This window comes from Haliotis asinina, chromosome 8, assembly GCF_037392515.1.
Source record: "Haliotis asinina isolate JCU_RB_2024 chromosome 8, JCU_Hal_asi_v2, whole genome shotgun sequence".
NCBI classification, from domain to species: domain Eukaryota; kingdom Metazoa; phylum Mollusca; class Gastropoda; order Lepetellida; family Haliotidae; genus Haliotis; species Haliotis asinina.
Genome location: NC_090287.1, coordinates 65,595,746 through 65,661,997, shown reverse-complemented (window position 1 = coordinate 65,661,997; position 66,252 = coordinate 65,595,746). Strand labels below are relative to the sequence as shown.

Sequence of the window (66,252 nt, the reverse complement as noted above, 5' to 3'; positions counted from 1 at the left end):
GCCACGTGTTGTGCAATCTCTTCCCCACCCAGTATCTGTGGGATACTTTAAGTGTTCGACAGAGAGACCAAACTTTCCAAACTCTTAGTGAACTGACCACTGCTTTGCACGAGAAAAAGAACAGGACACCTCAGAATCAAATCTGGATACAGGTCCAAGGGATGATGGGGGCGTCTTGAATCACTGACTGAGCAGTGAGGTTACACGAGATACTGATGAGAAGGAAGTCAGCATTTGGACTTGCAAGACATTCACATCCATTCTTACTTCTGAACTATAAGCCCATAGTAGCAGTAAAAATCGTTAAAATAAGTGAGTGTTACAAGCACGTTTACATTTATACAGTGGTGTATAAAAGCATTCTGCAGAAGCTGGACATTTCCTGTTGACACTGGCGCGCAGCAGCATCTGTAAACTGTGGGCCAGGACGTACTCGTAGACAGGATGTAATGGCTGCTGTGGACAGACGAGAACAACATGATAGTTTCAGTAGGTCACGCTTTCAGCAGGATTAGTTCTCAGTAGCATGAGATATTGTTTGTTAATACATTAGATCAGAATAATCCCACAACTCCCTGTCCAATCAATTCATACCCTTGACCAGTTGAAACAGTGTGATTTTTCTTATTAGCATAGCCCATATATGTCTATTTCTAGCATCACCTGCAATTTCAAGCAAATACAATAACACAGGCTCTTAATGGGTTAACGGCGAGGACGCACTGAGGTGACTTTCAACGAATATAAGATAGAACGTTTCAGTGCCATGACACAGAATGATATACCTTTGAATATTCTCATAACCCAGAACCATACAATAGAAGGCTGGAATTTAGCATCAAAGATTTGAGAATTAGCTTTGAGAGTCAGATGATTTAAAGACGTCTGCCATGTGAGATTTGTAGAAAGTAGCAAACCGAGGTAGTTGTACGATGATGAAACTAAAATTGGAGCAAGTTTGTAGATCAACATTTCTATTCTAAAAAGTCTGCCCCCATGTTTAAATACAACAGTGTTTACATACAACAGTGTTTAAATACAACAATGTCTAAATACAACAGTGTTTACATACAACTGTGTTTAAATACAACAGTGTTTAAATACAACAGTGTTTAAATACAACAGTGTTTACATACAACAGTGTTTAAATACAACAATGTCTAAATACAACAGTGTTTAAATTTACTTGAATATTCCTTCTTTTGCAGTAATTCTCTAAAATATTACTATGGCTACGGAGTCCAATTGCAACATGAGAAAACACAAGTCATCAGCATATAAAAGCATCAGGTCGAGTAAGCCAGGCATGATAAAGCTGTGAAATGGATTTGGATTGGGACGCGTCCCCAATATGTACATGTCCTGTCACGTGGTTTAGAATCCATCCATTATTGGCGCTGCTCAGATGACAACATTCTTGTTACATTGTCGGCTTGATGGACGACAGCCAGTCTACCGTGGTATAAACTCATATTACATTAGTTACCGAGTGTGTTGTTTCTCTTGTTCCCAGTGTAACAGACTCGTCATATATGCAAACTATGGGAAGAAATTTACAACCGTGAGTTACATGTATGATTGATGTATTCCGTGACGTGTAAAGCATATAGACAGTCTATGCAATCAGTATGTATTGAATTTATACAAACTGTAGAGTGCCACACATGCATGACATATTGGAACCGGATATCAATCTGAAGACGCAATTAATGAATGATATGCTGAAACACGCTACTGTATGTGTACGTGCAACTCCAGGCAACGTGGCCAACTCTTGCCTTCAGTATAGAACATAGTAATTAAAGGTGTTCCACGACAGTATTTACGGGTTCCAGAGAACGTTTCTGCCCAACATGAAAAATGAACGTACTTTTCTGATAGCCGCCATGTTTGCATTATCTGCAGGCATCTACCGAGGTGGTTTGGGTGAGGCCGTGGATCTAACCAAGTCGTGGGGCAGGCAGTTTCTATAAGGCACCAGAATATTGGGTCAAATATACACCTGTCACCTGTGTTTTATACTCGTTAATTGTTCGTGTCACCAGAATTAAGTTATCTTAGTGCACGTGTTTGCAGAATACTGTGTTGTCTAACTGTACGTGTCAACGGTAACGGTCTAAGTGTATGTGTTAGCAGATTAACATTCTGTCTAAGTGTACGTGTCCGTGGATTAACGTGCTGTCTAAGTGTGGGTGTCAGCGGATTAACATTCTGCCAAAGTTTACGTGTCAGAGGATTAACGTCCTCTCTAAGTTTACGTGCCAGCTGATTAACATTCTTTCTAAGTGTACATTTCAGTGGATTAACGTTCTGTCTAAGTGTACATTTCAGTGGATTAACGTTCTGTCTAAGTGTACATTTCAGTGGATTAACGTTCTGCCTAAGAGTACGTGTCAATGGATTAACGGTCTATGTGTATGTGTCAGGAGATTAACATTCTGTCCAAGTGTACATGTCAGTGGATTAACTGTGTAAGTGTACATATCAGCGGATTAATGGTCTAAGTGTACGTGTCAGCTGACTAACGTTTTGTCATAGACGTGTACGTGACCCTGGTAAAGTTTTAAGGGTACGTGTCACCAAAATAATATTGTCTTAGTCCACAAACAGACTGTTCTGTCTCACTGCAGGTGTCACCAGCGTCGGCTACGGATCCTGTTATGTGAATTACCATTGGGGTATAATATGGCGCTAGTGCGAATAGAAATACGTCATTCACAAACTACACTTCCCGCAGTCACCCAAACAATAGTGTATTCCCCATAAGGAAACGGCAGACATTGATGACAATCATTTTGCTCTGACTGTGTAAAGCCATTGTTCACCCATTGTCTGCCTGGTAAATGTGATACTGAATATATTGGAGATTAATGAAATGTGGCTAGATCCCGCCTGAGGGTTACGTCCCAGAGTGGCAGTGTCCCCAACACTGTCCTCCATCCCAATCGATGACGATGACGGTGATGGTACGACGGTACTCACCATTAACAGACAACCGGAAGTCACTGGCTCCTCGCCGACTGTACGACTGTAGATAAAGCAGCAGCATTGTTGACTTTGTTGATCAGCGTCGATCTCACTCAAGAAAACCACGACATAAACTCATTAAAGACTTCAAGATGTATAGCCTTCGTTACCATAGAGATGTAAAAACAACAATACACCGGTTTCATTCTCCAAAAAGCACGAGTCATCTTAAGCTTATATCTATATGTAAACACCATCAGAACACAAATAGTTAAGGGCGTATATCTTTTAGCTTTAAAAACAATACCTTGCAGGTTGATTATTTTATATTGATCTCACATTTTCAACCTGAAGATATCTTTTTGTCGTTATCATTGATCATCTTGTTGTGTTGTGTTGGAAAATCGTTATGAGCATTGTTGACTTTTCAAAGTAAAATATATCGAGCGCCTATCTATTTCAGAAAATACTTAGTAAATCTTACATGCTGCAGAAAACTCGTGTACGGACTTAAGTAAAAGGAAGTGGAAAATCTAATACTAGTGTATTACTCAAGCGGCTAACGCTGGGGGTACCTGATAGTTACCTAACAGTCAACCTTATATATAGCATTGCTACGTCATTCCACGTCCACACGATGTCTCTATTTTCAAAGTTGATGTCGCGGAGTGTCTGCATTTAATTGCCAAACAAATAGTGGGGAAATATAACGACATACACGCGTTTTCTTGACAGTGACTCTCAACTCAACAAAAAACGAAAATGAATTATTTTATAATAGTTTGCATATGCGCAAAAGATCGGTATGTGGGTTCTTAGACCTGAATGCTTGAGGCGCAATGTTGTCATGGAAAAGGTATGGAGTCTTCTGGAATTGAAAGTTGGAGGCCTTGTGTTCTTGTCAAGCCATGAGTTCATGCGCTGGCGACTTCATGCCACATTGCATGTTGTCTGGTGAACTTAGCGGCATATACAGCCCCGTGGTTGGAACAGCTCGATTTCTACCCTATTTATGAACATCGTTCTTGAAATCCTCTGTTATGATTCACCCATCCTCAGCTGTATCCTCTGTAGCCATCGACTGACAGGGTCAAGGGCAGGGACGACATGACGACCATTGACAGCGGAGAAGTATTTACAGCCAACAACATGACTGCGTTCTAATTACTGGCTATTACATCTTATAACTGCACAGCAACAGACTGGAACAGTATCTCAGTCTGAATGGTACAGTGGGTAACACATAGTTAAAAAGAGTAAGGACAGGACTGCACCTTATGTAAGAATGGATTTCATTGTTTCTAGGACAAGACTACCTTATGTAAGATTGGACTTCACTGTGTCTAGGGCAGGTTTTGACCTTATGCAAGGATGGAATTCACTGCATCTAGGACAAACTTGCACTGTATGCACGACAGGCTTATACATTATGTAAGACTGGATTTCACTGTGTCTAGGGCAGGTTTTGACCTTATGCAAGAATGGAATTCATTGCATATAGGACAGACTTGCACTGTATGCACGACAGGCTTATACATTATGTAAGACTGGATTTCACTGTGTCTAGGGCAGGTTTTGACCTTATGCAAGAATGGAATTCATTGCATCTAGGACAGACTTGCACTGTATGCACGACAGGCTTATACATTATGTCAGGCGGGGTTACAGTCACATTCGTAATCTGCACAGGACACCGATTTCAGATTGGGGAAAGGATTGAATTACTTCTATTTCTGAAAGAGAAAGAAGTAAACCGAACTGGTAATCCTTACAGAGTGGAATATCAGGTTTACATTCTTTCCAAAACGTGACTAGTGCTGTTAAAACGAATGCTTACAATGTGAAGTGCACCTATCAACAGCCATCTACTGATTGGTTCAAAATACCTGGTAGACCCATAACAAAGTGTTCAATGAAATTACCCTCGGGAAATGCTTAGTTTTCTAAAGTGGATATAAGCATATTTACATCGATAAGTTCAGAATTGTGACCGATCAGTGATGGGTCTCTGCTCGGGATGACTACCCGCCTTGCCTAACGAACCCTGCGGACTAATCTATAATACTGCCTGGAAACGTAGCCCTGAGACGTGCAGTCAATACACGGACGTATTAACTACACAAATATAGTTAGTTCAATGGCAGTCGGAGGAACGCCACTTACTGGACGGTTCAGTTTCACTTAGATATAATCCTGTTCAGTACTATCCATGATTATAGGATCAAATAGAGTGAAAAGTGAGACAAATGTTTGGTGTTTATCAGGCAGTCTGCAATTACACGAAGGACAGTTAAACGTTGGTGGGAAGTTACTGAGGGCATTGACCACCACACGCTCCAGGACGACTGTCGGAGACTTAGATACACTAGACCGCCGAGCAGACAATTAATGATAGGTCCTGAGTAATAACATCTAATTGAAATATATATATATATATATATATATATATATATACTAGTCATGATAGATACGAGCCAAGATGCTTTGTAGCTCACCTGACTTTGGAAGAAACAGTTTTTTAAGTTTCAATTTATTTGGTACAGCTATAGAAGTGAGGGAAAGGTTGAGTAACATACTGAATGAAAGTAAAAACATGTTTGCAACATTGTTGAAGACAGCGATGTAAAGAGTAAATAGTGAACAAACTTAAATTCATTGCATACATACACAGTGTAAACCATATATTGTCTGTAAATTGTGATATTTTAAATTGGAGTGATATAAACAAGCTCCTAAATACCCGTGAAGATCCGGGTTAGAAATGATCTTCAGTAATCCATGCTTGTCGATAGTAAGAGGTGACTTACGGGATCGGGTGGTCAGGCTCGCTGACTTGGTTGACACATGTCTTGTATCCCAGTTGCGTATCATGCTGTTGATCACTGGATTGTCTGGTCCAGACTCGATTATTCGCAGACCGCCGCCATATAGCTGAAATATTGGCAAGTGTGGCGTAAAACTAACTAAACTCAAACACTCTTCACAGTAAAGACCCATCTCAGTCTCATCACTCGAGCAATATCAAAAAAATTGTCTCAAGTTAGATAATGGTCAAATGTACATCTTTTAATATTTCGGATTACACTTTCTTAGTAAAGTACAGATTCTGGTACTTTTGTCGGACACAAAGTCAGACGTCAGCGGTGGCTGAGTGGGTTAGACGCTGACTTTGTATGCTGATATCTGAGAGTGTGTGTTCAAATCCCGAAAGGTACTCAACCAAACAAGGTACAACAATCTGTACTTTATTGAGAAAGTGTCATCCCAGACATAATAAGTGTTAATTTAATTGATTAATATAATTAAGAGCATGGTTACTCACAATGAAAACAACAGCATTTTATTAATGGACCTGCAAGGGGTATGTGACAAACAAATCGAAACGCCAGCCTGCCGTCCAGGCACAGTTTGTGTTTGATTCCTCTGAGGTGTACGGACATGAAACCGGGCCCTCCCACAACAGCCTCTCCGGGCTTTGAACAGAGCGGGGTTTTATTCCATCTGGTTTAATTTCCACGATAAATATTTTCCTGCTCCTTATCAGTGCAGGCAGATACCTTGATGAAATGGTGTACACGTATGTGAAATGGTGGTGACATGCGCTTATTCCAGTTTAGCACCTATCTATTTCTACTGCACATGACACCGTTTTCACTGCGGTGACACACACTACTGTGCCGTTAAGGTTGAATCAGTCTGCACGTGAAACACACAATAGGATTCACTAGAAACTACACATATACCAGGGCTTAGATTTTCGAAACTTTCTTAGCGGTAAGATAGTCGTAAGTTAATGTTAATGTGTGACACTTAAGACTATCTTAGCGCTGACAGAGCTTCGAAAACCAAGGCCCTGGTACCATTACCTTTAGAAAAAAGATGGCTGGCGAATTTCGTGTCACTGGTAGGATATGGCTACCGAAACGCTGGCCTGAATCAAGATCAAACGTCCCCAAATCGTTTGTCTCCGAAAACCATTGCCACTCTGGACATAATGCCATGTTTATGCCAAAACGGATTTCCTGCCTATATATAATACTCTTGCAGGCGTGCAGCAAGCCATTTTTTCGTGTAAGCCCGATAGGTTGCATAGCTTTATATTTAGGTAGTATTGAGGGCTTGCACAACCTTTCCAGCCACAATCATTTGTAAGCCCGGAATTTCATTTTCTAATGGTATCTACGCTCATGTCTAGTTATAATGCCAAACTGGACATAAAGCCATTTGCCAAAGTGCTTTGGAACAAATGTCATTTTGAAAGTTATTTTCCCCTGGTTATAATGCCAATAACATCGGCTGCATGTAGTATACATACCTTAATTGGGTAATTGACACCACTCAAATTAATTAACCAAACCCATTAATAGTTTAAGTAGTCTTGTATTCCCTGTTGGGAGAACACCTGTGACAATACACTTCCTGCCTCTATCACCACCAAGTCACCTGTAGGCCCTAGATGCTAGAATTATCCAGTCATTCGAGGTTCATTACAGGAGACATCAGCTGAATCACCTTGTTGATTGTATAGGGTCTCTAACCTTCCTACCTGGTTATAATGCCACCCTGGATATAATGCCCAATTTCGACAAACGTTGGGATTGCAGCCAGGGTAGACCGTATTCATCGAAGATGAGAAAAGGCAAATGCAGGAAAAGTTATGTCTCAAAATGACTTTCTTGCCGAAGTGTTTATATAAATCATATTGCATTTTGTAATGAGAGAAACTAGTTTCAGAGAGACCATGGTCAAGCAAGACAAGGTTCTCAATGCTGGGGACGTGAAGTAAGACGCCGCTAAATATGGCGTCGTTCATTACAACCCATCTACTGGACATGCTGGTGTCTGTGTCTACTGCGCTAGGACACTGGTATAGGTTTCACTTTAAACAGATTCCAACACATATGAAGACTACATTTTACAATAATATATAACTGACACGTCCATTGTCCGCTACATGGCCAATCAAATACAAGGTTTGTCAGGACTTCCAGAGACACCATGGGGAAAGTAATTGCGTAAGTCAACAAAGATCCGAAACACTGACTACACGCCACGACCTTCGATCAGGCGAGCTATAAATCTTATATAGTTTAAATTGTTTAAAATTTTGTTTCATTCTTGTGAGGTAGATTATTGAAGCTTATCATCAGGTAATTACTCTGTTACGTTCACGCGTCAATCCCACACAGTCAAGCTCAAACCTCAATCCCATACAAAGACAAGCTCATATCTCAATCCCACACCATGTCAAGCTCATACCGCAATCCGACACTAAGTCAAGCTCATACCTCAATCCCTGGGTCAACCTCATACTTCAATCCCAAACGTCAAACTCATACGTCAATCCCATACAAAGTCAAGCTCATACCTTAATCCCAGAGTCAAGCTCATACCTCAATCCCACACAAAGTCAAACTCATATCTCAATCCCACACACAGTCAAGCTCATACCTCAATACCACACAAAGTCAACCTCTTATGTCAATCACATACACGATCGAACCCATTCAACATCACTCCCATACAAGGTCAAGCTCACACGTCAGTCACATACTGGGCCAAGTCCATTCAACCTCGAATTCATACGTCAATCCCAAACAACATCAAGCTCATACGTGAATCAAAGAGTCAAGCTCATACCTCATTCCCAAAGTTAAGCTCATACCTCATTCCCACACAAAGTCAAGTTCATACCTCATTCCCACACAAAGTCAAGTTCATACCTCAATCCCACACAAAGTCAAGCTGATATCTCAATCCCACACAAAAACATCTTCATACCTCATTCCCACACAAAGTCATCGTCATACTTCAATCCCACACAAAGTCAAGTTCATACCTCATTCCCACGCGTCAAGTTCATACCTCAATCCCACACAAACTCACGCTCATACCTCAATCCCAGGTGATTCAACATCAATCCCATACAAGGTCAAGCTCACAGTCACATACTAGGCCAAGCCCATTCAACCTCAAATTCATGTCAGTCCCATACACAATGTAAGAACATACTGTCAAGCCCATGCGTTAGTCCTCTACAATACATCAGCATCAGACCCATACGTCAGTCCTATACAAGGTCAAGCCCATACAGCATCAGACCCATACGTCAGTCCTTTTAAAGGTCAAGCCCACAGAGCATCAGGCCCATACGTCAGTCCTATACAAGGTCAAGCCCATACAGCATCAAGCCCATACGTCAGTCCTATACAAGGTCAAGCCCACACAGCATCAAGCCCATACGTCAGTCCTATACAAGGGCCTGATGCTGTATGGGCTTGACCTTGTATAGGACTGACGTATGGGCCTGATGCTGTGTGGGCTTGACCTTGTATAGGACTGACGTATGGGTCTGATGCTGTGTGGGCTTGACCTTGTATAGGACTGACGCATGGGCTTGATGCTGTATGGGCTTGACCTTGTATAGGACTGACGTATGGGCTTGATGCTGTGTGGGCTTGACCTTGTATAGGACTGACGTATGGGCCTGATGCTGTATGGGCTTGACCTTGTATAGGACAGACGCATGGGCTTGATGCTGTATGGGCTTGACCTTGTATAGGACAGACGCATGGGCTTGATGCTGTATGGGCTTGACCTTGTATAGGACTGACGTATGGGCCTGATGCTGTATGGGCTTGACCTTGTATAGGACAGACGCATGGGCTTGATGCTGTGTGGGCTTGACCTTGTATAGGACTGACGTATGGGTCTGATGCTGTGTGGGCTTGACCTTGTATAGGACAGACGTATGGGTCTGATGCTGTGTGGGCTTGACCTTGTATAGGACTGACGTATGGGTCTGATGCTGTGTGGGCTTGACCTTGTATAGGACTGACGTATGGGCCTGATGCTGTATGGGCTTGACCTTGTATAGGACTGACGTATGGGCTTGATGCTGTGTGGGCTTGACCTTGTATAGGACTGACATATGGGCTTGATGCTGTATGGGCTTGACCTTGTATAGGACTGACGTATGGGCCTGATGCTGTATGGGCTTGACCTTGTATAGGACAGACGCATGGGCTTGATGCTGTGTGGGCTTGACCTTGTATAGGACTGACGTATGGGCCTGATGCTGTATGGGCTTGACCTTGTATAGGACTGACGTATGGGCCTGATGCTGTGTGGGCTTGACCTTGTATAGGACTGACGTATGGGTCTGATGCTGTGTGGGCTTGACCTTGTATAGGACTGACGCATGGGCTTGATGCTGTATGGGCTTGACCTTGTATAGGACTGACGTATGGGCTTGATGCTGTGTGGGCTTGACCTTGTATAGGACTGACGTATGGGCCTGATGCTGTATGGGCTTGACCTTGTATAGGACAGACGCATGGGCTTGATGCTGTATGGGCTTGACCTTGTATAGGACTGACGTATGGGCCTGATGCTGTATGGGCTTGACCTTGTATAGGACTGACGTATGGGCTTGATGCTGTGTGGGCTTGACCTTGTATAGGACTGACATATGGGCTTGATGCTGTATGGGCTTGACCTTGTATAGGACTGACGTATGGGCCTGATGCTGTATGGGCTTGACCTTGTATAGGACAGACGCACGTCAGTCCTATACAAGGTCAAGCCCATACAGCATCAGGCCCATACGTCAGTCCTATACAAGGTCAAGCCCACACAGCATCAGACCCATACGTCAGTCCTATACAAGGTCAAGCCCATACAGCATCAAGCCCATGCGTCTGTCCTATACAAGGTCAAGCCCACACAGCATCAAGCCCATGCGTCTGTCCTATACAAGGTCAAGCCCATACAGCATCAGGCCCATACGTCAGTCCTATACAAGGTCAAGCCCATACAGCATCAGGCCCATATGTCAGTCCTATACAAGGTCAAGCCCACACAGCATCAGACTCATACGTCAGTCCTATACAAGGTCAAGCCCATACAGCATCAAGCCCATGCGTCTGTCCTATACAAGGTCAAGCCCACACAGCATCAAGCCCATGCGTCTGTCCTATACAAGGTCAAGCCCATACAGCATCAGGCCCATACGTCAGTCCTATACAAGGTCAAGCCCATACAGCATCAGGCCCATATGTCAGTCCTATACAAGGTCAAGCCCATACAGCATCAGGCCCATACGTCAGTCCTATACAAGGTCAAGCCCATACAGCATCAAGCCCATATGTCAGTCCTATACAAGGTCAAGCCCACACAGCATCAAGCCCATACGTCAGTCCTATACAAGGTCAAGCCCATACAGCATCAGGCCCATACGTCAGTCCTATACAAGGTCAAGCCCACACAGCATCAGACCCATACGTCAGTCCTATACAAGGTCAAGCCCACACAGCATCAGACCCATACGTCTGTCCTATACAAGGTCAAGCCCACACAGCATCAGACCCATACGTCAGTCCTATACAAGGTCAAGCCCACACAGCATCAAGCCCATGCGTCTGTCCTATACAAGGTCAAGCCCATACAGCATCAGGCCCATACGTCAGTCCTATACAAGGTCAAGCCCATACAGCATCAAGCCCATGCGTCTGTCCTATACAAGGTCAAGCCCATACAGCATCAAGCCCATGCGTCTGTCCTATACAAGGTCAAGCCCATACAGCATCAGGCCCATACGTCAGTCCTATACAAGGTCAAGCCCACACAGCATCAAGCCCATACGTCAGTCCTATACAAGGTCAAGCCCATACAGCATCAAGCCCATGCGTCAGTCCTATACAAGGTCAAGCCCACACAGCATCAGACCCATACGTCAGTCCTATACAAGGTCAAGCCCACACAGCATCAGGCCCATACGTCAGTCCTATACAAGGTCAAGCCCATACAGCATCAGGCCCATACGTCAGTCCTATACAAGGTCAAGCCCACACAGCATCAAGCCCATGCGTCTGTCCTATACAAGGTCAAGCCCATACAGCATCAGGCCCATGCGTCTGTCCTGTACAAGGTCAAGCCCATACAGCATCAAGCCCATATGTCAGTCCTATACAAGGTCAAGCCCACACAGCATCAAGCCCATACGTCAGTCCTATACAAGGTCAAGCCCACACAGCATCAAGCCCATACGTCAGTCCTATACAAGGTCAAGCCCATACAGCATCAAGCCCATGCGTCAGTCCTATACAAGGTCAAGCCCACACAGCATCAGACCCATACGTCAGTCCTATACAAGGTCAAGCCCACACAGCATCAGGCCCATACGTCAGTCCTATACAAGGTCAAGCCCATACAGCATCAGGCCCATACGTCAGTCCTATACAAGGTCAAGCCCACACAGCATCAAGCCCATGCGTCTGTCCTATACAAGGTCAAGCCCATACAGCATCAAGCCCATGCGTCTGTCCTATACAAGGTCAAGCCCACACAGCATCAAGCCCATGCGTCAGTCCTATACAAGGTCAAGCCCACACAGCATCAGGCCCATGCGTCTGTCCTATACAAGGTCAAGCCCACACAGCATCAAGCCCATGCGTCAGTCCTATACAAGGTCAAGCCCACACAGCATCAGGCCCATGCGTCTGTCCTATACAAGGTCAAGCCCACACAGCATCAAGCCCATGCGTCAGTCCTATACAATACATCAGCATCAGACCCATACGTCAGTCCTATACAAGGTCAAGCCCATACAGCATCAAGCCCATGCGTCTGTCCTGTACAAGGTCAAGCCCATACAGCATCAAGCCCATGCGTCTGTCCTATACAAGGTCAAGCCCACACAGCATCAAGCCCATACGTCAGTCCTATACAAGGTCAAGCCCATACAGCATCAGACCCATACGTCAGTCCTTTTAAAGGTCAAGCCCACACAGCATCAGGCCCATACGTCAGTCCTATACAAGGTCAAGCCCACACAGCATCAGACCCATACGTCAGTCCTATACAAGGTCAAGCCCACACAGCATCAGACCCATACGTCAGTCCTATACAAGGTCAAGCCCACACAGCATCAGACCCATACGTCAGTCCTGTACAAGGTCAAGCCCATACAGCATCAAGCCCATACGTCAGTCCTATACAAGGTCAAGCCCATACAGCATCAAGCCCATGCGTCAGTCCTTTTAAAGGTCAAGCCCACACAGCATCAGGCCCATACGTCAGTCCTATACAAGGTCAAGCCCACACAGCATCAGACCCATACGTCAGTCCTATACAAGGTCAAGCCCACACAGCATCAGACCCATACGTCAGTCCTATACAAGGTCAAGCCCACACAGCATCAAGCCCATGCGTCAGTCCTTTTAAAGGTCAAGCCCACACAGCATCAGACCCATACGTCAGTCCTTTTAAAGGTCAAGCCCACACAGCATCAGGCCCATACGTCAGTCCTATACAAGGTCAAGCCCATACAGCATCAAGCCCATACGTCAGTCCTATACAAGGTCAAGCCCATACAGCATCAAGCCCATACGTCAGTCCTATACAAGGTCAAGCCCATACAGCATCAAGCCCATACGTCTGTCCTATACAAGGTCAAGCCCATACAGCATCAAGCCCATGCGTCTGTCCTATACAAGGTCAAGCCCATACAGCATCAAGCCCATGCGTCTGTCCTATACAAGGTCAAGCCCACACAGCATCAAGCCCATGCGTCTGTCCTATACAAGGCCAAGCCCATACAGCATCAAGCCCATGCGTCTGTCCTATACAAGGTCAAGCCCACACAGCATCAAGCCCATGCGTCAGTCCTATACAAGGTCAAGCCCACACAGCATCAGGCCCATACGTCAGTCCTATACAAGGTCAAGCCCATACAGCATCAAGCCCATACGTCAGTCCTATACAAGGTCAAGCCCATACAGCATCAAGCCCATACGTCAGTCCTATACAAGGTCAAGCCCACACAGCATCAAGCCCATGCGTCTGTCCTATACAAGGTCAAGCCCATACAGCATCAAGCCCATGCGTCTGTCCTATACAAGGTCAAGCCCACACAGCATCAAGCCCATGCGTCAGTCCTATACAAGGTCAAGCCCACACAGCATCAAGCCCATGCGTCAGTCCTATACAAGGTCAAGCCCATACAGCATCAAGCCCATACGTCAGTCCTATACAAGGTCAAGCCCACACAGCATCAAGCCCATGCGTCAGTCCTATACAAGGTCAAGCCCACACAGCATCAAGCCCATGCGTCTGTCCTATACAAGGTCAAGCCCACACAGCATCAAGCCCATGCGTCTGTCCTATACAAGGTCAAGCCCACACAGCATCAGGCCCATACGTCAGTCCTATACAAGGTCAAGCCCACACAGCATCAGGCCCATACGTCAGTCCTATACAAGGTCAAGCCCATACAGCATCAGGCCCATATGTCAGTCCTATACAAGGTCAAGCCCATACAGCATCAAGCCCATGCGTCTGTCCTATACAAGGTCAAGCCCACACAGCATCAAGCCCATGCGTCAGTCCTATACAAGGTCAAGCCCATACAGCATCAAGCCCATACGTCAGTCCTATACAAGGTCAAGCCCACACAGCATCAAGCCCATGCGTCAGTCCTATACAAGGTCAAGCCCACACAGCATCAAGCCCATGCGTCTGTCCTATACAAGGTCAAGCCCACACAGCATCAAGCCCATGCGTCTGTCCTATACAAGGTCAAGCCCACACAGCATCAAGCCCATGCGTCAGTCCTATACAAGGTCAAGCCCACACAGCATCAAGCCCATACGTCAGTCCTATACAAGGTCAAGCCCACACAGCATCAAGCCCATGCGTCTGTCCTATACAAGGTCAAGCCCATACAGCATCAAGCCCATGCGTCTGTCCTATACAAGGTCAAGCCCACACAGCATCAGACCCATACGTCAGTCCTATACAAGGTCAAGCCCACACAGCATCAGGCCCATGCGTCTGTCCTATACAAGGTCAAGCCCACACAGCATCAAGCCCATGCGTCAGTCCTATACAAGGTCAAGCCCACACAGCATCAGACCCATGCGTCAGTCCTATACAAGGTCAAGCCCATACAGCATCAAGCCCATATGTCAGTCCTATACAAGGTCAAGCCCACACAGCATCAAGCCCATGCGTCAGTCCTATACAAGGTCAAGCCCACACAGCATCAGACCCATACGTCTGTCCTATACAAGGTCAAGCCCATACAGCATCAAGCCCATGCGTCTGTCCTATACAAGGTCAAGCCCATACAGCATCAAGCCCATGCGTCAGTCCTATACAAGGTCAAGCCCACACAGCATCAAGCCCATGCGTCTGTCCTATACAAGGTCAAGCCCATACAGCATCAAGCCCATGCGTCTGTCCTATACAAGGTCAAGCCCATACAGCATCAAGCCCATACGTCAGTCCTATACAAGGTCAAGCCCACACAGCATCAAGCCCATGCGTCTGTCCTATACAAGGTCAAGCCCATACAGCATCAAGCCCATGCGTCTGTCCTATACAAGGTCAAGCCCATACAGCATCAAGCCCATGCGTCTGTCCTATACAAGGTCAAGCCCACACAGCATCAAGCCCATGCGTCTGTCCTATACAAGGTCAAGCCCATACAGCATCAAGCCCATGCGTCTGTCCTATACAAGGTCAAGCCCACACAGCATCAAGCCCATGCGTCTGTCCTATACAAGGTCAAGCCCATACAGCATCAAGCCCATACGTCAGTCCTATACAAGGTCAAGCCCACACAGCATCAAGCCCATGCGTCTGTCCTATACAAGGTCAAGCCCATACAGCATCAAGCCCATGCGTCTGTCCTATACAAGGTCAAGCCCATACAGCATCAGGACGAAACAAAGTCTTGCCCATGCAACATACTGCTTGTCTTTTGCGTGACAATCATAATAGACACAGTATATTCAGATTTATGAGTTTTATTCAGTTTTGACACAGAGATGATACTGTCTCTTCAACCAGAATGACTTTTACTCAGTACTGAAAACAGGTGAATACACAGTGAAAGACAAGATACGGCAGCTAATTTACACCTGACAGCTTTAACTCTAATGCGATGCTTATATCTAAGCACACCAGTTCCCAGGCATCCTGAGACACTATGAATTTTGCTGAGATAACAAGTTTGTAAAACAAAAACCTCACGTCTCCTGTTCAGTGAACTTACTCTTAGTCTAAATACCTTACATTCATCAGTTGAAATTTGAGATCTAAACTATAATACAAATCAATATAGATCAATAATAAAACTACACTGTTTAAATGCCAAGTCATATAAAAATATTGATATTGTACAGATCATAGAGACATGAACAATATACCCATTGCATAGTGGTGTGATTAGGAGTGGCCACTAGACTGATGGAGGTACGAGTAACAGCAATACAACCACCACCAGGGCAGCAGACTCTTGTCAGCTCCTCAGTAAGTCATTCATATAAGCAGCCATGCCAAGTTATAACCTGCCATAAAACAAGAAGTGGTGACCAGCTAATTTCGAAAAGTATCTGACAATACCTGAATCTGCATGTGGAACTTTCCTGAGATTTCAACTCTAACACTTAGGATATACTTCACAATGATGACACTTCTACTTACATACATGTTTCTACTCACAAAGAATCTACAAAGTGGTGATTATTGATAACATCAACTTAAGTGTTGCGTTTTGTCTCAACATCTATTATTAGTTCGCTCAAGTTAAAATCACAGTACACTACAGGACAAACCTGGCCACTGGACAATACACAACACATCCTGTGTGTATCTGATGTAGCTAACTTAGAGTGCTTTACTTCTTGGATTGCTGACATCTTCACAATAGTCTTCATGTAAACATTCTCACTACACAAAAACATGTTTCCTGAAAACAATCTTGAATATACTTGAATGATGAATACATAAGGAAATGACTATTTTCATAGACCCTGTATTTAATGTGAGGAAACATTGAAAGAAAATATGTTTCCACGATCTTCCCCTCATGGTGAGAGTGACACACAGCCTGAAAGAATATTTCTAAAAAAAACTATGAATGCCATCATCATCAGCAGCACACTCATCATCATCATATGTTGTTGACAGCAGCACCTAGCTTATCACAAGTTGCGTATTGATTTAATAATGTAAGGAACAAAAAACTTTGGTGCAAAATTGAATCTTGTCCACTTCCAAAATCAGTCACAATATCACAAATGTCATATTGAACATTTTGCATAAACAAACAAGTGCAGAAATTTGGCATTCATGAAAAACAAGAGAAACAAGTTGACTCCCAAACAGTGAAAGTCACGCAAGACACCCATTTTGAAAGTGTGAGAATGTACCCTGATGTAAATCCTATCAGTACAGCTAGCATCACTACACTGGCCCATGGATCTAAAACCTGCATACGTCCACCACACCAGTCTGGCTGGACCCACGTGTGTCAGTTTGTATAAGCCCAGTCCAGAATAGCCATGCGGGACCGAGGTCTGTCAGTTTATGGAAGCCCAGCCCAGAGTAGCCATTCAAGCTTAGCGGGCTAGTTGTGGACCCAGGTGTGTGAGCTTGTTGTTGTACATATTGGACGGATGAATCTGGTCAGCATATGAAGATCAGTATGTATCACAGATATTGCTATGTAAATAGTGTATAAGTAATGGTCCTTGTACAGCAGATCTCTCTGTTCCTACAGATAACATGCTGCCAGAAAGGGACATATGTACATGGGCAGCCACTTCTCCAGACCCTCATTCTCAACCAGTTCCACAGAAACGTAATATACCAGGTCGAAACTTCAAGCCCATATAAACAAATCTACATAACTGTTTTGATTATAATAAAGTCAACAACACTTTAAAACTCTCAAATGCAATTTGTTTTTATCTCCGATGTATGCCACAGTTCCAGTCTATACAACAAACAAACACCCCATACATCTACTGGAATGTAAACAGCTGATTTTATAAATGCACAATTTCAGATCACGGACATGCTCACTCACATATATGTACATGCTGCACAACAATTCATTTGGTATAAAACAGATGTTACAATTATTTAGGAAAAATGTGAATGTGTTATAAAAATAAATAGTCTCTATATACAGGAATATGGTTGCCAGACATGCAGGCAGTCAGCTTGTGTATCACAGTGATGAGGATGTTGCAGCTGCTGCTGCTGCTCTGCTGTAGGTGGCGTGGGCATAGGGAAGGGGCACATGACTAAATAGTTCAATAAACTCTTTCTATTTGATTGGAATGTCCTCAAAGACCTTGTTAATTGTCAGAAAATAATGAGGGGCAAGTAAGATGTAGCTTGCAAAACACAGCACGAACAGCTTGACAATGTCACGGCACTCTCGTCAGTGTACCGTTAAAACAATACATTGATCTTGACACATGCATGAAGTGAGTGCTGTGTATTTGCACATGAGAACTTTCTGTGGTCCCGTGCTGAACCAGTGTTTACTGAGCTGGAGCTGTTGCTGGTCACAGTCCTTCCTTCATCACCATCCTGTGAATGGAACAAACCATAATTACTATGCAAATAAAATAATCACTTGAGAAAAAAGAAGAAACATAAATTCTTCCACTTTCAATTTTCTGATATCATCGTCATAAAAACGTAACAGGTTAAATATTTCTGTTTTGTTGTTATAGATACAAGGATCAGTTTTCAGCCAGGCTGACTTTGATATAGATCAATAATTGCTAATGTATTATTGATCAATTGTCAATATTGGAAAAATAGCTTTGCGAAAAAATGAAAAAAATTCAACATATTTTACATCAGTTGTGTGTGGTGACATTTCTATACTTTGATTAGTGACAAAACCTAATATTCTGAACATGATATTCAAGCAGCCCAGTTCAAAAAGACCCAGTTTTGTGTCATGTGAAAATAAAATCTTTATGTCATCACTGTAATTTTATGTATGATATTCTTGATAGCCCAATTTAATGACCGAGTGTCTAAAGCAATTTTATCGATGATACTTTTGATTATGAATCTTCAAAGCTAGCTCTAGTTTCCACAAGGACAGCAGAAGTTTTTATACACCAAATATATGAAAGACGTCACATCTATGTATTGTCTGATGAAGTCAAGTTACACTACAAGCAACACATGCTGCCACCCTTTTTGTAAAACATGATGTCAGTGGTAAGAAATGTTGGCAAAGAATACAGATAAACTGAAAATGTTAATGAAACCAGAACTGCTTGCATAACAAGGAATAGCTATTTGTTCAGAGTAAATTACATAAAGATTTCAAACATTTGGAAATAATTTGGAAATGGTCCTCATAAAATCAGTTTTTTGCCTGTGGTATTTCTGTGGTACGTGTTGACTTGCCAACCTATTCTACTTCCATTCTGAAGGAATGCTGGGAAACAGTAATGGCACTATGTTCCTTCTATCTGGCGTCGTATACTTAACACTGCTTCACAATTTCATCATCTTTCTACAGGAACCAGTTTTGAGACCCTCTGTGGATGAATGTACAAAAATGACCTTCACCCATACAGTTATTCCCAAGTGCCACAATGAAACAGATATTGTATCTCCATGAACCACTTGTACATACCATGGACTGCTGGCCTGACACAGATGGCCTGACACAACCGTATAACCCAATCTTCTGTCTACTCGCCATATTTGTATGTATTTCTCAAACTGCAAAGGCTCTTTTAATCAAAGTTTTAACATGCATAGTTTCAGATGGAGTGAAAAACTCTTCAAAGAGTGTTAGTACAGGTGTCATGTTTGTGTTTGGCTGTGTGTTTGGTTACCCTGATCATGTAGAGACAGGAAGCTAGCTAGGACAGCAGGCACAAGATAATACATGTATGTAAAACTGGCAAAACATAATATAAATACCACTAAACTAGCATCACTGAACCACAAATGAACATATGACAACATACAGAACACCTGGTGTTGTACAGTGCAGGCAGATCATACAGAAGATCAAGGGGAAATACATAAAGCTTTTTGGAAGGTCAGGGAGAAGTACACTACACTTTCTATGTGTCATTTATCAAAGGAGAAATACACAGAGAACTTTCATAATGTATGTGACATAACACTTTCCAATGATTTTCACGCTCATGAAACAAATATCACCATTATCAGGCCTTTGTTCTGTCTAACTGCACTACTGTACATGGGTCCAGAGTTTCAAATAAAAGATAAGACCAATGTGTACAGGGTTACTGTACACGATGTATCAGCAGGAAGAGAGGGGGAGCATCTGTACCACCTGCAGTGTCACAGTCTCTACAACACAAACAAGTTACCTGTCTTGGACCGGGTCAGTCTACACCTGGCAAATAAAATATACAACTGAGTGCACAGTATGCAAGGAACATGATTGCTGACGACAGGCACCAGCCATGGTACACAGCAACGGGTGGAGGTACTAGCTGTAGGGTTGGTGGGGACAGGGGAAGGCTGAAGGACGATCTCACACACCCAGGGTCATCTCTCCAATGCTGCTCCAACTAAAGCCTTCACCCATCACTTCACAAAGCAGTAAGCACCAAACAAATGTTGATGTACTTATTTACTTGCAGTGTCTTACAAAATCAGTTGAAATGAATGCTGCATCTTTTACCCCCAACAAACTTCCTCACAGTGAGTGGATGTGCTGAACAATTTCTGTGTTTTTCCGGAAACAGACACCAAGTGACATCAGAATATTCTCCCGCCCAGTAAGATCACAAACTGGCCACATGTAGACCATGTGGACAGACCATGTGGATTCAGGTACTAAGTGAATCGGCATGGAGATCACCCCTGAGTGTGGAGGATGAGTTCAGAGTGTGGCAGGCAACTCACCATCCCCACTCCGTGTGCGAATCTGGCCTGTGTGGATGTCATACTTGAGACTGTTGTAGAAGTTAAAATTGAGGTTTCCTTCATCATTTGAAGGAGTCCTGTAAGATCAGGGCAGGTTAGTGCATTTCAGTAAGTGATCATACTTAATTTTGCTCAGCACATTGTTCTACACATGTCCAATACAAACTCATGATCATTAGTGGTAGCTAATTGTCATTTCAGACCTCACAACATGTCTGTCTCCTCATAACAAGTATTATTTTCTTTACATAACTACACAAATTTGTTCTGACATGAGCAGACCTGTATGTCTCTAAACAGTCTCCGGATATATCCTGATGTTTGGCATCCACATTACAAGACACTACACAGCATTACATGACATTACATGACATTACATGACATTGACTATGAGGGTGCTGCTGTGAAGCTACAAAGCACACACACACGAGTGGGGAGAAGGCTCGGATATCTCACCTGGCGAGTCTGTGTGCTGGAGTCATCTTCCGGCCTCCCGCTGGCTGGATGGGGGGTTTGGGGGTGAACGTCTGTTTCCCAGGCTTCACTTCTGTAGGCTGAGCATAGTTAAGCGTCCTCTGAGCAGCGTGAGCCTGAGCAACCATTGCCTGGTGCTTAGCCTTACTCTGCTCAAGAAGCGCTTTGCTCTGCTCCATGAGCCTCTGTTGTTTGACAGACTGCTGCTGTGCCAGGTGATACTGCCGACTATTGGAGGAGGGGTTCTGGTAGTTCTGGGGCTTGACACCGGTCACCTGGCTGTATGCTGTCATCAGGTCACTCTGCCACTGAGCACCAGGATCGTCAATGAAACTGTTAAATGTTGCATTAGCATTGTCCATGTTAATATTTGTCTGCCTGTGTTTGCCAGTCATCTGGTGGTCTGCATGAAGCCGGTTAGACCCAGAAGATGAGGATGGATGAGATCGAATTATTTGTTCCTCCAGTGTTAAATATCTCTGTAGTGGCTGGACAGCGTCCTGTCTGCGGCTAGCCTGCTGGGACATTATGCTGGAGGAACTCCCACTAAGTTCTCCTCCATTCAGTAAAGAGTCACTGGGTCGTCTGGAGTTTGTGGCACTGCCTGGACGGCTGCCAGTAGGGGTATTGAAAGGGCGAATCAGCTGCTCTGGCTGTAGGGCACTGGTGCCATTGAAGGCCGAGTACTGACGAGCTTGTTGTCGGACAGCTAAACGCTGCAGGGCGTCATGGATTGCCTGCTCATTGTAGGTGTCTGTAGACAAGAGTATAGTCATCAGCCAAGATACATGGCTACAACTCATAGCTTAGCTTTATACTGAAGATTGACACATCAAACTTTACATAGCACTTAGGCATCATGCATTACATAACATTTATGTGGCGAGTTTCACACAGCAATTTTTACATAACATTTATTAAAGTTTTACCCAGCAAGTTTGCATAGCATTTATGTAGCAAGTTTCATACAGCAACTTTAAAATCAGACATTTTATTCATGAATTCTGCAGTTTGTTTGTTGGTTGCCTGGTAATATGTTGTCAGGTGTACTTTGACAACCTGAAAAATCGCTGAATCTCATTGAAAAACCATGATTGACATAATGAGCTACATTCACATACAGTATGAAGGTGCATGATCAACCAAGGACAGTACATGTCTTATATTCACCTCCTCCATGAAATAACTGAAATCTCTGACTAAATAATATATCACCGACAAACACGGAAACAGAACCACGTGTGAACTCAGTACACAGCAGTGGTCAACACCTAACAGGTAGTAGACGTAGAAGTGTGAGGTGGATTTCAGACAAATGTGTTAGTCTTTGATATATAACTTACCGACTGTGGGTTCTGACACACCAGAAGGACACAGTAACTTACCAATACTACATTCTAATATACAAGGACAAAATTTAACAACTGTGGGTTCTGACATATCCGAAGGACACAATAACTTACCAATACTACATTCTAATATACAAGGACAAAACTTAACAACTGTGGGTTCTGACATATCCGAAGGACACAATAACTTACCAATACTACATTCTAATATACAAGGACAAAATTTACCAACTGTGGGTTCTGACATATCCGAAGGACACAATAACTTACCAATACTACATTCTAATATACAAGGACAAAACTTAACAACTGTGGGTTCTGACATATCCGAAGGACACAATAACTTACCAATACTACATTCTTATATACAAGGACAAAACTTACCAACTGTGGGTTCTGACATATCCGAAGGATACAATAACTTACCAATACTACATTCTTATATACAAGGACAAAACTTACCAACTGTGGGTTCTGACGTAGTGTAAGATGATGCTGATGAAGGCCGGGATTGTACCGAGGCTGATGATGGTCGAGCAAACGGCGGCCGGCCACCTGGGTTAGTCGAAAACTAAGTTAAAACTACATTCACACAGTCTACACAATACTGTACAGGTTATATGTGTCAGAGGTCAGGAGAATGCGACTAGCATCATAACCATATATACATGAATTTCTTAATTTTATGGATGGCAATGTCAGCTTCTTAGTTGTTTCAGTTTTTCAATAGATATTTTAAACAGCATATGTAAAATGCATTTAAGAGAGGTAGGTATTTTAGTGTTTTATTGTTTTGTTCTTTAATTGTTATGTTGTTATTGTTTAATTGCTATAAGTATAACTGTGTCTGGACCAAACACAGTTTGGATATAATGACATGTGTCAACTAAGTCAGCGAGTTTGACCACCCAATTCCATCAATCGCCTCTTACAACAAGCAAAGGTTATTGAAGATCAATTCTACCTCAGATTTTCATGGGTAAAGTATCTTAGAGGGTGTTGTTGAATAATGTCTTGAAATCTGACACTTTTCGTAAGTGAAACAGAAATGATCAGGGACTATGCTGAGTCCAGGGGAATATAAAACAGACTGAAATGTGTTGCTATGTAAGTTTCTCCATCTACAACCCAGCTCTGGGCTCAGTTTCACAAAGCAACAGTTGTTTCCATTCTTCTACACAGACTCACAATCACCACAACACTGATATTCCTGTGTGTAATGTTGTCTGCACAAGATGTTCCAATCTATGTTAATCTACCTACACAAACAGTGAGTTGGTCTGCTAAACTAGTCTGCTCTCCTAGTCTGTGCTTACCTTTACAAAACTCACCATACACATTAGGAACATATGTAAATGGGATGGTCTGAACATAAACCTCTGCAATAAACAGACCAACAATACAGAAACATGGCCCCAAGCAGTTCTGCACAAGCAGGAAGCAATCTCAAGCCCAACAATACTAACTTCATCTTTGGTCTCGTGTGAGCAGGTTCCAAGTTAACACCACCCTACACAGTGATCCTGTGACATCATGGTTAGCTGACATGATGTAGCAGGTCACTCATGGCTACCAGTTCGGTGAAACACAGGTACAGTGATGACAAACACAGAAAATACTCGGGTGATTCAGAATCTGACACCATGATCACAGGGTCGGGTGTGTCCATATGATGCAACTCCCATCTTCGGGGAAATAATGGTCCAAACATAATCAACAGATTTCATATAAACCTGAATGATGCTTCTTACTCTATATTAGGCATGGAATAAGTGCATTTGAGGTTTTTGTTTGTTCCCAGGTTTTACTTTTTATAAGTAAGACCTACTTCCCGGTTTTACTTTTAGAAAGTCGGACCACTTCCCTGGTCTTTCCTAATTCAATATTAACATCAACATTCAAAATCACACGATCTGTGAGTGTTTGAAATGAATTGAAATTATCAAAGATCAATTTGAAAGTATTTTCCCTAGCAGTAATGGAGTCAGGTCAATTATGGACAATCTACCAGACGTCCACCGAGCCAACCAAGACATCGGAGTGGAATTCTATTCATAGTTACTAAACTTACTGTCATTAAATTGATTTTACTAGCGCTTCAGTTACTGTTATGTAGCTTCATTACATGATCATCTAATTATCCACCATTGACAGTTTATGAGTATAATAAAGCACTCCTCCTCGGTTATGGCTGGGATAGTAAGCTGTCGACCATTAGGTGGAGAGTAGCACTCTCTGTCTTACTTCTTAACCCTCTCTCCGGACTAGAGTCCTACTTTCCCAACCCCAACGTCAGAGTTGTGCTTTATCCTACATAACCAAACTGATACAAGGAGGTAAGCTGGGACCTGCAGATCACTGTCGTACCATCATCAGGTTGTGTAATACATAATCTTATGCCTTGACCATAGTTGCTACAGTCAGAACATGAATACAACTCAGACAAGGCAAACATCATGGGAACATAACTAACAAAACATGAAATATTATTTAAAATATCCTACTTAATTTACAAACTGAACTAAAATACAATACAATACGCAGTAGCTGACAATGTTCTCTCTAACAGCAAACAAGCACTGCTAAGGTAATCTACTATAGTTACAAGCAGAAGAATCCAATGACAAAAAAAACTGAAAGGAAAACAAATGAGTTTCTATATCCAAATCTAATCTAACTCCCTACTTCACATTGGAGGTCTTTGTAGGTGACACTCACTTCACAATGAAGTTCATACTAAGGGATTTTTCACTTTATGATGTCAAACTTCAAAATGTAGATCAAACTAAGGGATTTCCCACTTCACAATGTAGGTCAAACAATTTGTCAAGTCAGTCACAGAATGAAGGTTAAACATTCTAGATAAAGACTGTCACATTTGGGGATTTCCTACTTCACAATGTAGGTCAAACAATTTGTCAAGTCAGTCACAGAATGAAGGTTAAACATTCTAGATCAAGACTGTCACATTTGGGGATTTCCTACTTCGCGACAATAGTCAGTGTTGACTTCACGTGTATGAGTTGTGTGGCCACGTTGTTAACATCAGTCTTAGCAACTGTGCAACATTTGAACCCTCACCAGACAGAGAATCTGTCATAAGGGATGATAGGGGAGTACCTGTTTTCTGATTGCTGACAAGAGCAGACCTTGGTCGTGTCAGTTTCTGGCTGTATATGGACACAGCATTGTTGTAAGATGAAGGAGGGGCTACATGGGCGGAGGCAGGCCGTGGCAAGCTGTGCGAACCCCCACTGTCATATCTAATATCAGCATTTGAAGCACTGCGCACTGAGTGGAGAAAGGGGACAGTATCATGACACAGAGTGATGTTAAATTACACTGGAAGAAATGATTAAATGTTTAGTGGAAACAAAGGAAAAGGCACTGGAAATGATTTCTTCTATGTTTGGAAATCTTGAACCGTTACACTTTCTTCCCATAATCACATTTACATATCATTGTTCTTGCAAAAGAGGTGATATTTTCCTTTGTTTTACTATTTAATGCTTCACAGCATAGTCAATTACATGTACCAACATTTGTAAAATCATTCTGAACAGACTGTTAAATCAAAACAACAACAATTAACACTTTTAATCTTATGTAACTGTATGTGCAAGATGTTAATTTAGTACTTCAAGGTCAACTAGTGCAGTGGGAAGATCTCAGTTGTCCATGTTACTGCCTGTAAAGCCATCACCACGAGTGCTACAAGCCAAAGCCAATGAAGGGTTCATGTACATTTGAACATCTTTATATACAAATTTTACTTTTACAGATGATAATTTAGCAGAATTTAATAAGAATGAAATACTAAAGAAGATTATTATCTAATCTACTGAAGCATCTTATGTTGAGTGTAACACTGACATGAATCCTTCTGTGCAGCACAGGTCTAGCACTGCTCACTATAAGCAATCTTACCTCGAGGGATGTCCTCCCAGTTGGAATCATGCTGCATCTCACTGGATTCTTTACGTTTCGCAAGTGAACTATCAGAGCGGACTCCCCCAGATAACGCTCCCCCAGGCTGACTGTCAGAGGAGGTCTTGGAATTGCTCCCCAGGAAGATGCTGGCTGACTTGTTCAGCTTGGTGTAGGTAGTCAGCACTTCCTCCAGTTCAGCTTCACTGTAAAAACCCAGGTAGAAATACACAATCCAGCTATCCATGAATACCATCACTTGATCCTTCCCAAAGTAAAAGTTCAATTCAACTTCTAAGGGTGAGTGAGTGAGTGAGTGAGTGAGTGAGTGAGTGAGTGAGTTTAGTTTTATGCCGCACTCAGCAATATTCCACCTATATGGCGGCGGTCTGTAAATAATCGAGTCTGGACCAGACAATCCAGTGATCAACAACATGAGCATCAATCTGCGCAATTGGGAACCGATGACATGTGTCAACCAAGTCAGCGAGCCTGACCACCCGATCCCGTTAGTCGCCTCTTACGACAAGCTGAGTCGCCTTTTATGGCAAGCATGGGTTGCTGAAGGCATATTCTACCCCGGGACCTTCTCGGGTCTCAACTTCTAAGGATCTATATTACAAATTGTTCGTGACTGAAAGAGTTGAATAATGTTTGGTCAAGCATTCATAAATATTGTCCTACAGATAACAAGAGACTATGTATAGGAGTCCATTCTTTGATAGGAGACAGAGTTTCTGCCACTGAAACAGATGCACTGGGACCACAGGCAAACTGTAATGCAAAATGGGGTTGAGCAGCATAGAGAATATGACAAGTCTTCATATATGCAAGCGAACTGAGCAAAGATTGGCAACATACTTTCTTCACTTCGGATCAAAAAATATTTTTCATCTCAAAATAAAATATCACCACCATCAAAGATACACTCACATTTCCTCACACGGCTGTGCTCTCACATTTCCTACCTCATGTTTAATAATTACTCACATGAAATATGTTTTATTCAACATTTTAAGCGCCACTCGTGGTATTCAGATTGTTCTTCGCCTCCATTACCCCTGCCAGCTTCCGGTTGAACGGAGTGACAGAACAAAACTAAGCAGAAATTGAAAAGAAAGACCATATTGCCTAATTTTATCACGAACCTGTTGGGGTGTATTTGTCTTATCTGTCGTCACTATTGTTAGAATTTTCGTAACATTTATTTTACATAAATACACTCTGGCGTAATGGGCCAATGAAGCAGGGGAGGTAACTGTAAGTATTCCATATGGAATAATACCCTCCTGTTCCTTCACTCCTTTAAGTGATGGCGGCGACATTTCATTTTGACATGAAAAATATTTTTTGAATTGAAGCGAGGAAAGTATATTGCCAACCTTTGCTTGCTTCACTCGCATGTAAAAAGACTGGTCATTTTCTCTATGCCAACCCACTCTATTTTCAACCCATTTGTGCTACAATTTGCCTGTGCTGGTGCATAGTTTGCGACAGTTCTGACCAAGTAGTGTTCAGAAACAGCACTAACCAAACAGCAATTATAATCACTTCTTACCATGAAGCATTCATACACAGTTCTCACCAAACAATATTCACAAACAGTTTTCATCAAACACGAACAGTTCTCACCAAATAATGTTCACAAACATTTCTCAGCAATGTTTACAAACAGTTCTCACCATGCAGTGTTCACAAACTTCTCAAACTTAGATTCATGGAGACCCTCCATACTGTCACTGCGACGCAGGTGTCTCCGATCTATCATCTTCCTTGCTCGGAGTTGCTCAGTCTCCTGAGATTAAAGAATCTTCATAACTATTAGTTCTGCACATGTTTGGATAACATATAGGTTGTGGGACAGAACAGTGAATTACAAGATCACGTAACTGATGGCATATTTAGTGTGGAAAGGACTACAATACACATCTGAACATTACCTCAAGCCAGGTACTATAAGAATGTATCAAATGTTCTACCTTGTTGTAGATATGTACAAAGTCCCCAAGCTGTTTGGCTAGTATACGCCTACGATCTGACAATGGTAGTTTCCGACTGGGAACAATGACTTTGAATGACTGTTGGAGATTTACAGCAGCTCGTTTGAGGAATCTCAGAACTAGATCCTGCAACAGACAGCAACAATAATAAAACTATACTACAACTTTAATTGAAATGTCTTCAAAGTAAATGTCACAACTCAGATAATCAATTAACAGTGAGAGTATAAATGGCAATGCAGACAGAAAGTCCTACCATCTGCTCATTGAGAGCCTCCACATCCTCCTGAGACAAGGCTCCTGTATCACTGATGAGTCTCTGCTGCACCCGGACGAGGTACATCGCAAACGCAGACCGTGCCTGGACCTTGCTGCCAACAATTGAAACCAATACGTTAGGACATCTCTTTAGCTAGAGAGAGACATTTATGTCAGCATTCAAGCCATATCCAGTGAGGCAGCAGAAATTCAAGTAGTTGCCATCCCCATACAAATTCCATTCTGAAAATCTACAGTTCTTTTTTGCAATGTTTAAAAAAAACCTACACTCATCCAGAATGACCACCTGACCATTAATTTAAGTCATGTTTTTGTGGATTAATCATTGAATGTTCACAAAGAAACATTTACAAGGAATCAATCACTGTCATCAATAAAAGGGATCGGCCATTATGTCATCAATACCAGGGATCAGTCACTATGTCATCAATAAAAGGAATCAGACATTACATCAACACCAGGGATCAGTCACTATGTCATTGACACCTGGATTAGTCACTATGTCATCAACACCTGGATCAGTCACTATGTCATCAACACCAGGGATCAGTCACTATGTCATCAACATCTGGTTCAGTCACTGTCATCAACACCTGGATCAGTCACTATGTCATCAATAAAAGGGATCAGTCACTATGTCATCAATAAAAGGGATCAGACACTATGTCATCAACACCAGGAATCTGTCACTATGTCATCAACACCTGGATCAGTCACTATGTCATCAATAAAAGGGATCAGTCACTATGTCATCAATAAAAGGGATCAATCACTGTCATCATCAACAGGGATCAGTCACTATGTCATCATTAACTGGAATCAGTCACAATGAGTAAATAAGCAAATGATCAGCCTCACCTGAGTGAGCCGCCCTTCAGAAGGAGTTCTACAACGTTATACTTGGGGAGCGATTCAGGTTCAGCTTCCAAACACTTGGTCTCTATCGCCTTCTCCTCCTCTGTCGGTGGGCTGGGTGGAGTCGGAGAGGTGTCTTTCACTTCTTCTGGAATAGCAGTCTCACTTGGCATCTGTATCGGTTCCACTAGCTCCACTGGCTGCACCTTCTCCTCCTCCTTCACACTAGACTCTGGCTGTTGTTGATTAGCAGACTCTTCATCTGACACTTGGTCCTCCTCTAGATCCTCTGGTACACCCTGAACTAGTTTTGACTTGGGTTCTAAGAAACAGAGAAGTAAAGGGGTGCTCAGACACATATGATGTGTTCAATGGGAAAATTTACACAAGAAGGTGAAACTCTTCATCTTCATGATAAGAAAACATTCCTCACAGCTCCATTGTATGCTGTAATTCACAAATTGTCTATCGTTCTTTAATACAGACATCGACACTATCAACATGTGCCACTTGGCAATTGAGTTCTGATCAGTTCTACAGTTATATCACAGCATGTCAGAATAAATTAAGCATCTTTACAGTTACATTAAACATGTCTGCTTAATGCAGGAGTAAAGTCCTAACTGACCCAGGGCTTGGCATTATGACACAAGTAAAGGTACGGACCCAACAAAATTTGTAACATTCTAGTGCGAAAGAATCAGCAAAACACAAACAAATCTGGCACCTTAGACTGGAAACAGTGGTAGGTCAGACCACGCAGGATTCTGTTGACTGCCATATTAGTACAAATACTGATAGTTTGGTCCTGTTCTTCCAGTATTTATCTGCAAATTGGGGGGGATCATTTCCAGTCGAACTTGACTTTTCTTGAAGCATTCGTTGACTGGAATATATATATGATATATGGATCAGCTAGCATCCTGTCTGTGTCTAATGCAACTGTATGTCAACATTTCCAATCAAGTCGTGACCCTTCTTCATGTACAAGTATCTTCATTACAAGTACAGGGCCATAATCACTCATGCTAACCTGTTCAAGACATGCGCATGGACTCTCAACCATTATATTCTGTAGAGCGTCATGGTCTCAACAAGTCAAGTGATAAAAGTGAAACTCAGTGCCTTTGTGGAACTGTTAGTTGTTCAACAATAAGTGGCCCAAACTGGTGAATGCCAACAGCATCCTCCATGGTGATGTCCTGTAGGTAGCGATTGGCAAACACTGTATTCGATGTCCAAAAGCACCCCTTCATTGTAATTGATAACGAGCAGTTTCCGTGTAGAGCAAGTGTTGATGCTAATGCTCTCACTTCGTGTGAATTGGAAGCTCATGGAGGTTTGAGTACCGCTGCTTCATAGGCCCTCAGTATAACGACTCTCATCAATACTGACATAGTGTTGTGTGATACTTCTGTAAGTGTCTCAGTAGATATTGGTGTGAATACACTTGAAACAATGTCTCCTTGTCTTAATAGCTGGAGATATATTATCAACATTTTGACTGGGCATAATGATAAATCCTGTGTATTGTGACCCGAGGACTGTAGATAATGCCAGGATGTAGAATTGTCTGTCTGGTTGTCCAGGCAGTTGACTTTTGGCGATGAAATCCCATCTCATGATGACTGGAGTCAAATCATGTGCGATTCAAGTCCAGAGAATGTATTTCTGACATCTGTGCCACTATAGCTAGGGCGAGTGGAAACAGTGTTTTCTTTGTCAATAATTCAAGCAATGTCCAGTCTAGTGGCTCGTGGCCATCACTCATGAGGTGTTGTAGCACAACATTGAAGTCCTAAGATGGGGTCTTAGGTCTGCGTTAGTTATGGTACTTTAGTCAGCTTGATCCTTGTTTCCATGGTGATAACAGAGCTGAGTGCTGCCAAGTGTGTCGGCAGTGTAGAACCATTCAGTCCTGTGATTTGTTGTAGATGACATAAGTAGTTCATTACCTAGGGATGTGTGGCGTATGTTTCAAACTGCATCCATTTATCATTGTATAATTTGTGGGTTGATTACGTAGAGCCACGGTGACTGACCCCTTCACAGTAGAATATTCTCCATGTTTTAAGCAGGCTTTTGAGACCATCTATACATGAAGTAGGAATGATGCAGGATTGCGTGTGCTTGTTTGGTGTGCGGATGGACAAGGTTCTCTCACTTTGGTAGTTGCAGTGTTGGTTGTCCGAGTTCCTTGTTGAGTACTGGGAACATATCTCTAGCTGACCAAAATCAGTTGTACCAGCACTGTCTGTTTTATCATCCCAATGACTTTTGGTAGTAGCACTGGAGGGGGGAACATGTAAGCGTTCAACCCTTCCTATGAGATACTGAGAGTGTCTGCTGTCCATGCTAATGGATCTGGTACTGGAAATATAAATGCAGGTATCTGCTTGTTGAACCTTGTGGCAAATAGGTCTATTTGAAGGGATATGAAAGTCTAACAAAAAGTGCTTTATGGTTCAACTTCTTTATTATACAAGGTCACAACGTTTCGAGACAGATTCTAGTCTCTTCTTCAGGCTTGATGTACAGGCTTCTCCAAACATCTTTACCTGTAACTCATTAACCTAATCAACACAAGCCTGCACACCAATCAGTTGAAGCCTGTACATAAGTTGAAGCCTGTACATCAATCAATCGAAGCCTGTACATCAATTAATACAAACCTGTATAGCTTGTTACCTACTGTTATATGTATATATACTACAACCCTTTAGTTTTATCCTCACCTCACCTGAAGAAGAGACTAGAATCTGTCTCGAAATGTTGTGACCTTGTATAATAAAGAAGTTGAACCATAAAGCACTTTCAGTTTGACTCCTCCAACTTCTAAATGCCTTTGAAACAACTGATATGAAAGTCTGACTGATGAGTTGAAATGCCTCTCGATGTAGCATCCATTCCATTGGAGATGGTTGCAGACGGCGTGATAGTGCGTCGGCCATGATGTTGTGTGCACCTGGGATGTGACATGCCTTTGTGTGGAGGTGCAAGACATTGACGATATCAAAGAGTTGAAAGGTCAGCTGCTGCAGTGTGTTAGATTGTGTCAATTCTTGCTTGTTTATGTCTGTGCAACAAACCATCAGCAGTTTGTTCCTCGATGCTGGTGACCAATGACGTACTGTGTTGATTACAGCTTTCACCTCCAGGTGGTTCATATGCTGAATGCGTTCGTTGCTCGCCCAGATTCCTGCTGCCACCTTGTTGTTTAGGTGAGCACCCCAACCTTGTAGTGACGCATCTCTCTATGTAGAGATGATTGTTGTAGACCGGCTCCAGTAAATAGGTCCCTGCACAGACATTTGATCAGTGAGTCCACCATAGTAGATTTGGTCTCAAGTTGTCCGGAGGAGCTTGTTCTATCATGGCTTGAATTTTGACCCACTGGTCCTCTGAGACGACAATGCAGTTCAATGGAGTGATGAATCGAATTCCGAGGTATTGAAGATTTTACTGCAGCTCTAATTCAAATTTTCGTACATTCACAGGCCATCAGAGTTCAGTTAGCAACCTGATGTTGAAATCAGGACAAAGTTGATGAAAAAACATGTCCAAAACACAAGAAATTTTATAAATTTTACATAAAGATGATGATAATTACAATCGAAAAACCGAACAGTGTTCACGTTAACGCAACAGAACCACGCAAAAACTATTTTGCATGCATGTTTTGGACGTATCTATTCTGATCTACGTAATTTTAAAAATTACCATAAAACTGCAACATATAGACAAACAAAACATTTTAATTTAACATGATTCAGGATTTTGATAAAAATTTCATGTGCAAAAGATTTGGACTCCATATTTATAATTTTATTTGTGCACAAACTCATACAAAACCTACCGCGAACACTGCCGAATGTGACATAATTTAGATTATAGGACTGAAAAAAGAGCAAAACCTTATCAATACCCAAGTGTGCTTCCAACTGTCCTCGTCGGGCGATGAAACAGAGAGTGACAAGCATGGCTTGTCATGTGACAGAAATGGCAGGAAAGGGAGGCTCCCGATGGATGGGTGTATTGTATGTCCGCTTCAATTAGAGGAGATAAGCATAATAAGCATGAGTCAGGATAAGGAAAATTATGAACTATCACTAAATTACCTTTCTTATCAGCAACTCTAGCTTTCTTCTTGTTCTTCATCCTCCTCCTCTTGTGCCCAAGTCGCCTTTCATACTGCCGAGTTCGGATAATTGCCTGGGCATAGGCCTCTACGTGACGAGGCTGCAACACGGATACTGCATTACCCAGACCACCGAATACATACTGAACAGAGGAACTGTTAAACAGAATAAGCATTAAAGTGACAGAGAGAGAGTGTATTGAGTATCTTACATCATTCTCGCCTTTCGTCTGATTTGACCCTGTGATCTGCAGGTAGCCGGTCCTGCAACAAGTAACCAGTTATGTCAACACCAACAGATACTAATGTGTAAATGTACAACACTTATTTACCTCTGTAAAAACAGATATTTCAAAAAGAAAGAAAACAAACTTCCATAAATACAGTGACAAGAGAGATAATTAAAACCATCCAACAAATATAGATAAAGAAGGGATAACACATGTAGTGTGTATTGGAATCTTACCTTGACCTTGACCCTAAAGAAGTTGCACCAGTTGTTGCCAGCTTCCCAAGATTCCCTTTATGTCTGAAAATTATAAGACATCAGCAATTGTAGTTGACTGAGTGAGTGAAAGGTGATTTACACTGCTTTCAGCAGTAAGTTTGAACAATATTTTTAAACAGCAATATCACGGGCAGTGACAAACTTGGTTTCACTTATCACATCAACTGGCAAATTGAACCTGGGTCTTTGATTTGACAAACAAATGCTTCAGTCTAAGTAAACGTAGCCTCAGTACTTTTCGTTACACTCCACTACTGAGTCTAACAAAACCTTATGGGAGGTTGCGTCAGGTAACCTTTAAGATTGACCAATCAGAACACAGCTTACCAAATGTGGACATTCGCACATACCTTTTGAACTTTTTATCTCGAAAAGGTTCATACCTGAACGATTCCGAATGCTATTTAGCTTACGCGGGTGATGCACATGGTGTATGTACAATCATGACAACGGTGAGTAAACAGTCGCTGAAAATGGTGTTTTGGGCAATATTCAAGGATGTTATCTTGCAGAAATATTAGCTAATGGTAACCATGTCAACAGAAACCCCAAAGCGTATATACTGCAGGTCGAATAATTGTCTTATGTGCAGATTTTTGTTTGTGGAGAGATCGGTGTCAGTGACCTGAATATTTTGTTGAATATTAATTCCCTCTGATCCCTAAATAGTAGCAGTTGCAAGATTGGTTAAATCTCTTTAACCGTCTCGCGTTTGATTGGATGGACATTGGTCGCTCAAAGGTTACCTGACGTGACCATGTATTAGGTTTTGTTAGACTCAATGGTGGAGTGTAGCGAAATACACTGAGACTAAGTTTACTTAGACTGACGAAAGCTTCATTCACTGTGCTACTCCACAGACCCATGTAAAGTGTCTGAATATTGACAGACATAATGATATCAACGATCATGCTACTCAGGTCCACTTTTCTCAGGGAAACCATATTGGGTGTCAAAGGATCAACAAACACTTGATAAGTGTCAACTGCATCTAAACACCTAACCTATATCGTGGGCTACTGCAAGGAGACAAACCCGCAGTGAGTACTCACCTCTCTGGGTACAGTCTCTGGTGCAGCATCAAGTTGTGGGTGGTGTTGAACTGAAGGAATGGCCTAAAGTAGAGAGGGTAAATATATTCCCAAACAATCTAAGTAAACACTTGCTGAACAGCAAAGGAGATAACTCTCTGAAGCTTTGCTAATGAGGAAGTGACTTTAACCAAAATGTCAAGTGAGATTGAGAATGTTGCCATTGTGTGCATTATGTGTTAGGACAGTCATGTGTTTCCTATAACCTCAGTTAGAAACAACAGTGTATCGCACAAAGTCCATCCTAAACACTCCTGTAGAGAAACATTTGTCCTGAACCTACAGTTACTGACTCACAAGATCATCTATATGACTCATATGGACATCACATGCTGACTTACGAATAGATCTCCCACGAATCTGCTGTTGGGAATATTTTCACCCATCCTCCTTTTCGCTGTTCCTCTTCTTTACAACGCCTGATAATCTTGATCTCCTCGCTGTTGAGGCCCCCAAAAGTCTTGTTGGCATTTTTGTCCTTCGCACTGACTGTTGCATTTGCCGGTCCAGCAGAGAGAGGTCTCTGACGCTGTGTTGTAAGAGCTGATTGTATTATGGCACAAACAACTTATGTATAAGGACACCCAAACCAAAAACCTGAGACATTATTAACTTAAACTGAGAACAAACCAGTAACTCAGTTATTTTAGGTATAACACTATTACGACAAACAAGACTGTCAGCATATCAGTGACAACATGGCTCAGGAAGTATTAACATGTAAGACGAACTGTAAACATGTAGAAGATCCCGCAGGAAAACACAAGACATTTACATGGACTAATGTTTATCACTGTATGAGTCCAGTCTGGAAAATACATATGAACTTGATAGACAGAGATTCATTGACGAAAACATGCTCTAGCATTCCAAAACCTGAAAGAATCCATAAATAACGCTAAGACGATGTTGCTCAAATGACAAAAAGGAGTAATTATTGTCAGACATAATGATGGAAATGACATTGTAAGTCTTGGACAACTGTCTGAACTTTCCCTTGTCTCATGAACTAATCTAAGTCTAACACAAGATATCCTAATGGACAACAAAATGTCTACAGACACCTTCTCCACATAGACTGGTATTCTCTTATGAATTTCAAAGCTTATAGACATAGATATTACATTACACAGAACAAAGACAGCCACATGAGTTTCGTAGTTCATGTGGAATACACAAATGCTAACATTCAAACCATTGTAGGAGACATGTCATATAGTCCAACTGTCTACGTAACATAAAACCAAGACACAATACTGGTTATATACACAACATAAGTTGTTGCTGGGAGACATGACACTGGTTATATATACAACATAAGTTGTTGCTGGGAGACACAACACTGGTTATATACACAACGTAAGTTGTTGCTGGGAGACATGACACTGGTTATATACACAACATAAAAGTTGTTGCTGGGAGACATGACACAAGTACTGGTTATATACACAACATGAGGTGTTGCTGGGAGACTTGACACAGACACTAGTTATATACACAACATAAAACAAGGAGGGTACATGTGCATGAAAAGAGTATGTATTGTTAATAAGGTTGGGTCGGAAGCAGGTCAAGCACTTGCGCTGGGGTACTAGGGGAAGGTCAAACATAGGTACTATGGGACAGGGGGGACAGGTCCTTATTGTTAATAAAGGAGGGGGACAGGTCAAACAACGGCGCTGGGGACAGGTCAAACAAAGGCGCTGGGTAGGCGAGGACAAGTAACTTACCGCTGCTGATGACACAGGTCTAGTGCGCGCTGACTGGAAAATACATGTTGTTGATATGTGAGTGCATGCTAAAACTACAATCTCAATGTCACAAGAGTGATTTCCCTTGTTTGTGCACCAACTCTTGAGCATTTCTCTACATTTGAAGCTGTGGCAATGTAAGGTTAGTAAAAGCGTTCAAGTTCAATTTGTGTGCAAGCATTTTAAATCAGAAGCACTTCTGCAGAGTTAGAGGCATCTGCTTCACACACAGTAAGCCATTCAGCACACCATCAAGCATTATATCATTTAACTCACAGTCAAGTGTAAGGGCAAGCAGGCTTAGATGCAATCATCATAAGGTAGACACTCTGTTAGCTTATTGAAAATGGTAAACCTTGATCACATTACTTCATGAGTTTAATGTTCAGCCCAAAGGATGCACAGATGTCCTCTTTAAGGCTACACCACCCATATGACACTAGTAGAGGTGGGAGGTAATTTATTTACCATATCATCAGATTCAAACATGTCAAGGTTACATAGATGCATCCCAATAAGTGAGCTTCTTCATTAGGTAGGTAATGACATGGTTTTAGTTCACATGCAACACATTAGTCATTTCTCATTACATATATATATATATATATATATATATATATATATATATATATACACAAACTAGAGTAATCTACTTGGCAGATATTGCCACTGAAGTTATCAAGTCTACATGTTAGCATCAGTATGATCATACCCTGACTATAGAATGTCTAGCTTCTCTACAACACCTTCACAGACTTATGGCATCTACATAAAGTTTTCGACTTACTGTAGAGGATTTGACTATCTGTAATATGCATGATGAAGGTTTGGAATACACAACAATAAATCCAGCATTATCATCCTTCAGTTAGTTGGGAACATTTTAACATTGGTAAGTATAGTGATAAATTGTCATCATTAAGCACAGATGTTGATGAAACATCTGTTATCATGTTCATCACGATATCCTTTCGTACAAAATGTCTTATGATTGCATTATTTTTTATCTGTCATCTTTGGTTTGTATCAGGCTGACTGAGAAAAAAGTACCTTAGCTCGGGCAGCCATTTTGGAAGCAATTTCCTGATTGCGTCGACTCTGCTGCATGTTCCTCATCATGGGGTCATGACACACTACACCTGGAACATAACCACATGTCATTAGCAGCAGCCAGTTGTCAGTCTCAACCTACTGCAACATCCATCTGTCAATCACTACCTCCTGCCACAGCCAGCTGTCAATCACTATCTCCTGCAGCAGCCAACTGTCAATCGCAACCTACAGTAGCAGTCAGCTGTCAATCACAACTTACTGCAACTGCCAATCACCACCTCCTGCAGCAACCAACTGTCAACTGCAACCTACACTAGCAGCCAACTGTCAATCACACCTTACACTAGCAGTCAGCTGACAATCACAGCCTAGCAGCCAACTGTCAATCGCAACCGACTGCAACAGCCAGCTGTCAATCACTATCTCCTGCAGCAGCCAACTGTCAATCGCAACCTACAGTAGCAGCCAACTGTCAATCAAAACCTACAGTAGCAGCCAGCTGTCAATCACAACCTACAGTAGAAGCCAACTGTCAATCACAACCTACACTAGCAGCCAGCTGTCAATCACTACCTCCTGCAGCAGCTAACAGTCAATCGCAACCTACAGTAGCAGCCAACTGTCAATCGCAAGCTACAGTAGCAGCCAACTGTCAATCACAACCTTGCAGCCAACTGTCAATCACAGCCTACTGCAACAGCCAGCTGTCAATCACTACCTCCTGCAGCAGCCAACTGTCAATCACAACCTACAGTAGCAGCCAACTGTCAATCACAACCTACTGTTGCAGCCAGTTGTCAATCACTACCTCCTGCAGCAGCCAACTGTCAACTGCAACCTACTGTAGCAGCCACCTGTCAGTCCCAACCTACTGTAGCAGCCACCTGTCAGTCCCAACCTACTGTAGCAGCCACCTGTCAGTCCCAACCTACTGTAGCAGCCACCTGTCAGTCCCAACCTACAGTAGCAGCCACCTGTCAGTCACAACCTACTGTAGCAGCCACCTGTCAGTCCCAACCTACTGTAGCAGCCACCTGTCAGTCCCAACCTACTGTAGCAGCCACCTGTCAGTCCCAACCTACTGTAGCAGCCAATTGTCAGTCCCAACCTACAGTAGCAGCCAACTGTCAATCACAACCTACTGTTGCAGCCAGTTGTCAATCACTACCTCCTGCAGCAGCCAACTGTCAACTGCAACCTACTGTAGCAGCCACCTGTCAGTCCCAACCTACTGTTGCAGCCAACTGTCAACTGCAACCTACTGTAGCAGCCACCTGTCAGTCCCAACCTACTGTAGCAGCCACCTGTCAGTCCCAACCTACTGTAGCAGCCAGCTATATCATCTCAACCTACTACAAACAGCCAGCTGTCAATCACAACCTACTGTAGCAGCCACCTGTCAGTCCCAACCTACTGTAGCAGCCACCTGTCAGTCCCAACCTACTGTAGCAGCCACCTGTCAGTCCCAACCTACTGTAGCAGCCACCTGTCAGTCCCAACCTACAGTAGCAGCCACCTGTCAGTCCCAACCTACAGTAGCAGCCACCTGTCAGTCCCAACCTACTGTAGCAGTCACCTGTCAGTCCCAACCTACTGTAGCAGCCACCTGTCAGTCCCAACCTACGGTAGCAGCCACCTGTCAGTCCCAACCTACGGTAGCAGCCACCTGTCAGTCCCAACCTACTGTAGCAGCCACCTGTCAGTCCCAACCTACTGTAGCAGCCACCTGTCAGTCCCAACCTACTGTAGCAGCCACCTGTCAGTCCCAACCTACTGTAGCAGCCACCTGTCAGTCCCAACCTACTGTAGCAGCCACCTGTCAGTCCCAACCTACTGTAGCAGCCACCTGTCAGTCCCAACCTACTGTAGCAGCCACCTGTCAGTCCCAACCTACAGTAGCAGCCACCTGTCAGTCCCAACTGTAGCAGCCACCTGTCAGTCCCAACCTACTGTAGCAGCCACCTGTCAGTCCCAACCTACTGTAGCAGCCACCTGTCAGTCCCAACCTACTGTAGCAGCCACCTGTCAGTCCCAACCTACTGTAGCAGCCACCTGTCAGTCCCAACCTACTGTAGCAGCCACCTGTCAGTCCCAACCTACTGTAGCAGCCACCTGTCAGTCCCAACCTACAGTAGCAGCCACCTGTCAGTCCCAACTGTAGCAGCCACCTGTCAGTCCCAACCTACTGTAGCAGCCACCTGTCAGTCCCAACCTATGGTAGCAGCCAGCTATATCATCTCAACCTACTGCAAACAGCCAGCTGTCAATCACAACCTACTGTAGCAGGGTTACTGGGTTGCTTTCCTTGCAGCTATCTTCTAATTATTGAACTCACCCGCCAATGAGAACAGGTCACACAACATGTTGGCTTTAATCTTCAGATCAAGTGGACTGTCACTGAAAACACATAATTAATGTCATCCACTTATATCACAAAGTGTTACCTGTAAACCAGGCAATACAATTACAAAACAATGGCCAAACACATTTTACAAAATAATCAAGAGACAGAAAGTTATGTTTGGTTCATTTGACCTGTGATCAACAACTGAATCAGTGATCCTTCACTGTGCAATGGACACAGATACCATGAAGCAGCAAGATTCAGCTATCTACCTACTAAGTACAAGTGTCTCCGGAACTCAAAGTTTATACCAATAGCCTGAATGTACCGCAAGGATTAGTGACAGCCATTCTGTGTTACTGACCAGGCTAAAGATGGCGACAGGTTGACTTCTAGCACCCATGGTTTGAGGTTGTCGTCAATGAGAATATCAAATCCGTATAACTCTGCAAAAGCACAGTCAGATACATTATTCAGCAATACAATATTGACATGTGACTATACACAGCATTATGTGGACTATCTCAATTAGGACTGCATGGTAAATCTGCTGCATGCAGCTGATCTGATCTCATTATCTTCATCACAATAACACCTTCTCACCGAAACAGTTTCCCCGATGTGGCATGAACATCTTGCAGGCCGTGGCAATTGGCAGTTCCACCGAGATGATTGTTTTGATTATGACATCTTCAATACGCATCATCAGAGCTAGAAAAACAGAGTATGAGTTACAGATAATTTGTGAAATACAGAGGCACCTGCTGCAATCAAAGCTGTCCATTTAGAGAACTGTCCCAATCTACCCACATCGCTCTAACCCAGATGAACTGATTAACTCCAAAACAATTATCTTAATACAATCACATCTGCACTTGGTTTGTCATCTGAATGATTAAATGATGCATGTTCTTCAGTTTGCCACACTATCAGATGTATGTTGTCATTAACATCCCATATGACCCACCTGCTGTGTCTCTGCCTTGGGACCGCAAGTAGCGCAGTAGAGCTCCAAGAGACCACTTGTTGCCATAGTCCTCCACATCAGGATCGTCATTTCTGGAAAACAGAAATTCTTTGAAACCTCACATTTCAACTTGGGAACGGTAACATAAGACCAATGACAAGTCAATTAACTACAACAAGCTTTGCATGTCTCTTTGGAAATACACATCGTGTACATGGAAGATAGCATCAATGCTCAAATGCTATTTAAAGCAGTAAAGAATTCAACAATCTCAGTTAGTAACTGCCCTTGTACATGAGTGTGCACAAGACATCTACTGCAGAACAATAATGCTAATAAGTTAAAAAACACAGAAAAAAGTGGGATCATAATCATAAAGAAAAAACTGTAGGATTCTCTCAGTTCAATGTCCAAACAGTGAGAATGTGAACAATTTGCTGTTCTCCATGGACAGTTGTCTCACCTGACATAGTCTTGGCTCTTCTTGTTGACACTGTAGTTGGTCAAGTGCATGCACTGGTTCCGGATGTGCTTGTTGCTCTTCTCATACTTCACGGTTGCAAATCTGAAATAATAACTAACAGTAAATACTGACAGGTCACACTGCCTCCACCATCAGTCTGCTGACTATTTATTGCTTTTAACTATCTCACAACAGAAAAGTGTGGAAACAGTTAAAACCTTGTCTTGAGTACAGATCATGTATACAGACCGCGGTTTAAACAAAACCAGGTTAGGCTACTGACTACTAATGACTACTGCTAACATAATTTCTCCCCAAATCAAATCATTTGATAAAAACCACCACTGATCTGCCAGCTAGACTTCAATGATGGTGTCTATCCATGTACTGGTCGGCACATAAACATAAGAAAGGAGTGGATGAAGGGTCACTGACCTTGTTAGTCCCTCCTCAAATAGGTAAATGGTCAGTGGATCATAGGAAGTGACCGCGATGTACAACCGGACATCGAACTTGAACCCTGGAAACAAGGACACGTGTCGACAGGAAGCATGGTTACCATGGTGATACTGACAAAGTGCTACATGAAAGCAGGTCATACATGAACAGCAGAGTGATGAGCCTGCATCTGACTCCATCTCCACTGTGCAGTCGTACTCGTTGAAACACATAGGAAAAAGGGTAATTAATGCCTGTTTACCAAGGATATTTCATGTTTCACCATCATATCATAACTACTACTATCTGTCTGTGTACATTTATTTCAGGTCTGATTGCAATTGCTGATTTGATTTGCAGCAACTATGGGCTGCTACCTAAATGTCACAATCAAGCTGGAGGCTGCAGCCACATTGTTGTAGTGCACTGCCACACACACCCTTACATACCAAACTTTATCATCCTCATATACTGCCAGCAGTTTCAATTCACTGGACTTTGTTACATTCAGTGTATTCATCATAAGGAACATATACTTGTGTGTGATGTATGAGTGAGTGAGTTTAGTTTTACACTACTTTTAGCAATATCGGAGCAATATAATTTTGGGGGAACACCAGAAACAGGCTTCAAGCATTGAATCCATGTAGGAAATTGAATTCATGTCTTCAACGTGACAAGTGAATGATTTAACCACTAGGCTACCCTACCGCCCCATGTAATGTATGAAGTAACATAGTAATCATTGGATACTTATAATGTATCTGCACGTTCACTTGTCCAGCACCCGGATGAGAATATATCCCTGGACAACTCCCAACCTACAATGCAGCGTGTATGTCAACCAGGTTCAGCGGTTGTACTTACCATCCACAAGTAGAGGGTTACCCAAGTACTTGCACACGATGATGTTCTCATCAAGGGGAATCTGATCTGGCTGGAATCAAGTAGGAATAACCATTTATTTTGGATTGTCAGAGAAGAATATTCAAGGTTGCAGAGGACTTTGTGCCACTATTACAGGGTTTACAAGAAGAATGGAGCCAGCATGTACTACTAGAATGAAGCTGGTGGGGACAACAGGAATGGAGCCAGGAGGTAGTACAAGAATGGAGCCCATGGATACTACAAGAATAGAGCCAGCGAGCACTACTAGAATGGAGTCAGTGGGTACAAGAATGGAACAAATGGATACTAAAAGAAAGGAGCCAGGGGTAGTACTAGAATGGAGCCTTTGGATACTATAAGAATAGAGCCAGTGAGGACTACTAGAATGGAGCCAGTGGACACTACAAAAATGGAGCGAGTGAGCACTACTCGAATGGAGTCAGTGGGTACAAGAATGGAACCAATGGATACTAAAAGAAAGGAGCCAGGGTAGTACAAGAATGGAGCCAGTGAGTACTAGTAGAATGGAGCAAGTCTGTAGTACAAGAATGGAGCCAGAGAGTGATACTAGAATTGACCCTTTGGGTGCTACTAGAATGGAGCCAGTGGATACTACAAGAAAGGAGCCAGAGAGCACTACTAGAATGGAGCCAGTGGATACTGAAGGAATGGAGCCAGTGAGCACTATTAGAATGGAGCCAGTGGATGCTACAAAAATGGAGCCAGTGAGCACTACTAGAATGGAGCCAGTGGATACTACAAAGATGGAGCCAGTGGGTCTAACAAGACTGGGGCCTGGGGATACTGAAACAATGGAACCAGGGGTGCTACAAGAATGGAGCTGGTGGGAACTAGTGCAACAGAGCCAGGGGATGCTAAAGGCAGTAAAGGAATGGAGCCATGTTCGGGTGCTAAATCTTAGGGATGAAGAATACAACAACGGGGACTGGAAATACTACAACAACAGGTGTTTGATGAAGCAAAGTTTTACCAAATGTCATTAATAAGCGTTTAGTTACTTACATGGTTGATGAGAAAGACTCCCCTTCCTCTAGAGGAAGCAACTGGTTTCACAATCCAGTGACCCTTTTCTCTAAGGAATGCAGCTGAAACAAGAAAACAATGGTCATATACAGACCTTCAATACTCCACAGGACATACATGATGCAAGTGTTATCAGTATCTACTAATTCGAAACTGAACTCAAACCAATACATTTCCCCTCATCAATGTTGATTCATTACTATAACATCAATGATATCAGGAAAGATGTTCAAACTAGGCATTGGTCACATCCTCACCACAGAAATCCTGGTATTCTCCTGGAAGAACAAAGCTGTTGGGGATGAAATCGAAATGCCTATGTCCCTGAAAAAACAAATATGTCATTTTCAAAATAAAATTGATATTCTACACTTATCCTGACTCATGCTTATTATGCTTATCTCTGTGTGAAGATAGTGGAGCACTTGAAATCCCTTGAAGTTCCCTTCTAACAGAACATACATATAATTCAAGTGATGTCAGTTCTAGTGGCTAATAGACATTACTCTCGAGATGTTGTAGTTCTACACTGAAATCCCAAGCTGGAGCTTTAAATCTGTGTTGTTGGTCTTCCAGCTTCAACGAGCATAGTAAGGCAAGTAGTTCTGATATTCTAGTCAGCTTGATCTCCATTTTCATGGTGATAACATAACAAGTGCCTCCATGTATGTTGAGAGTGTAGAGCCTTTCAGTCCTCTGGTATGTCGTACATGACATAAGTAGTCCGTTATTTGAGGATGTGTGGCCTTCATTGCAGTGAAGCCTCTCAGATGAGATGTTGAGAGCGTCTGTTGCCCATGCTAACAGATCTGGTACCGGCATGAACGTTGTATCTGCTTATTGAGCCTTGTGGCAAACATTTGCAGAGATCCGAATGTCTGACTGATAAGTCAAAACTTCTCTCGATGTACTATCCATTTTGTTAGAAATGGTTGTAGATGGCATGACAATGTGTCAGCCATGACCTGAGATGTGACATGCCTTAATGTGGAGGTACAAGTCATTGACTATGTTGAAAAGTTGAAAGGTCAGCTGTAGCAGTATGTGAGATCATGTGAATCCTTGCTCTTATATGTAGGACACTACTGTGGAGTTGTTGGTGTGGACCATCAGTAGTTCCTCAATGCTGTTGACCAATGACGTACTGTGTTGATAACAGCTCCAGGTGGTTCACATGCAGAATGTGTTTGCTGCTCGTCCAACTGCCACCACCCTGTCCATGTGAGCACCCCAACCTTGTAGTGACGAATCTATGCAGAGATATGGCGGCGTCAGTGATGAACGGGGGATGTAGATGGTGAATGTTTGTAGCTGCAGCGGGATCCACGGGTGCAAGCACTTGGCGAGTCGATGGAAGGTGCTTCATCCAGATTGTGACAAGATGATACATCCAACGGTGATAATTTCCATGAACGAGAGCATGCACATGCTGCCTCCTCTTCATCCCACGGATCTTTTGCCTATGAACCATCACGTAGGGCGACTGTAGTTGTAGCTGATGACTGATGTGTTCGTTCCTCCTCAAGATGGCGATCCATCAGATTCATCTTTTGCAGTGCATACAGCTGTTGTTTTGCAGAAGCATCTGACATGTTGAGTGTAGACATTGTAGATATCTGTGTAGAATGTAGACTCTCTGAAGGTTATTGCATAGTAGACTCTCTGAAGGTTGTAGCGTTGTTCTCTATGTACTTGGTGCAGGGCTAGCAGATGCTGAACATTGATCAGATGATCTGTACCTCAGGAAGTAGTGTCCAAACACATGAAAATTTATACATCTCAACAATAATATTACATCATGACAATAATCATGATAATAAATACAATCCAACAACTGAATATGACACAATTAAGTTTAAGGGAAATATAAGAAAAAGTTTATTGTTGTGTTGGGACCTAAAGCGACACCAACCGTCCTCGTCAGGCGTGGAAGAAGAGAGTGACAAGCATGGCTGGTCATGTGACCAGGAGGTGGGTGAGTGTATTTTACATTTGCTTCAATTAGAAGGGAACTTCAAGGGATTTTTATGTGTTCCACTATCTTCACAGACATAACCCCTATGGGCCAAGGGGGTTCAGTGAACAATGTATTTATTTCAAAAAAAAAACAAAACAACACCTCAATCTTGATTTTGAAACGTTTGAAGCATGGGTACAAATCGTTTTGTAGCCATTGCTAGATTTTGCAGGCAAGATAAACAGATTTAGGGTCATCTCCCTTCCAATGACTTTTATTCATTCATGACATCAGTCATTTTCGTACATTGTACATGATTCAATGTTATTTGAATAAAGAATTATCACCACTAAGTACCAAATGTGTTTCAAATGTGTTTGTCATTCCCAGCGGGATACAAGGAAAATATTCCTTGCTTGTATGCAGGGTACATCAAATATAACAGAAGAGCACTCAACCAATCAGAGAGAGACATTTATGTGTGAGGAAAGACAAAGAGTGTTTATATGCTGTTGCATGGCCAACTACACACCTTTATCTGCTGCATTCTCTGAACATTCTTGAACAATCGGTCTTTCCTTGTCAGTTCATATGATCTGGAAATTACATAGCAAATTCTTTATATGATCTATTGTCTTCAGGTAAACATTATGGCCACCATCCACAACAAAGAGGAAATGATATGACTGATTACAAGTGACATTATTAATACTGCTGAAATAAAAAGTCAGTGACACTTTCCCCTAGAAACCTTAGTTTCACACTAACCCCGATGATGAACAATGTATCACTGAATAATGACAACACCTATATCAGAAGCCTCTTTAATTTGACAGTGCTCAGTTTACTTCACCGACCTGGGAAAGTGGTTGATCTTCTGGAACTCAGTCATGCTGCGGAGTGTAAACGGTTTAAGATGGGCATTGGTCCACAGAAGGTTGAAGTCAGCACTGTTGGGGTGGACCTGCAGGAAATCACAGACATCTTGTACTTTCTTCTACAACATGTTAAAACTACAAGAGCTCTACAGTAAACATGTAGTGATTCAATGATGCTTCATTCAGGATGTCACTGTTACAGAAACAGTAGTATGGCCATCTTTGTTAGATCTTTGTCTTACTACACACACATCTAACGACATCAGGTCATAATGGCCCGAACAATCACAGCATCACTTAAACAATGCTAAAGTGAAAGTCCAAATGACTTTCAGATTATGCAACTCTGAGATAGTTATAACAGGAACATCAATTACAGACATGTTCTGTCACAATCATCCTTCAGTTTGACAAACATTTGATTCGAAAGACTTTCCATAACAAGAGTCATCAGAAGATGACATATCCCCCCGGCCCCCACATATTTGAAAGGACAAATCATCTGAAAGTTACTTGATGTTTTTTAGACTAAGTTTGAATTGTTTCCATGGAAATCATGAAAAATATAAATGCCATATATCTGTAAACAGCAAAAACTTCAAAATCTATCTGATACATCTGCCAAGATCTGTTGAAAGATATCAAATGGTTTTCAAGTTGTGCTCCGGAAACGAAGTCCATCCCTTGCCTTTGAGACTAAGTCCGAAACACTTTCATGGAAACCAAGAAAATAAGAAATCACAAAATCCTGTCATAGCAATAGGCACCACTTAAGGTTCTGATTGATATATTTACCAAGTTTTGCAGAAAAATATTGAACATTTTTTTAGTTTTGCTCTGGAAATGAAGCACACCCCACCATTAGACAACAGGCAAACTGTAGCACAAATGGGCAGTGCAGGATAGAGAAAATGACCAATCTTCTTACATGCGAGTGAAGCAAGCAAAGGTTGGCAACATACTTTCCTCGCTTCAGCACGAAAAATATATTTCATGTCAAAATAAAATATCGCCACCATCAAACGTATACACCTATTTCTTCCCTTGGCTGTGCTCTCACATTTCCAACGCCACTTTGAACAACTACTCATGTGAAATATTTTTTATTCAACATCTTAAGTGCAACTTGTGGTAGATCAGACTGCTCTTCACCTCCATTCCCCCTTCCAGCTTCCGGTTCAAAGGAGTGATGGAACAGGAGGGTATTATTCCACATGGAATACTTACAGTTACCTCCCCTGCTTCATTCACCCAATACGCCAGAAGTGTTTTTATGTAGAATAAATGTTACGAAACTTCTAACAATAGCGACGACAGATAAGACAAATAAACCCCAAAAGCTTCATGATAAAATTAGGCAATATGGTATTTCTTGTGATTACACAATGCCATATAGAAAGTGGTCAAATGCAACATAGGTCATATTTGGGATTTCACTTTCTCAGTAAAGTACAAATTCTAGTATTTTTTTGCTTGTGTCCCATCCAGGATTCGAACCCGCACCCTCAGAGTCAGGCACCTAATCGCCAGCACAGCCGTCTAACTTGCTCAGTGGTGGCTGGAAGTCGTGGTGACTGAGCGGGTGTGGTGGCTGGCTGAGCTTTGTGTGCTGGCGATTAGGTGCCTGACTCAGTGTGCAGGTTCAAATCCGGAAACAAAATGACTATGGACAGATGGATGGATGGACAGACGAGGTGTCGACCATATACCCTTGCATTACATGCCGGGGGATAAAAAGTAGAAAGAAATGCCATATCTGGCTGTATGGATAATGGATGCCATTACGTGATGTCAAGTCAGTACCAGTGTAGTTCAGATGGTCATAAACCTACTGATTATAGTGATGGACAAATAATGGTTGCTGCTGCTGTCTAGAACCAGTACATGTAAACAATGATATTATCCATACAGTGTGAGCATGATTGTAAAGATCTGTTTTATACTCCCTATGGTGAACATGCAAAGTCTCCTGCTAAATTTTTAAGTTACTGATAGAGAAAAACACTGTACGTAATCACAAATAAGTACAAAGATTTGAATCAGTTATACATCTACAAATGTATACCAATATCAGAACTGATTGTTACCTCATGAAAACCATGGGAGTTGAGAATGTTTCGGACAATCTTGCATTCGGTTGTTCCAAATTTGAATGCCAAGTGATATCGCTCTGTAAACAATCACATACATTGGAATTAATGATATTTTCTAGGTGAAGATACAGGTATGTAATTAACACCTGGGCAAAGCATAAATTTAATAATAATGTGCCTAATTTGGTAATAAATTCTAGTAATGTTATAGTGAGTTCAAACTTATAGAAACTGTAAAAAAGACATCAACAAAATGATGTCATGTGAATGCATATTTCAACCGACATCAGAAAGTTTAGTATAAGTGTTTACACCATTGAAAGTGATGAATGTTATTATCATGCTCCGTACTTTTGTTGTAACCACAACATGTCAGGACTAGCAATAAATGGTACCTCCTATAGTCTTCAGATCAGGCTTTTTCTGCATGACAGCTTCAACTTTGAAGACAATCACTGGAGTCTTCTTCCCAAACCCTGTCCACACTACATTTGAGTGGTCGGATCTGAAGCCACAACAACAAATATACATTAGGAATCCCCTAGACACTTATATATACTTACGAAATACAGTTCGTTCTACCACCATGTATAGTGTAATAAAGCACACTTTTGTCCTGAACTATTATATCGTTAAAGTGCAAGCGTCCTCATGCTTTAACGATATAATAGTTCAGGGCGTAAGTGTGCTTTATTACACTATACATGGTGGTAGAACGAACTGTTTTCTTTTCTAAGATGCCGTAATTAATAATTTCTAAGCCTAATTTTGATTAACCTATGGCAGAAAACAAACGACGGTGTCTGTGACCTAAATTAAGAATCCTCGCACAGGGCTAACTGACGCGCTGTTCTTTTGACGTGTCACCCCTTACGTTAAGACAAACGTTACTAGAAAAACAAATGATGAACAGTTTGGTGAAGGTTCATGTTTGGGTTAAATATCTTCTCTAGATAATTTTGATTACATATGTGAGCCTCTTAAACCATACAAGGCAAAATGATCGTCTCATTTCTACTACCAACGAAAGTTTAGATCAGTACATTCAGCTGAAGCTGACTAGTCATGCGACATTCCACAATTGCATTGTGGGAATGTAAACATTGCAAACATGACCATGTCTCTGTAAAGTTTTGAGTCGAACTTTGAGGCATTTTATCCTTCGGAAAACATAAACATAATGATTCCACTGGTGATGTTAGCTGTTTGATGCTACTGCAAACCAAGAAACGGGATGCAACGAAGCAGTTTACTGTGGGAGGCTGCACGAGGCGATTGTAAATGACATCCATCGTGACGTAGGTTACATTGAGACATAATGCAAAAAAGTTCAATTCCGAGGGGGCAGACTGGAATGGCGAAGCGACGTCAACACATTGTGACGTAATGCGAAACGTGCACATTATCGTCTGATAAAGTATTGTCAGCGCCTTTGATCTTTCACCGAAGCATCTTAGAAATCAGTGTTTGAAATTAACTTGCTACCTGGTTTAAAAATAGGTAATAAAATCCCTTAGCAGGTAGCAGTATTCTTTTGTATTGCTGTTACTTCCTCCCTCCCAATCCCTTTACTATGTTTGGTCATATGGAACTATAGTAGAAGTGTTTGGACTAGCAGACAATGTTCTATCATCCTTACACAGGATATGACAAATGTCCATTATTAAACATCGAAAGCAATAATGTTATAATTATGCACATGCAATTTTAATGACTGAAAAAACCTCCAGAGAGCATTTTGGGGGAAGGTAAAATACCAGTAAGTTTATGAGCAGAAGTTTTCCTTTGAAAATGTTGACCAATTGAAAAACAACAGTTTCACTAAAAACAAAAGTTGTTGGTACTGTGTGTTTTCTTCAGGTAGCAAGAAAAGATCTTGAATAGCAAATTTGCTCCCTCAAAGTGTTAATTTTGAATCCTATATATGCTATTAAGAGTGATAATGCCATGGAGATATATCGTCAAAATGTATCTCCAGTTAACAAATACAAATGGTAATGTAATTACTTCAGAAACTGATTGAGACCACTTCAGTGTTAAACAGATGTGAGAGTCTGTAGCAACCTACCCTTTGTTCTTATCTTCCTCCTCTTCATCTGTTTCATAGTCAGAGTCATGTTCACTTCTTTCCTCACCATCACTCTGTTCAGACGGGGTCAGTGACCCTGTGTCCGAGTCTGTTGCCTTGGCAGCCATCATTCACAGTGTGTCAGCCTATTTGCTGGTGCATACATGAACCATGGATGGGGACAACCTCATCTAAACCGTCTCCACCAGGCGAACAAGGAGTCCTGGATAAAGATGACTGGGTTTAAATGGGATGGGGATTGATCAGCTGAAACTAGGGGTGAAACGGTATACTCCCACCATGGTACAGTATGTATTGTGGTACAAGGCCTTCGGTTCAGTCTGTTTTGGTTCGGTATATGAGATATGATCATAATGTTGAAAATTGACAACAGTCAAACTAGCCTTACATTGTTTTATAACATGGAAAACTTAACCATAATCTTTGTTATTTTGAATGAACAAAACTGTCATTATTTAAATTAAATTAAAGAAATTAAAGAAATTAACATAACACATAAAAATTGGATAGCAAATAGTCAGTGATCTTTCACGCAATTATCAGTATTGTTCATAATAGCATCCATTCCAGAACTCATGCGAGAATACTCAGATTGACAACCATTTTGCAGAGTGATCACATGTCAATAAATAACAGGTCAAATTGTCACATTCATATCTGGCCAGTTGTTGAAACATATCACCATGTAATATGACGTATATCAAGAATACTGTTTTGTTATTTCAATATGAATAAATTATTGTTGCTTACAACTCATTTGATCTTAATTCCAATGAACTTATCTGTTGGACAATAATTCAAATCTGAAATCTCAGACATGTATAAATTTGGAATTGTTGCAATACTAATTTGAAGATTCTAAGATACATTTACTGAGAACAAATGAAGTTTTTGCCATGTCACACTGACAAACTTTACCTCACAACGTAATGTTCTGAGTAAATTCTGTGTTCAAACTAAATTAGGAAATTAGCGTTTTATGCATCAGAACATTAATTCTAAAGCCTAATGTATTCTACCAGTCGTATTTGGATAAACTCAGTGGGAATTTTATACCTACGATTTGTAACAATATGTCTTTGATGCAAATGATTTGTTTACATAACGTATACAGCTACAGAAAGTACATCTCCATTGGACAAATGTTTTTATTTGAAAGAACTGAAAAAGGAAACCAGGTAGTGATGTCTCACTGACTTGTAGATCTAAGTTAATGACATTCAAGGCCACTCTTCTACCATGCTAAGTCATCACTGTGCCAGAGTGTGATTCAAGGCAATTCCAAACTTACGTCCTGGAAAATGGTGGCCATCTAGGCATGCACAAACTTGGACAAAATGATTCTTCTAGGCATTTTAGAAAAGGTGTAAAAAGGTCTTAAAAATGATGGTACGAAAAGTGAAAATACCGAACTTTGGATACCATTACAGTGTACTGAACTGAAGGTCAAATAATACGGTTCTACTAATATGGTGATATATACATTCAGTCTGTAAATATACATACACATAATACATTCATCACATACATAAATACTGACTTATCTGAGGAGTGACACAACCGAACAATAATTTGGCAAATATTTACCAATTTCCATGAAGAACACAGATATATGAATTTGTAATCTACTTTGAGAAGCATGCTTAGTTGTAGTGACTGCTTCATAATGGTAGCATAGGAACATCTATATAGGTAGGGTTTGATATTTCCGATAAATCCAAGAAGAACCTGTGAAACAATGATGTGGACTTTTACCTTTAATACCATTACTACAGGTGTGACGATACAGAAAAAACACAATACAATATGCATCGCGATATCTTGGAAAGATACAATACAATTCGATGCACATCATGATATGCTATCTTTAGTTATTTTTTTTAGAAATGTATATTTTGATATCAAGTAACAGTGAAAATTTCGACTTAACCGTCAATTTCTAGTGATAATCAACAATTTTGAGGTCAACAATACATATCAAGACAAAAAAAATATTGATATATTTATAGTTCGATAAAGTATCACAATTATCGATGCTGAGATATATGATCATCACACTTCCAACCATTTCTACACATTAGGTAGATTCAGCTCTGATTCTCTGAAGCAGGAAATTTTGTAGGATAAGTGAAAAAGAATTTCAAATCTTGCTTACAATGCAAATATAACTCAGATGACTGTAGTCATTTAGTTGGCAGCCTTGCCATAACTGGCAGACATGAACTTGACAAACACAGGCCCCCTTAAGGAATTACAGCAAATTTGAAGGAATTGCATCTCAAATGTAAACAAATGCAGCCCACTCGCGAAACAATTACAGCCATATCGGCAATTTAGCAGTAATAACAGAAACACATCGGCCATATCGGAAGCAATGTCGGTAATACTTGAAACACGCTTGGCCGTCTTCAGAGATTTTTCGGCTCACTTCCATGATTTGTCGGTCGGGAGTGGAAACTCACGCAGCAAAACATGGCGTCGCTCGAAGAAGCCCCCGTCTCTGTGGGTTTTGTTTTTAGTTCCTGCTATTTCATTTTTATACTTATCCATCTTTGACCACCCATGTTAAATGTGTTTAGGTATGAGGTGTTGTTGGAGCTATAGCTTATTTTTTTAGGAAAAGACTGTCACTGCAGAAGAGTGTCACAAGTCATGCCCCTGGAGGTTCAGATGTAAACAACCTCCAGTTGCATGATTTGTGACACTCTACTGCAGTGACACCTCATACCTAAACGCATTCAACATGGGTGGTCAAAGATGGATAAGTATAAAAATGTAATAGTAGGAACTAAAAACAAAACCCACCGAGACGGGGGCTTCTTCGAACAACGCCATGTTTTGCTGCGTGAGTTTCCACTCCCAACCCACAAATCACGGAAGTGAGCCGAAAAATCTCTGAAGACGGCCGAGCGTGTTTCAAGTATTACCGACATTGCTTCTGATATGGCCAATGTGTTTCTGTTATTACCGCTAAATTGCCGATATGGCTGTAATTGTTTATCGAGTGGGCTGTGTTTGTTTACATTTGAGATGCAATTCCTTCAAATTTGCTGTAATTCCTTCAATTACTTAGGGGGGCCTGAAACATGAAAATGACTGTCCAACATTTTTGTTGAGTATTTGAACATTACATGTTATCTCTTATGTGGAAAATATCTTCAAACTTCAATAATGATATTTGGGCAACTGATTGATCAAAACTGATCAATTGAATAATCCTAATAATTATCATTTAAAGACTACAAACACACTAGAAGTTTCATGGGGTGTCCAAAGTTTCTAGTTACTCAGAAAATATGTATCTTTGATGAAATCAATGTCTAAAAAATTCAAAACGTCAACATAAATTACGTACAGGTTCTTTGCAACATTTCCATCTGTTATTGTTTCTGACAAAGAGTTGCTCTTGTCATACCAAACTGAACCATGGCTTCATGGAAAATTGTCCAGTCGGTAAAAAGTTGTAAAATAAGGTCTGGGTATGTCTCTGGTCTATTATTATTCAGAGCTAACTTATAACAAAAATGTGCATTTCCTTTGCCCCTTTTTAACGAAAAACAAAATTTTATGTTACATATCAGATAAGCCAAAGTCTAATCAATGTCTAACTGTAAGGAATTTTTCAAAATGAGGGAATCATTCTCAAAATGTGCCATTTTACGAGTTGACCTACTTATAGCCTGATAGTTTACAGTAACCATAGACACACAATTCAATATGGCGGTTGCTATACCGGAAATTCATATTAATATATAAAACCACAACAAACTATGGCATAACAAGAATGAAAAGCCAAAATATCATTTTCAAATTGTTAGTAAGATGCATATGCACAAGTGGTTACATGTGAAGTCTTCACATTCTAAGTATTTCATCGGGTGAGCAACAGCGTTATCAGGCGGGAAGACCACCAGTTTGTTTTTATGTCTGAACAAGTACAGACTAGAGTCAATCACAAAAACAACACTGATTTTCAACATACCTTCCATAAATATCAGCTAACGGGACTCATCAGGGTACATATACTTCAGGGTTTATCATGAAACCAGTCAAAACATCATTTCACTCACAACGGGTGAAGTCAACATCGAGCTTGACAGAACACGCGCACTGCCAACTTCCGTGTATGATGGGAAAACATGGCGGCGCCCGTAATTCAGAAGTTTAAGCCAAGAATCGTCTCGCACACTGGATTAAAATGCACTGCATCCATAATCTTTTTCCACGGTTCTGGTGAGACATATTATGTAACTAAAGAACGTGTTCGCTCCCTCGCTTGGGGCGTGTCACAGTAGAATGCTCCCCGTAGGTTCGGTGTTATCTAGTCCAGCATATAACTAGATGACTTCGCACTATACCAAGGTTGCTTGGCTGCAACACGAGTTTATTCATATGAACTAGGTGTTACCCAACCTAGGAGTCCTAAAATGGTCATTATTAATGACAGAATAAATGTGACTGTGGTGAGTCCTATGTAAGTGAAACTTCGTTTCGTAGATATCATCTCCAAAGAGCGTAAAGTCACAACGGCTGGCAGACAGCAAACCAGCCTTCTCAGACCAGCAAATATTACCCAGTCATCTAATCAAGTCGGCAAAATTGAAAAACAAAAGTCAGCATGTCTTGAAAAGAAAAAAAATATGGAGGCCATCAATATCTGTCAGCACAAACCTTTGATTAACATACCACCAGCCTGCGACAATAAATGAGTTTCAAACCTCTCAGCCTGTTTTCAGAACTATTGCTCCAGATTCATCACCTGTGGTTTTTGTTGTTCTTACTTCCCAAATGGCCACATCCAGTTACAAAACACTTTCACTTCAAATACATCCTGTTGCAAATGTTAATCTGATGTTTGTCGCAACACACTACATGTATATACTTCCCGATTCTTTGTTGAAATTACTTTTATCTTGAAAATGGTGTAAGAATCAACACTGAAACTTCTCTCAGTGCAGTAAACAGTTGTATGCTTATGGAGATTATTGACTCTCCAATTTCTAGAATGCTGATCACACATAAATCATGGTCATGTTGATGATCACCTGTCTTCTATGGTATATATTGATAGCTAATTGGTTTGTAGATCCTTTGATGACACAGATGCAGTTTCCTGCAGTTATGATTGGCTGGTACTCACATTCTTGTTCTAAAATTTTGTGTCTGTTCAATCCTAAGGGTTAGTTGTGTTACTGGGCTAGGGTAGATTACACCATATCCTATCCTCAGCACTTATGTAATATGGCTGGAATATCACCTAGACATGACTATTCTCTGTTCTGTTTAAGTACTATATGTTAATAGTCTGATAGTCTGAAACTTGATTACCTCCAGTCTGAGATAAGATTCATATGCTAACACTATTGTTCACTGAGGTATAAAAAGACCTTGCAACCACAGTTTCACTCACTAGATTGATAGAAATATTCACTGGCACTGTCACTGTGATCAAAACTGTAACCATGGTAACAAGCAATAGTATATTATCATATTGATGTGATTAACTATTGTTTCCATGTAATTTTGTTTATATTTATGTTTTTTGTCACTTTCTGTTTTGGTCCTTGGCAGTGTGTCAGGTTGCTGCAGGGCCTATTTTCACTGTTGTGATGGTACTGAGTCCACTTTGAATTTATGAACTGGCACATATCTCCATCAGAATCTTCCAAATGCAACTGTTACTCTCAATACAGGTCACTAGTAAATGTTGAAAATTTCTGCTTTCACTTTAAATACCATTATACTAAAATAACCATCATAAGATTTAGATGCAACAACTTTAGACTAGCCATAGAAAATGGGCGACGATCCAGTACCCAAGGTGAAGAAAGATTGTACACCTATTGTTACTCTCACAGTATATCTCTCCCTGAGGATGAATATCGTATAATCATGGTTTGTGACAAGTACAGCCAAGAAGTATAACTCTGCTTTCCTGTTAACACCTAACATCTACCTACTCTGAACAAGATCATGAACCTAATGTCTATGGAAAACATTAAGGCCATAAACAAATCAGAAAATATCTGAGTAAAGTTTTAATGCAATGAAATTAACTCCGCATAAATAATATGTTTCAATGTAATTACTATTATGCATGCATAAATCTATACCCAAATTCTTATGTATGTTGTATAGGACTATGGCCTTAGGAAAATGAACACTGTCTGTCTGTCCATCCGTCCGTCCGTCTGTCAAAATTTATTTTAATATGAAGGAATTAAGTATTGGTGGACATGCTGGAGGTGATCAGTTTTCACCCTATCCCAAACAATTGATCTGTGGTGGTTGTAGTTCTTGCTCATCAACACATGGCAGATTTGACATCTGCCCATAAAAAAGTGTATTTCTGGCACATGATTTACTGTGTATCTATGAATTCCGGTAGTTGTAACTACTGAAAAGATCATTTGTAATACTCAGTATCAGCCATCAACATTATTATATTGTTATCAGTATGGTAAAATTGTATGGAAAATAGTTTTTATAGAGAATTACACCCATATTGTACAGTGTTAATGTCGTCATCATCCTAACTGAAACCTGTCCTCTGTAGGTGACACAGGGAGAGGTATTGAAGAATGGCTGGGGTCTCTGTGTGGAGGACAGTTCAACTTCCCCCACATCAGAACAGTCTTCCCAACAGCGCCAATGAGGTAACCATGATGACAAGTTGAGCATTTACAACAGATCTACTAAACCATTTGTACTATCTTCTCAATACAGCTGTTACTTTTACTGTGTCAGTACAATATCTGAATAAACATTTGAATAAACACAGGCAACTACTAGTCAACAAGTCTGTAATTTTAACGCAGACTGAGAGCGGAGTATTAACATGATCAAAGGCTAAGGATGTTGTTAGGAGAGTGTATGTGGAAGCTATGTTTATATAATGTTGTGTTTAAGACGCTGCAGCTACATGGGAGGATCACCTATGTTCATGTGGTTTGATCGGCTGGCAGTGTCTCCCGACGTTGCTGAACACGATTCAGTGCATGAAATATGTCATGAGATATCACACCTTATTGATGCAGAGGTTCAGGCAGGAATTCCCAAACACAGAATCCTACTGGGTAAGGCATATTTATAATTGTACCATGGACAACAACACGCTTGTCTTTTTTGTTTGCAGTGGTTGTTTACTTTAGGAGTCACATTATCCTTCTTTGTTTGTGAAGGTTGCATATTGAAATTTTTCCATTATCTACTCTCATGACTAAAAGAAGTTGTTGGTTCTATATTATTGCACTAGACTGCAGTGATTGTTTACTGAAAGTGCCACATTATCTGCCCTTGTTTTGAGTGGTTGTTTACTGAAAGTGTCGGTTTATTTGCTCATGTTTGGAGAAGTTGTCTGCTGAAAGTGTTAAATTATCTGCCCTTGTAATGCACTCCTCGGACATTATGACAGTGATATATACACTATGACATGCATACTGTCATGTAATACCACTGTGTACTGATGCAATGTTCGTGCCCCGCTGATGATGCTAGGCTGTTAAAGTAGTTATCACACAACCAATAATTTCCATCATCATCGGTTTTACGGTTTTACATAAGAGGTAAAAACACTTTATCATTGTCATCTTACATTTCTTTGTCTTGTAGTATAATTTAACGTCTAGTCCAGGAGTTAAAACACATGTCTATAATGTTTCCAGGTGGATTTTCCAATGGAGGTTGTTTGTCTCTTCACCTTGGTTACCGGTTCCACAGAGATGTGGCCGGAGTCTTCAACCTCTCCAGCTTCCTGCAGACAGAGTCATCTGTGTACAAGGTAAAGTTCTGAATATATCAGACTATTCAAGATTTGTTATTTGTTTATCAAGGCAAACTGTAAAATAACTGTGTAATGTACTAAGACAAAGAAGCACTCATGAATTATTTGATAGGAACTGACAGATGTTGAAGCTGAAATTGGAAGTAGAACAGATCTGAGGCTTGAAAAGTCAAACATTTATTTTACAAAGTTTGGAAACATGGTTTCCTACAATATTACAAAGGCACAAGTTCAGAAATATTAAGCTCTTTTTCTATAAGCTATGAACATAGTGTCAAAAGTGACTTTTGCAAAGATTATTTTCTCTTTACAGTGGCCAATGCCATAGACAGATTTTGATGTCTGTTATCACTTACAAGGCTGCACAGTACTTGACTCACTCGTGATCTTCAAATTAGCAACCTCACAATGTCTTCTGAATGAGAGCTTGACATTGATCTACATCACCCATGGTAGCCTGTCATGAGTTAGCTAGTATATAACTATAAGCTACACAGAAGGAGATAATGAACAGAGAGTGGCCATCTCCATGATGGCAGATAGATGTACTTATAAAGCCCAGTCTACAATTCTTTTAAATCTTTGACATATGAATATACAATGCCATTTAGAAAGTGATTAAATGTAACACATGTTACAGTCAAGTGTCCCTTCATCAGCACACAAAGTCAGATGCCTAACCATCTGGAACCTTCAGTGGCTGAGCAGGTGTCTGACTTAGTGTGCTGGCAAGTAGGTGCCTGTCTCTGAGGGTGTAGGTTTGAATCCCAGATGGGACTCAACCCAACAAAAGTCCTAGAATCTGTACTTTACTATGAAAATGTAATCTCAGATATAACATATGTCACATTTATCACATAGTTGTTGAATTGGAAGAATGATTCTTAAAGGTCACATGCAACCAAAAAATCAAACATAATTAAAACACATATATCACTTATTCATGACATATAATATACACTGCTCCTTTTAAAAAAACCAGATAAACACAATTATAAGCGTACAATCGCGATTCAAAAGTGCAATATTTTGTACTTGGGCTTACTTCCCCCGAAACGAAGCCCTCGGGAGACCGAACCCAGCCATAGCGGGTGGATATGCACTCAAGTGAAACGACGGCTTCCGATTGGCTGTTTCATTTGCTGATATGCTAGGTTTCATTGTGTGTACAGAAAGATGATCTGTTTGATGGGCATTTTAGAAGTATAGCCAGTCACCAGAAAGCAAAATTCTTTATGGATAACAACTTCTTTTAGTGTATTTGATCCGTCGTTTCAGTATGGATTCATATACAATTGTCAAACAAAATCATATACACTAAAAGAAGTTGTTATCCATGAAGAATGTATATAGAGATGTTGGGTTTGGAAAATACATATTCTCTGAATTTGCGCTCCATCCAATAAAAAAATCATGTCAGTAGAGATAGTAAACTACTGCGCGGCTGGAATCTGTCATTCGTCCAAGTACAAGGCAGGACTTGAAACTGACAAGAGTTTGCACCAGTTTCCGTCAGATCCAGTCATCCGAAAAAAATGGATGTAGTTTGTTTGCAACCCACAGACATAAAAACATGTCATGTGTATCACACGTGCCTAATTACATAATGTGGCAGACACGGGACTCGGGTGCACGAGTCAACAATCAGCTTATTTTCTTTATGTCGTATAGTCTGATAGGTGTTAAGTTCAAATTGCACGTGGTCAATGACTGAAGCTGTGTATTGCATGTTGTCTTTAGCAGACAGGCAGGCAGACATATAGGTGTGAATAAACCAGACACTGAGCTTTCTCTGTGACAGATACTGCTCACCACAATCAACATGTTTTTTTTACGTAACGAGCAGATTATTTACTTGTTTGTGTACACAACCAAGATTAGACTACTGCTCACGACCTCAGTATGCATACTGTTTCAAGCTCCGCGAATCTATTCACTGAGCATGCGTTATGGACGCAGCGCAGCACAGCTGTTGAAACCAGTTTTCCCCCCAGCGCTGGGGGGAATTTAGTGAAACGTTTGAACTCCGATTTCGCGGGCTTTTTTTCATCGCGTTTTTTTTTTCAACTTTATAGATTGAATTGGCATTTTTTATTATTCGTTTCAGTAATTGCATACCAAAAGGTACCAGAATCTGCAAAGTTGTGTTTTACGTTGCATGTGACCTTTAATGAATGATGTTATAGCTGAAATAGACATGTTAGTCATTGAACATGTTGAAATGGGCACAACATGAAACTATGTTTGCAAATGTTTCTGGGTATGGATAGGAGATATTCTAAACAATGGAAAATATGTCTGGGATTCAGCTAGTCATGCCTGATGGCCTGTTTCTCTTCTGTAGGCCTTACAGAAAGATGCATCACATTTACCTCCCCTGTTTCAATGCCATGGAAAGGAAGACCCCTTAGTGGACTACAAGTGGGGGGAGAGCACATGGAACCGGCTGAAGGAGCTGGGGGTGAAAGGGGAGTTCCATGGCATCGAGGGACTCGACCATCAGATGAACATTAGAGAGATCCAGATGCTGAGCAGGTGGATTACAGACAGGGTTCCTGAAGATGGCGGTACTACTGCAGCTCAACTCTAGACGACCTGTCAGTACACACAGTATTTACACAGTATTCTTACAAGAAGAATCCAGTATGGATGCTATTCATTTTCACTGTCGTGGATGGACACTGATGGACATTGAATATCAGCCTCACTGTCCATGTAGTGATACAACAATGGTGGGTAGGGCAGACATTTTGGAAATAGTTTCTGGAAGGAAATGTTAACTATATCCAAATTCAGTTACACATTTGTTGCTTCTCTTACTCATTAACTGCAGAAAAATTGCCCATCTGTTTTACCAACAATGGTTCAGAATCCTTAAGCATATGAGGAATACTGATATTGTTGCATGATATAAAGGTGGTGTTCTTGGACAGTTACAAGAAACCAGGAAACCATTAAGAGTTGTCACACTATCTGTACTGCCAGACTTATCTGTGTATCAACGTGCTGTGAATTCTTCAGAACACTGGAATTGTTATGAATACACAGTGCAAGTACAGATTCTAGTACTTCCAATCTGGGACTCAGACCCACACTCTCAGAGTCATCAGTCTGATACTATCAGCCACTGTGGCTGCCACTGAAATGGTAGTCAGATGACAGGTAGTCTATACTGCAGTTTTTGTGTAACCTCTCTCATAAGTGTAAATTCACACAGGTCCCATGGTCGAAAGCTACGAATACATATGCCATTTAGAAAGTGCTCAAATGCAATGTATGTTATATCTGGGATTACATTTTCTTAGTCCCGGATGGGACTCAGCCCAACAAAAAAAATAAAAATATTTCAGTACACTAGTCTTAGGTCCTAATGAGCATACAAGCATATTGTTGCACTCAGTGAAGCATCATGTGTTGAAGTTTAACCAGAAACATACTATTTTTTGTGCCAATGGTTGTTTCGTTATGTTGTGATCGAGGGTAAAGAAGGGGCCTGATGTTTTACTTTATGTTAACAGTGCAGTGAATAGCTGGCGAGTGCTATATACTGAGACCTGTTCCAGACTGCATTCTCAGCACTCCAACAAATAATCAGTACACCACAGAAGATGGGATTTACAGCCCCCAGTCCAAAACTAGGTGCATAAATAGTCACAGTTTAGAGCAAGAATATATGATTTTATTCTTTCCATACTCAACCTAGATTTTGTCTTTTTCTCTTGTATAAAGTTTTAAGTAAGCAGAGCAAATTGTTGATTTACCGGTGACATAGGACATTCTATGCTGACCAGAGCCGTGCTATAAACTACTCATTACTCAGTGGATGAGAGAGACCCAGGGTTCATTAACTCTTCCCAATGTGAAGTGTCAGGGTTGACATCTCTGGGTTTACTGTCGTCTTAGAAGAGAAAGAAGAATAATTACTGGTTGTTATACATATTTATGTAATGTTTTTGTTATGCTGGTGATTTGGGATGTGAACTGAATCAAACAAGACCTTATACTGGGTCATTGCTTGCTGCATCTAGACCTCGTGATCACATAGAGATGTTACATTATCCAGACTGGTTGACAGATGAATGCTATATGGTGAGATGGGTGCATGATCTTATGTTATTCTGTATAGTATACGCTGATGACTGACTTGGTGGATGTGAACTGGGAAATAGGAAATATGGTGATTTGTTGTTTTTTGTATAAAAGTATTGTTACGATATATATTTTACAACCTGAAAATAAATTTATATATAACCAATGTATTCTGTATTTGTTGATTTCTCATGTTTGTGTCTCCTGTCAGAAAGTTGTGATGTTGAGTAAGAATACAAAATCTCTGATGAGTTTGATTCCTGGTGTGTCTGTACCATACATGTGGCTGTTTATGTCGCCACCAAGTTCAACATCTGCATCACTCCGACATTAGCTTACCCGGACACACTGACTGTCACCATGCTCATTTGTTCATGGTAGACACTTGGAATTAATACTCAGTCAACTCAAGTTATCTGTTAGCTTCTTGTACATGTATTAATACAGGCCAGGCTGTACCGCTAGGTCAGTTGATTGGTTGGCTGATTTTTGTTTATTGCTGCACTCAGCAATATTACAGCTATATGGCCGTGGTCTGTAAATAATCAGGTCTGGACCAGACAGTCTGGTGAAAACCAGCTTGAGCATGACCCCACACAACTGGGATACGAGTAGGACTGCACCAGAAGGCCAATACACAATGCTTATAGACAGCTACAGTAGCAACAAAGCAGCATGGCAGGTTAAAGGTCAACTTCCTGAACAACATGATGATCAGGTTCTTGGAAGGCATACAGAAGTTAGTTTTCAAGTCTAAAACAAAACACTATGGATGTCAGCCTCTGTTTATTGAACATGATTTCAAGGTAGAACTGACCTAATAAAATAACACACTTTCCCTGATTATAGATCAAACACTTAAGACAACTTAACACAGATCAAGTGTAAAAATAACCCCAAACGTCAGGTAGTTTAGTGTAGGCCATACAATCTTACCCAGGACTGGAATTGCACCTGATAAAACACTTCAAAATTATATATTCTCATGAAGACTAACAATTACCAATGAATTATAAACAAAAACGATCTGACAGCGGACGACTGAAATACCCTCGGAAATAGAAATAGTGGGGTTGTATCCCTAAGTGAGTGAGTGAGTGAGTTTAGTTTTACGCCGCACTCAGCAATATTCCACCTATATGGCGGCGGTCTGTAAATAATCGAGTCTGGACCAGACAATCCAGTGATCAACAACATGAGCATCGATCTGCGCAATTGGGAACCGATGACATGTGTCAACCAAGTCAGCGAGTCAGACCACCCGATCCCGTAAGTCGCCTCTTACGCCAAGCTGAGTCGCCTTTTATGGCAAGCATGAGTTGCTGAAGGCCTATTCTACCCCGGGACCTTCACGGGTCTTGTATCCCTAAAAGTTACACAGTTACACATAGCATGTGTCTTAACAAAACACATTGGGCTAACTGGACGTTGACGGTCAATAGGACGCGTAAAAGGATATTCAGAAAAAGCAAGTTTACTCGTAAAATGGGCCAAACCCTAGAAATATACGAGTGGTTGCTGAAAGCAATATATCAGACTATAGATGAGAGTAAGGTCGCTCAGCGAGGTATGACGGCAGAACATTGACGCACGTGGCATGAATTGCACGTGCTACCTCCCGACACAAAGGGTCATGTCGAAGATATTCTGTGCGATTTCTTGTGTGTTGAATTTGTCTCATATCTGGATTAACATCTAAAATGTCTTTCGTTCAAAACGTTTATGTTGAGATATGTGAATAGTATCATACCCACTGAAAGGCTTAATGAACCTTGTATACTACCCATTTAAAGTTTAGACTCACTAAATCACTCACTATGTGTTATGTAGATATACATCTTTACATCGGAGATTAATTCCTCCACTGTCTGGGGGAACCAACTGCAAACACTATGCATCAAATTTGCTGAAACGCATGTGCAAATATGATGCACGTGAACAGCTGCGTTTTGATGTAAAGTTTTGTTAAGAATTCACCAATTTTTACAGTTTCACCATTTGTTGAACTCATGACAATATCTTTTCAACGTTACGAACTTGTTTTACAATACAATACAATACAATACAATACAATACAATACAATACAATACAATACTGTAATCAGTACCTTTACACAGTATGGACGGTTTAGAACAAAATATGGTAGTAGGTTTCTGTAGGTGACACGATCACCCGAACATCGGCAGGACTGGATATTATGTGTAAATTGTTACTTCTCCACTTTAATTCCCCTGGAGACCCGTGAAGAGTAGAATATGCCTTCAGCAACCCATGCTTGCCACAAAAGGCAAATATGCTTGTCATAAGAGGCAACTAGGGTGGTCAGACTCGCTGACTTGGTTGACACATGTCATCGGTTCCCAATTGCGCAGACCGATGCTCATGTTGTTGATCACTGGATTGTCTGGTCCAGACTCCATTATGTACAGACCGTCACAATATAGCTGGAATATTGCTGAGTGCGGCGTAAAACTAACCTCACTCACTTACTAATTCCCCTGAATGGTTATCGCAACTAAGTTGATATCTCCCGACCACAAACACTGTCTGCGACACCAATCCTTTTTATCTTTTGACACGACCCTCCTGCCTGTTCGTTTTCATAGTAGTAGTGACACTCCATGGTAGCCAGATCCTTAATAGTTTCAGAATTAAAAATATTATTGTTTACGCCATCTATCCTTTATAATGCATCTAAGTCTGATTTCAAATGGGCATTTCAAAAAGTGTCATTTGTAATACAAAATCACCGCACACTAATTTGCACAAAGCCATGATCTGTTCCAAATAAGTCACTTTGGACTATATCTAGCAGATAACTGACACTTTTACATAGTATAGATTGTGCATATAAATCTGAAAAAAATATATTTTGTTCTATTTCCGACAGTACTTAGGAAGGCCATACTACTTACAAGTAAACTGAGACGAAATATATCAAGTTTTGCTCAGATAAACATTCACATTTTTAGAAGAAATATTAATTTTGCAAGATCAAGTCCGCACATACGTTCGTCCTTATAAGGTAGGTCTACATTTTACTCAACATCAACTTTTGGGTCTTGAAATATTGGTTTTGTTTTTTACTTTATA

At 41.3% G+C, this 66,252-nt stretch overlaps 2 protein-coding genes across 4 annotated transcripts; one reads left to right on the top strand and one right to left on the bottom strand.

The window, feature by feature from the left end:
- Window positions 1-15,760: 15,760 nt before the first annotated feature.
- On the bottom strand, window positions 15,761-55,407 carry LOC137293976 (tubulin polyglutamylase TTLL5-like). Of its 3 annotated transcripts, XM_067824879.1 has the most exons (32): window positions 55,269-55,407; window positions 51,266-51,488; window positions 49,593-49,702; window positions 49,192-49,274; window positions 47,084-47,190; window positions 46,759-46,822; window positions 44,527-44,593; window positions 44,249-44,331; window positions 43,205-43,274; window positions 42,335-42,419; window positions 41,900-42,001; window positions 41,437-41,528; window positions 41,073-41,180; window positions 40,834-40,915; window positions 40,461-40,522; window positions 38,123-38,211; window positions 37,052-37,084; window positions 35,663-35,850; window positions 35,283-35,345; window positions 34,189-34,251; window positions 33,935-33,986; window positions 33,703-33,823; window positions 29,588-29,906; window positions 28,707-28,821; window positions 28,430-28,576; window positions 28,133-28,245; window positions 26,451-26,656; window positions 25,644-25,814; window positions 22,986-23,078; window positions 21,157-21,928; window positions 20,680-20,777; window positions 20,138-20,164 (listed from the first exon to the last, which is right to left on the bottom strand). In XM_067824879.1, the coding sequence occupies exons 2-32, from the start codon at window positions 51,394-51,396 to the stop codon at window positions 20,154-20,156; spliced, it is 3,900 nt and encodes a 1,299-aa protein (XP_067680980.1). In that variant the 5' UTR covers window positions 51,397-51,488; window positions 55,269-55,407; the 3' UTR covers window positions 20,138-20,153. The 3 variants fall into 3 exon arrangements, with proteins under 3 accessions (XP_067680981.1, XP_067680979.1, XP_067680980.1); XM_067824880.1 differs by lacking the exons at window positions 20,138-20,164; window positions 25,644-25,814 and adding an exon at window positions 15,761-18,354; XM_067824878.1 differs by lacking the exons at window positions 20,138-20,164; window positions 55,269-55,407 and adding an exon at window positions 15,761-18,354 and having other exon boundaries at window positions 51,266-51,440.
- LOC137293977 (lysophospholipase-like protein 1) lies at window positions 55,387-63,328 on the top strand. The gene is made up of 5 exons (XM_067824881.1): window positions 55,387-55,519; window positions 57,843-57,942; window positions 58,196-58,362; window positions 58,951-59,066; window positions 61,414-63,328. Exons 1-5 carry the CDS (start codon window positions 55,426-55,428, stop codon window positions 61,657-61,659), a joined length of 723 nt encoding a protein of 240 aa, XP_067680982.1. The 5' UTR covers window positions 55,387-55,425; the 3' UTR covers window positions 61,660-63,328.
- Window positions 63,329-66,252: the final 2,924 nt, after the last annotated feature.

What these genes read in the sequence shown, in the direction of transcription:
- LOC137293976 (XM_067824879.1), bottom strand. Translation starts at nt 51,396, where the DNA reads ATGATGGCTGCCAAGGCAACAGACTCGGACACAGGGTCACTGACCCCG. An exon ending in AAGATCAACCACTTTCCCAG is followed by an intron (nt 46,823 to 47,083) that starts GTCGGTGAAGTA and finishes TGTAATTTCCAG; the next exon opens with ATCATATGAACTGACAAGGA. An exon ending in AAGAGCCAAGACTATGTCAG is followed by an intron (nt 41,529 to 41,899) that starts GTGAGACAACTG and finishes TCTGTTTTCCAG; the next exon opens with AAATGACGATCCTGATGTGG.
- LOC137293977 (XM_067824881.1), top strand. Translation starts at nt 55,426, where the DNA reads ATGGCGGCGCCCGTAATTCAGAAGTTTAAGCCAAGAATCGTCTCGCAC. An exon ending in CAAACACAGAATCCTACTGG is followed by an intron (nt 58,363 to 58,950) that starts GTAAGGCATATT and finishes TAATGTTTCCAG; the next exon opens with GTGGATTTTCCAATGGAGGT. An exon ending in CAGAGTCATCTGTGTACAAG is followed by an intron (nt 59,067 to 61,413) that starts GTAAAGTTCTGA and finishes TCTCTTCTGTAG; the next exon opens with GCCTTACAGAAAGATGCATC.